Source organism: Stomoxys calcitrans, chromosome 2 (assembly GCF_963082655.1).
Source record: "Stomoxys calcitrans chromosome 2, idStoCalc2.1, whole genome shotgun sequence".
Classification (NCBI taxonomy): domain Eukaryota; kingdom Metazoa; phylum Arthropoda; class Insecta; order Diptera; family Muscidae; genus Stomoxys; species Stomoxys calcitrans.
Genome location: NC_081553.1, coordinates 131,679,509 through 131,751,597, shown reverse-complemented (window position 1 = coordinate 131,751,597; position 72,089 = coordinate 131,679,509). Strand labels below are relative to the sequence as shown.

Genomic DNA, 72,089 nt, shown 5'->3' with positions numbered 1-72,089 from the left:
CAGAGACAAAGAAGGAAAACTGGTAACTGATATAGAGAGTGGGTTGTGGATTTGGGAAGAACATTTTACCCAGCTGCTAGTAGTTGGACAATGGCTGCGAAGAGGATACGCAGAACCAATCCCTGCTAATGGTATACAAAGACTGAAGCAGTGACTGAAGAACAGCAAGGCAGCAGGATCCAACAGCTGTGGTGGTGTTTGCTACTGAAACCTTGACTGGTGAGGCGGCTGCGCCAGGCTCCACTAGCCGACAGATGACTGGGCAGCAGGGGCTTTTGACGAAGACACCAGGTTCAGATCTTAAGAACAAGGCTGAATCTATTTTATCTTTGCATGCCTATATTTTGTCTATGCCATCGGTATTCTTCGGCAAATCCATGCGCTCTTTAAGAGGTTGGAAAAATAAAAGGCGCATTGCTCTCAGGGGCTTGGTGCGAACGATCCGAAAACTCTCACCGATAAGAAGAGAGACTCCCTTTATTAGGTTCGGAGATTCGCTGCACAGGTTACCTCAAAGGCTACACGTCTACATTCGGAAAGGGAACCACATTCAGCCAGAAGACTGCGGTCACCTGGAGGGCATCCCATGTCCAAGAGAACTAAGACGATCAAAAGTAATACGGTCTAACAACCTTTGCTTATATCTCTCGGAGCAGTTTTGTAATGGGAGTTGTAGACAAGGGTGAAGAACTGGGCTGTATACTTAAAAAAAATTGAAGTGGGATAGTAAATGGACTGTCATCTGTATACTTCGATGTCCTTGCGGCTGTTATCGGGGCCGATACAAATTAATAGCTTACGGAGATCACCGTTCAATTGAAATGTATCGTTTGGGCCTTAAGAAGATTGACGAGATCTGGCCAAGCGCAGCACTAGATTTAGTCAAGAAGGAAGAAATTTCATCTCGAGCAATGACACACGCTTAGATACCAACGATTCCCTCAGAGACTAAAGGACTGTAATCCCAATCTTTCAACCACTGAATGGAAGATTGGTAGATTGGATTAGGCTAATGGAGACCGGAGACATACACTATTCGTACTAAACTTCGGCTGTCTTGCAGAGCATAACAAGTATGAAGAAGAAGTTGAAACTGAAGATTGTTGCTGAACACTTGTCTGAATAACTATCGACCAGATCTCTAGTCTGGCGGATTGCAGGAGACTGGAAATCCCCCCTGCCACCATGGAAATAAGAGAGGTAGGCGTCAAGACCCAAAAAGTCCTGTATGGGTGGGCCATTTCAAGGTGTGCGCTAGCGGGGAAGGACGAAACTCAAAAGGTACTGGGATAGCACCAGCTAGTGAAGTATCTAAGGAGGAATCGTCCAATCGTTCTGAATCTTGACTATCATCCGATTTCTGCAGATAAATGTCCTAAGGTCCTTCTGATGGCGGGGGGATTTGACATGGTTCTTGTCCAGGAACCATGGGTGTGCGGAGGAATGATTCGCTGAATGACTCACTTGTGGTAGCATGTAGTAGTGCCAAGTTAAGGGGCAAACAGCGACCGTCACGTTGATCCCAGAACTGGGTGGTCTAAGGAATGGCTGCAGAAAACTCTTCAACTGAGCGAAAGCCACAAAGCAATAAACGATTGTTATGGCTATAAGGCTGTGGTAAGAAAAAACAAGGGCGAGCTAAGAAAGGCTCAGAACAAATCCTGGTTGGGATTCTGGACTTCCGTGGAGGGTACATCTGAGGCCTCTTGGCTGAGGAAGATCCTACCCTCGAAACCTATTACGGAGGGATATGTTCCGAAGTCAGAGAATATATGGACAATGCCTGTCCAGAATGAATTAAGAAGTTCCAACGAAGATGTCTTTTGAAGGCTACTACGATAGTACACGCAAATCGGGACGGTCAAAAGCCCGATGGGAAGATCAAGTAGTGAGAGACACCTCGATTATAGAAGGAGTGCAGAAGATCGAGGTGCTTGGAACGTTGTTCTAAGTTCGGCGGATGGGACAAATGTTCCGTCATAGCCAATTAAAGTAAGTAAAGAGCTCATAGTCCTATGTGCACCTTTATGGTGCCGGAAGCTATTCTGATGTCCTTATTAGTTATAACTTCGACTTCTCATGTACCTGATCTCCCCATAAGATTTCGTCCTCCTGCCGAGAGTTTCATTGTTATATGGGCGTTCGTCGCCGTTCTATGTTCAGGCAGTTGAAAACAGATCTTAGTCCTTGGATTCCCAATATAGACTCACTCTGTCCTCGAGCTTTGATCCATCTTTTTAGCATGATCTTCCAGATGCCAATACCAGAGTTAGGTAAATTCAAGAGTATGCCGCAGGAATCAATGCCTCGCCCTCGATCTCAAGGGTCATTTCAGGTATCCTATCGGAAATCTCATACGTTCCTTCCACATTTCCTATCGTCGCCTAGATTATACTTCCAGCTCCTTACTTGAATGTTCATTGACATTTTGCATTTTCGCATAGATTAAACCGCTATGGTGTGACCTGCTCCTATTCTGTATCCATTCTCCCATCGCCTTAAGTCTCTTTGTCGCAGTGATTGACTTAATCTGCATGTCTATGGGTCTAACATCGGAGACCACCGTAGCGTAGAGGCTAGTATGTCCGCCTAACACGCTGAACATCTGGATTCGAATCCGGGCGAGAACATCAGAATAAATTTTCTGCGGTGTTTATCCCATCCTTATGCTGGCAGCATTTGTGAGGTACTGTACCATTTGGTATGGCTGCCATGTAAAAACTTCTCCACAAAGAGGAGTCGCAGTGCGGCATGCCGTTCGGACTCAGCAATAAAAAGGAGGCCCCTTGCCATTGTGCTTATACTTAAATCGGGCAGCAGGTATATGAGAAGTTTGCCCATGTTCGCTAATGATTGTTTTGATGTGATATTTGACACAGATATCACTGGCAGTCATACCAATGCACAAATAAACAGGTAAACTGGTATTAAGTTCGGTTCGGCTGAAGTGTGGATACCCACCCACCGATTTAGACCAAATTCGGCACTTTGATTAGTCTAACAAAAAAAAAAAAACAAGTCACTGTTACATTTGGTTCAATATTGGTCTTTTTGGCTGCTATATCCAAATATGAACCGATCTGAACCATATAGGATACTGATGTCGAAAAGCCTAACATAAGTCACTATGTCAAATTTCAGCAAAATCAGATCATAAATACGCCTTTTATGGAGCCAAGACCTTAAATCGAGAGATCGGTTTACATGGCAGCTTATCCAAATCTTGACCGATCTGGGCCAAATTATCGTTGGTGGGTATAAAAATTCCGCGAATGGATTTCCGCGCGAAATTCAAATTAATAGCTCTTACTATTTGTTGCCCACAGCAGTATCCATTTAAAATGCAATGAAACCGTCATACTTTTACAGGATTTTTCCACGGCAGTCCTATTTTTGGTAATTTTAAACCTTTTGACGTTAATAGTTCAAAATTTGCTGTTATTTCGATTCAGTTCTTCAGTTTCACCTACAATGGCTCGTCTTTCCCTTTTATTACGAATGTCTGAACTAAAAAATTCACTTGCCTTACATCCGTTACTTTTGAATTTATGAGACCCGTGATGACAATTTTTTTGAAGTCCATGTCTAGATTAACGATGGGAGTATCCACTTTCACGTGTATTCTTTTAATTTTGTAGGGATCGATGGAAATCCACTTGACGCCGGGCACATCTATTTTATTGAATCAATTAAAAGATATTGTCATCAGTGTAAAAGTTTTTGAGAAGCGGAAACAGTTATTTTACCTACCTTTGATGCCCTTTATAAGAATATTCTGCCACAGATCTTTTAAGCAGCCTCCATTGTTGGAGTCGTGTAATTTACAGGGTGTCAACGAGTTTGCTGCAATCAAGAATATTATTAATGTCTTGCAATTGTTTAAATCATTCCAATGTACTTGGTTCGTCAGTGTGCACAATTGATACCATAAGTAATGCCAACAGAATACGCAATAATGACCTCGTCCCTTGTTTTTTAATATTTAGTGCTATGTTAGCCATTTCGAGACTGATTTCAATGAATATTGGATACGAACTAACTCATGCACGATTGTGTGTTTGAATTAAATAATAAGCTACCGTTTATTGACATTAGATGCACAATGTACGGGTTAAGTTTAAAAACTGGTTTCCTTAGGAGATTATATCTATAATAAAGCTATTAATATTTTTTAGAATCATTTATCTTTTCGAAAAATAAAAAAAAACTTTATTTACTCCATACCATTTTTTTATTATGGTTTTAATTTCGAATCAAACACACAAATTTAATCCAAAAGCAGGTATTTGGTTGTGGGTGATAAGGCCAAAGAACAATTTCTAGATTTCGGAAATTACTGTCATGTCACTGTACAATTGACTAGAAGAACAACCGTATGTAAATATAAGAGTTTAGACTCTTTGTTTCTTATGGTATTGAAATGAGAGAGAAACTAAAATTGAATCAATTTCGGCCACTGATTTCAATAATTCTTCCATAATTCGTTGTACTCATGTAACAATATTAGTTTTATGTATTGAAATCTTTCCACGACGATTATATTTATTTCTTTATAGAAACAGGTATTTGTTTTGCATTGCCACTAATTAATTATTCAACTAAGTTACTTTCCGCTTTAATACTTTTTTAAATTAATTTGAACCAAATTGTGTTGATCGGAGGAGAGATGCATAATGGAGACCTTATTTCAAACGAGTTACAAAGAGGAATTGTCATACCTCAATTATTGGTGAATTTATTTTAAGCAGTCTTGGGTTTAATTTAGATAGTCATATTTTGTAACAAAAATTGTTTAATTCAATTCAATTCTTACATTTGCTTTTTGATTGTAATGTATTTGTCGAAATTCTCCCCCACCAAAGCCTACCAAATATATATATTGTATGTAGCCCAATCATCATCGTCATAAATCAAGTGAAAGGTATCTAAGAGTAGAAAACGTATCTTATATCCAATTGTCGGATCAAGTGTTTGAGGGACCACCCCAAACTACAAAACACCCCTAAATCGGACATATTTACCGACCATGGCAATATGGGACTCAAATGAAAGGTATTTGCGAGTAGAATACGAATCTGATATCCAAATTTGGGACAAAGTTTCTGGGAGTCTACCCCTTCCACAAAACACCCCCAAAAAGGACTTATTTACTGACCATGGCAATGTGGGGCTTAAATAAAAGGTATTTGAGTGTAGAATATGAATCTGATATCCAGATGTGGGGCCAAGTTTTTGGGGGTCCACCCATCCCCGAGAACACCGCCCAAAAAGACAAATTTACGGCTATAGCAATATGGGGCTCAAATGGAAGGTCTTTGGAAGTAAAGCACGAATCTGATATCAATGTTTAGGAAAAGTGTCTATGGGGCTACCCCACCCCCATAACACCACCCAAATACGAAGTATTTGCTGACCATTGCAATATGAGGCTCAAATAAGAGGTATTTTAGAGTAGAACACGAATCCGCCCCATACCCCAAAACACCCACCAAACCGGTCATGTTTGCTGACTATGGAAAAATGGAGATCAAATGAATGGTATTTGGAAGCAGACCATGAATCTGAAATCAATATTCGGGACCAACTGTCTAGAGGACGTCCCACCACCATAACAACCCCCAAGTTGGACTTATTTGCTCACCAAACAATTTGGGTCTTCAAGACAAGGGAGCTCGATATTCATAGTTTTTAGGGCCCATTCCCCAAACCGGACATATTTGCTGGCTTTTTCAATAAGGGGTTTAAGTGAATGGTAGTTGAGATTAGAAAACGAGTTTGTATTCCAATTTTGAGACCAATGGCAATATGGGGTTCAAATATATGAGAATAGAGCACGTTGCTGATATATTTTCAGGGCCCATAAATCGGGCATATTTACCCACCACGTCAGTGTGGGACTTAAATGAAAGGAATTGGAGCGTAGAGCAAGAATTGATACCTACTTACGGGACCAATTTTCTAGGGGTCTACCCCTTTTCCAAAATACCCCACAAACCGTAATTTTTTACTGGCATCGAAATATGGGGCTCAAATAAAGGTATTTGGGAGTAGAATACGTATTTGATATCCAAATGTAAGACCATGTATTTAAGGCATCACCCCTTCCCCAAAACAATCACTCAAATGAAAGGTATATGAGATTAGAAAACGAATTTGATTTTGGGGTCATGTGTTTGGGGGACGCCTCATTCTGTAAAATCCCCTTAAAACCAATGGCAATATGGAGTTTAAATAAAGGGTATTTTAGAGAAGAGCACTATGCTGATATTTTTTCAGGGCCAAGTGTCTGGGGGACCACCTCACCACCTCACCCCCGAAAACACCTCTAAATCATACATCATGAGAATATCGGGTTGAAATAAAGCATTTTAAGAATGTAGTACACCTTACGTCCAAACTAAAATTCGTAGATCAATAAAGATCATATGGGATTCAGATAAAGGCACTTATGTTGTTAAACTATTAGTCAAGCGATATACTATTGGATTGCCCAAAAAGTAATTGCGGATTTTTCATATAGTCGGCGTTGACAAATTTTTTCACAGCTTGTGACTCTGTAATTGCATTCTTTCTTCTGTCAGTTATCAGCTGTTAATTTTAGCTTGCTTTAGAAAAAAAGTGTAAAAAAGTATATTTGATTAAAGTTCATTCTAAGTTTTATTAAAAATGCATTTACTTTCTTTTAAAAATCCACAATTACTTTTTGGGCAACCCAATATTTTCGTAGCATGGTATTTCGCTAAAATCTCTTTAATATTCCAAGGAAATTTTGTTCCATATAAAGGAAAAGAACGCGCAGAGGAGCGGGCCCGGTCCAGCTAGTATGATGTAAAATCATTAAGGAAAGGTAAAAGTCAGTCGGAGCCGACTATAAAATACCCTACGCTACTGAGCCTACGTACTACTTTCAATACATGGAACCTTTGTTGAAATCTGGCCATACTTCAAATTTGCATCCCTATTGAAATATTGTACAGACCCTTGTAAGATTTACGATAGGACCTAAATTGTGACTACAGCAGCCTTATATCGGATGAAAGATATATATGGGAGCTATATCTAAATCTGGACCGAGTTTGATGAAATAAAGCACACGTCTATGACTTCAAATAAAACACCTAACGATAAGTTGTATAGATATCGAACCAAAATTGTAGCTTCTATCGCCTTAAAAGGCCATATCGGATGGAAGACATATATGGGAGCAATATCTAAATCTGGACCGATTTTCATAAAATTTAGCACACATGCAAAATTTTGTGAAGATCGGACAAATATTGTGGCTAATTAAGCCTAAAAATGCCATATCAGATGAAATATATGTATGGGAGATATATTTAAATTTGAAGCGATTTTTATGAAATTTTGCACTAGTATTGAAACGTCAAATAAAACAATTCACTTAAAATTTTGTAAATGCGACCTATACCTTGATCACAAGAATACATGGACAAAACAGACGGGCATAGCTAAATCGAATCTGGAAGTGATTCTAAGCCGATCGGTATACCCACTGATAGGTATACCGACCGATCTCTTTCTTAGCGTTTGCAACCAAATGCACAAGATTATAATACCCGGTAGCACAGTGGTGGTGTATGTATAAATATATTCCCAAAGTAAAAAAAATAGGCCTGTCCTTACTATATGTGTTCCAAATGATGAGTACTGAGGAAATACAACCATAATGCAACTTATATGAGTTGTATTGAAGGTAAAGTACATATATTCGTAAGATCCCAATTTTGGACCAAATATTAAAGTAGAAGGTCAGCCAGTATGTGTTCCTACCGCGATAATAGGGGAAACTAAAATAAAAGGTAATTAGAAGTAGAATATCAATGTGATGTCAAAAATTATCAGCCAAATTCGCGGATAGCGCTTAACCACTCAAATACATTTCCTACGGAAATGTGAACCGAGCCAAAGATAGCACGAAACAACTTTAATTAAGCTTGCGCACAGCTTTGTCACCATCAAATTTTTCATCACTATTTGATGTATCTAAAGTGCATTTTTATACCCTACACCACTACTGTGATCCAGGGCATCATAACTTAATGCATTTGTTTGTAACACCCAGAAGGAAGGGAGATAGACCCATTGATAAGTATACCGATCGACTCAGAATCACTTTCTGATTCGATTTTGCTACGTCCGTCTGTCTGTCCATGTTAATTTACAAAGTACAGGTCGCAGTTTTCATCCGATCGTCTTCAAATTTGGTACTGGCATATTTTTTGGCCTAGAAACGAAGCCTATTGAAATTGCAAAAAATCGTTTCAGATTTGGATATAGCTCCCATATATATGTTCATCCGTTTTGCAGTAATAACGCAATAAAATGACACATTTTTAACCAATTCTCTTGAAACTTGGCTGTAAGGATTTTCTTTTGACTCTCGATATTACTGGTGAATTTCATAGAAATCGGTTTAGATTTATATATAGCTCTCATATATATGTTTCGCCCGATTTTCACTCCTAGGGCCAATGCACATTGTATTTATAGAGTAGGTGTAAGGTATTATACAGACGGCACCGCCCGACTTTTGCCCTTCCTTACTGGTTTATCATTCAATTACTACGGAGCTAATTAAGTATCCTTTCCCAACAAGCAACATAATCTACAATCGTTCACTTACTCGGAGAACTTAATTTTGAATAGTTCAAGTTGTCGCTCGCTAGGACTTATTATGAGATTAGGAACTCAATGTTTAAGTTGAATATTGTATTTGATAGATTGAAATTCATTACCCAACTGTTAATTGCTAATTTGGTTCAACTTTCTTTGATCAATACGCACGCCAGCTAATTCTACAACTACTTCTGCTAGAATCTGCTGTTTTTGAGCAGTTGTTGTCCATTTTCAAGATTTGTTGTTCTTTATTTTTATTATTATTTTGCCCATCTCGTGGGCTTATTAATCATCTGAAACTTTATCTACCACTTCTTCCGTGGACCAATAGAACTTTGCCCCTAGAATACGCCCATTGATATTCTACCATCTAATCTACAACTTACTCTGCGGACTAGTAGAACACAGCTAATGAACGGCAATCGAAATAATTTTGGTTGACTTTGCTGTTATTTGTTGTTTATATTATATCAAAAAAAAAGTAGTCAGTAATAGTAATCACCACTTTATGGTGCGGTTGAGTTTTGTTTACCTATTTATGTATATGTGTAATAGGATGAATTTTGAATTACAACTTGCTGAGAACAAGTTGTAATTATGTAGGTTGTATTCTCATTATAGGCTAAAGTACAATTAGTAGCCGGTACTATTTCCATTTCGAGCCCCACGCTAGGGGAAGCGCCCTCTTGGCCGCCAGGGGCGGGTGAAGAGGCGTGTGCACCAAGGAACAGGATTTTTTGAAGGCCACCTTAGCGCTGAGGTTAGCATGCTTATAACGCTGAACGTCTGGGTTCGAATCCTGCCGAAAACATTAGAAAAAATTTTCAGTGGTGGTTATTCCCTACTAATGATGGTGACATCTGTGTGGTACTATGCCATGGAAAATCTTTTCCCCAAATAGGTGTCGCACTGCAGCATGGCGTTCGGACTCGGCTAAAAAAAGGAGCACCCCTTATAACTATAAACAGGGGGCCCCTAATCATTGAGCCTAAACTTGAATCGGACAACACTCATTAATATGTGAGAAGTTTCCCCTATCCCTTCATGGAATTTTCATGGGTAAATTTGGAAGTTCACAAACAGGCTTGGAGTGTAAGAAGGAGATTAATACATTCTCTGAAGATGGCACGATCCGTACTGTTTGAGTGCGGGGCCATGGCGGGGTAAGGGAGAATGAAGAAGCAGTCAGTTTGGCAGTAAAGACCAGAGAACAGTCGTCAACAGACTTAGTTAATCCGATGTCTTTCAAAGCGACGCAGACCTAGGTAAGGGCGTTGGCGAACTGTCTAAGGGGCGTGGTATGGAGAACAATTAAGGATTATGTTACACGGAATTCCTGACTTCGATTTTTTAGAGGTTATGTATGCCCATAGTGCAGGAGCAGATTAATAACGACACTCTCTTTTCAACCTAACCAAAAACGTTTTTTTTCGAGGGTACATAGACTTTCCTGTGCCTCTGTGCAGGCCGACAAATTGGTCATTAAACCAGTAAACCATTTAATATGATAATTTTGTGTGAAAAAAAAATGATAACGTCCACAGATTGGTTTAAAAACAGAAATACCAAATGATGAGCAAAATGCGTTCTTAATTTTTTTCACCAGAAGCAATTTGCAGCATCAAACAAATATTTTATGAAAACCAGCCGTTGTAAGTTCAAATTTGCCCATGAACATTCCATACCATACATAACACGCGGGCGTACGTGTTGCATGGTTAAAAAAAGTTAAATTAGGCAAGTTTGTTTTGTGAGAGTTAAAACTGGTACTATCTTCCCTTTTCGCTTAAAAAATTAATATTTTTCGCGATTACTTTTTGAAACACTACAAAAATTTCATAGATAACATTATATTCTGATTAAAATTTTATCATAAGTAATGAATATCAATACCAAATGGGTGTTTTTAAGAGCTATAGAAAAGTTTTTCAAAAAAATTAATAAGCACATAAAATTCAAGAAAACTATATTTAAATCGATAGTACGGTCCACATAAATTAATGTTTGAATATTATTTCGTGCAAATGTTGACCGTGAATGCTTCAATGGTGTCTTCCCATACGTCAATTGAAGCAGGTTTGTCTGTATAGATATGAGCTTTAACATAGCCCTACAAAAAATAGTCTAAAGGCGTTAAATCACATGATCTAAGAGCCAATTGACCGATCCTGAACGTGAAATAAAATGTTCACCGAACTCGCCTCTCAATAAGTCCATTGTTACGCGTGCTGTGTGGCATGTGAGAGATCATCTTGTTGAAACCAAATGTCTTGCAAGTCAAGCTTTTGCATTTTGGGCAAAAAAATAGTAGAATATCATCTCACGGTAGAACTCACCATTCACAGTTACGTAACGATTCGCATAATCTTTGAAGAAGTATGGTCCAATGATGCCACCATTTCATAAACTGCACCAAAATGTGATTTTTGTACCCATCACCGAAGGATGGGGGTATATTCATTTTGTCACACATCGAAACATCCATTTCTGACCCTATAAAGTATATATATTCTTGATCAGCGTAAAAATCTAAGACGATCTAGCCATGTCTGTCCGTCTGTATGTTGAAATCACGCTACACTCTTAAAAAATAGAGATATTGAAATGAAACTTTACACAGATACTTTTTTCCCATTAGCAAGTTAAGTTCGAAGATGGGCTAAATCGGACTATATCTTGATATAGCCCCCATATAGACCGATCCGCCGATTAAGGGTCTTAGGCCCATAAAAGCCACATTTATTATCCGATTTTGTTGAATTTTGGAACAATGAGTTGTGTTAAGCCACTTTGCATCCTCCTTCAATTTGGCCTAAATCGGTCAAGATTTGGAAATAGCTGCCATATAGACCGATCTCTAGATTTAAAGCCTTGGGCCCATAAAAGGCGCATTTATTTTCCGATGTCGCCGAAATTTGGGACAGTGAGTTATGTTAAGCCCTTTAACATACTTCTGCAATATGGCACAGATCGGTCCAGATTTGGATGTATTTAGCTGCCATATGGCACTCAGGTTGCAAAATGCATGATTTTGATATGTTTACTGTTCAAATATTGTTAAGCAGTCTGTACAATCAATAAATTCTTTTATTAAAATCATTTCAAAAAAACATTATTGACCATTTCCGAGTGGTATGTGACTCAACCAAAAGAATGCATATCGCATTAGTGCTGCGGGTGGTATGTAACTCCGCGGGCCGAATCTTATATACCCTCCACCGTGGATCGCATTTGTCAAGTTCTATGCGCAGTATTTCTTTTTGGGAATCAAAGAATATTAAATAAGAATTGATGACGCTATTGGAGCTATATCAAGTTAAAGTCCGATTCGGACCATAAATGAATGTTGAACATTTTAGAAATCATTGTGTAATATTTCAGTTCATTCGGATAAGAATTGCGCCTTGTAGGGGATCAAAAAGCAAAATCGGGAGATCGGTTTGTATGGGAGCTGTATTAGGCCATAGATCGATTCAGACCATATTGAACACGTATGTTGTAGGTCATGAAAGAAGATGTTGTACAAAATTTCTACCAAATCGGATGAGAATTGCGCCCTCTAGAGGCTCAAGAAGTCAAGATCCCAGATCGATTTATATGGCAGCTATATCAGGTTATGAACCGATTTGCGCCATACATGGCACAGTTATTGGAAGCTATATTAAAACACCTAATGCAAAATTTCAGCCAAATCGGATAAGAATTGCGCCCTCTAGCGAATCAAGAAGTCAAGATCCAAGATCGGTTTATATGGCAGCTATATCAGGCTATGGATTGATTCAGACCATATTAGACACGTATGTTGAAGGTCATGAGAGAAGCTGTTTCCAAGTCGGATGAGAATTGCGCCCTCTAGAGGCTTAATAAGTCAAAACCCCAGATCGGTTTATATGACAGCTATATTAGGTTATATACCGATTTGCGCCATACTTAGCACAGTTATTGGAAGTCATAACAAAACACTTCATGCGAAATTTTAACCAAATCGGATAAGAATTGTGCACTGTATTGGCTCCAGAAGTCAAGACCCAAGATCGGTTTATATGGCAGCTATATCAAAACATGGACCGATTTGAATCACACTAAGCGCAGTGATACCAAACCCCACGTGCAAAAATTCAGCCAAATCGGTATAATTGCGCCCTCTAGACGCTCAAGAAATCAAACCCCAAGATCGGTTTATATGGCAGCTATAACAAAACATGGACCGATTTGGCTCATTTACAATCTTAACTGACCTACACTAATAAAAAGTCTTTGTGCAAAAACTCAGGGGGCGGACGGACGGACAGAGAGACGGACGGACGGACAGACAGACGGATAGACAGACAGACGGACATGGCTAGATCGACTTAAAATGACATGACGATCAAGAATATATATAATTTATGGGGTCTCAGACGCATATTTCGGGGTGTTACAAAACAGAATGACGAAATTAATATGCCCAAATCCAATGGCGGCTACTATAAAAAATTACATGTTTCTAAGCTTACCATATTTACTTTTAAAACATCTTAAGACGGTTGTTCTAATTTGAATTTGTCCCTTTAAATTAATAGTATATCGTAGAATAAGATGTACAATATTAAATTGTAAATTGAAAGTTATTGTGAATTACTATGAATTGTATAGCGTATAAGATATCTCCTTGATTACAATCGGCAATAACACAAATGAAAATCATTAATTGAATGAATTTATTAATTAATTAACAAAAAATTTGCACTAAATTCTTCATGCATATAATTTGCAGTTCTTACTAGCTAAAATCTGTAAACAAGTACTTAATAGGAATACGTTTAAATATCTTATTCCAGCGCCTCGTTAAATATGCCATCATTGTCTGTTCAATGACTGGAGTGAATATTTCAAGTAAATGAGCCCTATTACCATTGAAGAGGTCATTCGTACTATCGGATAATTCGTTGTTGCCCGGCCCATAGAGATTATCAAATCGTACACGAATATCGCCAACGCTTGCCATTTTAGCAAAAATGATTAATGTCTCAAAGAATTTTTCGCCATCACGCTCCTTTTTCTCTGTCAGCAAGGATACGCCAATCACAAGATCCGCTGAAATAATGGAAAATGGTTAAAAAATTAAAAAAAAACTGTATTCGTTTGGTTTCTCTTAGCTTACTTACAAACATCTATAATTGCTGTGCCTTTGCCATTAAGGTCCTCCACCGATATTTTTCCTTTCATTGTATAATCTGATTTGGTATGATAATTGGGGATTTTGACAACATATTGGAAGTTAGAGTTGAATTGCACTCTGAAACATAGATATATTGATTATAACATAAGGAGGAGTATTGAATTATGAATTAAAGGTGTTCTTTGATGGTGTTTCAGAAAACTTAATATAGATTGGAAATGTGTTTATTTGACAGATTTCCTTTTCAGAACTGTCAAATTAAACTAACTATTAAAGATTTGCAATTTTTTTCGAATAAATCGAGCTTTTATTTCATCGAATATACATTTAGATACATGTCTATATAAACAAGTAAGAGCGTGCTAAGTTCGGCCGGGCCGAATCTTATATACCCTCCACCATGGCAAGCATTTGTCGAATTCTTTACGTGGTATCTCTTTTTAGGCAAACAAAGATTAATCAATAATAACTGTTACGCTATTGGAGCTATGTATATCAAGTTATAGTTCTATCCGGACCATAAATGAATTGAATGCTGAACATTGTAAGTCATTGTGTTATATTTCAGTCCATTCGAGGAAGAATTGCGCATTGTAGAAACTCAAGAAGCACAATCGGGAGATCGGTTTATATGGGAGCTGTATCAAGCTACAGATCGATTCAGACCATATAGGACAGGAATGTTGAAGGTCATGGGAAAAGCCGTTGTACAAAATGTCAGCCAAGTCGAACAAGAATTGCGCTCTCTAGAGGCTCAAGAAGTCAAGATCTCATATCGGTTTATACGGCAGCTATATCATGTTATGTACTGATTTACGCTATACTAAGCACAGTTGTTGGAAGTTATAGCAAAATGCCACATACAAATTGCGCCCTCTAGCGGCTCAAGAAGCACCAAGATCGGTTTATATGACAGCTATTATATCAGATTATGGACCGATTTCAACCATTATTAGCAGAGTTGTTGGAAGTGATACCAAAACATCACGTTCAAAATTTCAGTCAAATCGGACGAGAATTGCGCCCTCTAAAAGCTGAAGAAGTCAAGACCCAAAATCGGTTTATATGGCAGCTATATCAGGTTGTGAACCGATTTGAACCATACTAAGCATAGTTGTTGGAAGTGATATCAAAATATCACGTTCAAAATGTCAGTCAAATTGGACGAGAATTGCGCCCTCTAGAGGCTCAAGAAGTCAAGGCCCAAGATCGGTTTATTTGGCAGCTATACCAAAATATGGACCGATATGGCCCATTTACAATACCAACCGACCTACATTAATAAGAATTATTTGTGCAAAATTTCAAGCGCCTAGCTTTACTCCTTCGAAAATTAGCGTGCTTTCGACAGGTATTTAAAAGTAGTGTAAAAATTCGATATTAACATTAAGCCCAAGTGTCTGGAGTTGCCACTCCCCCATTTCACCCGCAGTTGGAAATTTTTACCGTTTGGGGCAACTGAAAGTTATTGAAAGAGTACGATTTGGTACAAAAGCTCCACCCCAAGAGTCTGTGGGGTCAACCAACCCATAAAGCATCTCAGCAGGAAATTTGAATCGGTTGGGGCAAACTTAAAGGTATTAAAAACTAGAATACGTTTTTGATACCAAAGCTCCACCCCAGAAGTCTTGCCCAACCATAAGCAGGAAATTTGTACTGGTTGGACAATATGATTATGAAATGAAAGATATTTAACTACGATTTTGATATAAAATTTTGGGCGGTCGGTAAACACTCAATACACCAACAGAAGGACTTTAGGGGAATGCATATATACATATATACATATTTGCCCATGAACATTCCATTAAGGAACAGGGGCAAACTTCTCACAAATCAATGAGTGCTGTCCGACTAAATCTTTCAAAGATAAGGGACCTCCTTTTTATAGTCGAGTCCGAACGGCATGCCGTTTATATGCCGGCAGAGCGACACCTCTTTGGGGAGAAGTTTATATTGGGTTGCCCAAAAAGTAATTGCGTATTTTTTAAAAGAAAGTAAATGCATTTTTAATAAAACTTAGAATGAACTTTAATCAAATATATAATTGCCATTTTGTTCGATAACCTTTTGCCATCTTCCTGGCAAATTTAGTATTCCACGCTCATAGAACTTCTGGCCTTTATCTGCAAAAAACTGAACCAAGTGCGATTTTATAGCCTCATCCTTGCCGAATGTTTTACCATTTAAGGAGTTCTGCAAAGATCGAAATAAATGGTAGTCTGATGGTGCAAGGTCAGGGCTATATGGTGGATGCATAAAAATTGCCAAGCTCACTCAGTTTTTGGCGAGTGACCAAAGATGTGTGCGGTCTAGCGTTGTCCTGGTGGAATATGACACCTTTACGATTGACCAATTCTGGTCGCTTCTCCTTGATAGCTGTATTCAATTTGTCCAATTGTTGACAGTAAACATCCGAATTAATCGTTTGGTTCCTTGGAAGCAGCTCAAAATATACCACACCCTTCCAATCCCACCAAACAGGCAGCATAACCTTCTTTTGGTGGATATCAGCCTTTGAAGTGGTTTGAGCTGGTTCACCATGCTTGGACCATGATCGTTTTCGACTAACGTTGTTGTAAACAATCCATTTTTCATTCCCAGTTATGATTCGTTTTAAAAACGGATTGAATTCATTGCGTTTAAAGTGCATATCACAAGCGTTGATTCGGTTTGTTAAATGAATTTTTTTCAATACATGTGGTACCCATATTAAAATTGACGCCAAACAAACGAATGTAAACAAAATTTCGCGCACTTTTTTTCTAAAGCAAGCTAAAAGTAACAGCTGATAACTGACAGAAGAAAAAATGCAATTACAGAGTCACAAGCCGTTGAAAAAATTTGTCAACGCCGACTATATTACTACTATATTACAGACAATCACTTTTTGGGCAACCTAATACATGGCAAAATACCTCACAAACGTCGCCAGCATTAGGAGGGATAACCACCGCTGAAAAATGTTCTGATGTTCCCGCCAGAATTCGAATCCAGGCGTTCAGCGTCATAGGTGGACATGGTAACCTCTGCGCTACGGTGGCCTCACTTAATATAGATTTGGCCGTTTGGGCAAAATGGATATCAAATGAAAGGTATTAAAAACAACAGTTCGATTTCGATGCAAAAGATTCAACCCAACCCACAAAACACCCCCAGCAGGACATTTTTACCGGTTGAGTTATATGGATATCATATGAAAGATATTGAACTGAATAGTACAATTTTGGTATGAAATTTGGCCCCAAGTATCAAGGGGTTCGCCCCAGAACCAAAACACCCCCAGCGGGCCGATTTTACCGTTTGGACAATATGCGTATCAAATGAAAGGTATTTAACTGAAGAGTATGATTTTGATATACAACTTTGGCCCCAAGTGTCAACGGGGTCTCGCCCCACCCCCCAACCTATAAATGTCAAATCGTAGTCGGCTGTAATTTGATATGCAAATTATGCTTCATTATTTAAAACAATAATCAAACCTAATACGGCCTTCATATGTAGGTATATAAAATAAATACAGCTTTTATATACATTAATTGCCTATGTAGTGGATCCAACGATTTTATATTCCATTTGACTGAAATTAGATGTGCAATGTACTATTATGTTGTTTAATGACAAGCGTTAACGATTTCGATAATTTGTGGCAATCAAAGATGGATTTCTTGCATCTTACATCGTACAGCCAAAACATTAAACATTTTTATACTCACCACCGAAGGATGGGGGTATATTGATTTTGTCATTCCGTTTGCAACACATCAAAGTATACATTTCCGTAAAAATCGTAAGAATCTAAGACGATCTAGATATGTCCGTCCGTCTGTCTGTTGAAATCACGATACAGTCTTTAAAAATAAAGATATTGAGCGGAAATTTTGCACCGGTTCTTTTTTTGTCAATAAGCAGGTTAAGTTCGAAGATGGGCTATATCGGAGATGGGCTATATCGGACTATATCCTGATAAAGACCCCATATAGAACGATCCATTGATTTAGGGTCTTAGGCCCTACGATTTTGCTGAAATTTAAGACAGTGGGTTGTGTTAGGCCCTTCGACATCCTTTGTCAATTTGGCTGAGATCGGTTTAGATTTGGATATAGCTGCCATATAGACCGATCCTCCGGTTTAGGGTCTAGGCCCATTAAAGCCACATTTATTATCCGATTTTGCTGAAATTTGGGACAGTGAGTTGTGTTAGGCCCTTCGAAATCCTTCGTCAATTTGGCCCAGATCGGTCCAGATTTGGATATAGCTGCCATGTAGACCGATCTCTCGATTTAAAGTCTTGGCCCCATAAGAGACGCATTTATAATCCGATTTCGCTGAAATTTGACAGTGACTTATGTTAGGCTTTTCGACATTTGTGCCGTATATAGTTCAGATCGGTTTATTTTTAGATATAGCTACTAAAAAGACCAATATTTTGTTATATTACACTAATTAGTATTTGGCCCAAATCGGAACATATTTCGATATAACTGCTGTGGGACATAAGGTATGCAATTTTCACCGGATTTTGATGGAAGGTGGTTTACATATATACCCGAGGTAGTGGGTATCCAAAGTTCGGCCCGGCCGAACTTAACGCCTTTTTACTTGTTTCGTTTTAAAATGGTTTAACTTCTCAATGGACGAATACTAATCTATTCATATTGTTTGTAACAGCTCGCCAAAAAGGGGAAGTTTATTGGTATTACATACTGTTCAAGCAAAGCATGAGATGATCAGAGCGGCATAATTTGGCTCCTGAAAGCTTTTCTGCCAACAGGTCGATAGCGTTAATGATGCCGAAAAGATGAAAAAGTTTCTCTAAAAACCCTTGTCTTGACTGAAACGTTACACAGTGAGAGAAAATCGAAAAAAAACTAGTAAAAAAATATTCCGTGTGAGAACGGGTAGAGATATCTCTTAAAAAATGGTAAAAGCTGAGGTGTTAACGAGGTCGTGTGCAAAATTTTATTGCCCTAGGTTGTCTGGGCCTCTTTTAGCAGGCCCCTCAAGTTGGTTACCGCGGTATTTCGAAAAATTTTCAGGCTGCCAAATCCTTATTTATGGTCTGATTTTGAAATTTACTGGATACTGCCTATTGATAAAATTTTTAGTAAATTTTCTGTGGAGGCTACAAATATTGATTGAGGGAACAAATGGAGTAAAAAAAACATGTCTCTAATTGGTGGATCTGGGCCTTGGAAATTTAAAACTCGAGGGATTTTTCCAATTTTTTAACTGTATGACTTCTTTTAACTGAATAATCAGATGTAGACACTTGTCGCGGCAAAGTAGTTATAAATTTTATCACTAATCCAAATCATGGCATGCAAATGAAAATCGAACCACAAATGCCTTCGTAAATTGCAAAATACGAAGCAGATCTCGGCCAAAATTGCACAAAAATAAAATTAAACTCGTATATCTCCGAAACCAGTGGAGATATTATTGACCTCAAGCGGACTTTTTGCTAGCACTATCCAATTTTTTTTCTATTTTGTCCCACTGTGCTTTAGTAGAAGACATGCGAGTGAGAGCAGAGACAACGGAAAACATGTTAAGGCTTTTGATAAAAACGCATTTCCCACAGGATACGACGAGACTCACGAAGACACCGGAATGCTGGAATAATGAGGTTTATCGAAAGCTTATCATTACGGAATTTATGGTAAAGGAAGATTGGGCAGCTTACAGCCATTTAAGTCACGCCCGGAACTGATGGAATATTGCCGACGTTACTACAGAAGAAGTCGGAACATCTGGCGCCCCATTTGGCCACTATTTTCAACAATTTTCTCAGCGTGTCTATTACTTGCATATACGAAAGTCTAGCAGGAGGCAAGGGTGTATTTATACCCAAGCCCGGCAAGGCAAGTTATGCGACACCAAAGGCCTACAGATCTAAAAGCCTGGATGAAAGCACTCCTTGTTCTGATGATATAAAGGCGCAGTAACAAACTATTGCCAACTCCATGGAATTTGCCGCGAAATCCGTACTTGAGCACCGGAAGCCTCCCCAAGTAACACATGTTACGACCAAGAGTGTCGAGATGCTACTGAATCCAAGAATGCGGCATATAGAGCAACTCTGCAATCAGTAGCAACACGCCAGATGAAGGAGAGGTATCGGGAGAAAAGGAGAGAGGAAAAACGTCTATTCCGCAGAAAGAAAAAGGAAATGGAAAGACGTGAGTGTGAGCGAATTGAGATATACAGGAGTCCGGAAATTTTGCCAAGGAATCAAACCGATGGCTTTTGTGCAGGCACATCCTCCGGCAGAGACAAAAGAGGAAATCTGGTAACTGACACAGCATGCTAACGATATGGAAAGAACATTTACCCAACCGCTAGTGTCCGAAGTTGGCGGCGAAAAGGATACCGCAGAACCAATTCCTGTTGATGGTATATAATGTTTACCTCCTAGTCAGAATGAGGTACAATTAGCAGTGACCCGACTGAAGAACAAGAAGGCAGAAAAAGCCGACGGGTTAGACGCTGAATTATTTAAGATCGGAGGCGACACACCGATAAGGCGTATGCATCAGCTAGTGTGCGCAATCAGAAGAACGCATACCCCGTGATGTGAACTTCAGCGTATTATATCCCGTACGCAAGAAAGGAGACAAGATGGAATGTGCCAACTATAGAGGAATAAGTCTCCTCCCCATCGCATACAAGATACTCTCGAGCGTACTGTGTGAAAGATTAAAATTAAAGTCAATGAGGTAATTGGGCCCTATCAATGCGGCTTTAGACCTAGACCAAATATTCACACTGCGCTAAATCCTGGAATAGACCCGAGAATGACAAATCAACACCTACCATCTCTTTGTTGGCTACAAAGCCACTTTCGATGACCCTTTACGTTTAAAGGTATTTCAAGCCATATCTGTGTTTGGTATAACTGCAACATTAATAAGACTCTGCAGGATGACACTTACTGATACACGTTCCTCAGAAAGAATTGGAAAGAATCTCTCCAAACCATTTAATACCAAACGAGGTTTTAGACAAGGAGACAGCCTATCGTGTGAACTCTTTAATATCCTGCTGGAGAAGATTATAGGAGATGCAGATGTGAATAGATATGTCTCACTAATCACTAGAGAACACATGCTATTCGCCTATGACGACGACATAGACATCACAGGTCGGTCACAGGAAGTAGTAACTGCAGCCTTTGAAAGAGTCGACAAAGAGTCAGTGAGTCCGTATGTCCGTCTGTCTGTCGAAAGCACGCTAACTTTCGAAGGAGTAAAGCTAGCCGCTTAAAAATTTGCACAAATACTTCTTATTAGTGTAGGTCGGTTGGGATTGTAAATGGGCTATATCGTTCCACGAGTCACTACAGGGCACAATTCTTATCCGATTTGGCTGAAATTTTTGCATGAGAGGTTTTATTAAGACTTCCCACAACTGCGCTGAGTATGGTTGAAATTGGTCCATAACCTGATATAGCTGTCGTATAAACCTAACTGGGGTCTTGACTTCTTGAGCATCTAGAGTGCGCAATTTCTATCCGATTTGGCTGAAATTTTGCATGAGGTGTTTTGTTATGAATTTCAACAACTGTGCTAAGAAAAGTTCAAATCGGTCCATAACCTGATATAGCTGCCACATAAACCGGTCTGGGGTCTTGATTTCTTGAGTCTCTACAAGGAACAATTCCTATCCGATTTGGTTGAAATATTGCATGACGGGTTTTGTTATGACTTCCAACAACTGTATTAAGAATAGTTCAAATCGGTCCATAACCTGATATAGCTGCCATATAAACCGATCTGGGGTCTTGACTTCTTGAGCCACTAGAGGGCGCAATTGTTATGCGATTTAGCTGAACTTTTGCATGAGGTGTTTTGTTATAGCTTTCAACAAATGTGCTAAGAATAGTTCAAATCGGTTCATAACCTGATATAGCTGCCATATAAACCGATATGAGATCTTGACTCCTTGAGCCTCTAAAGGGCGCAAGTATTATCAGATTTGGCTGCAGTTTTGTACAACAGCTTCCTTTAATAGACGTGTCGAATATGGTATGAATCGGTTTGTAGCCTAATACAGCTCCCCTATAAACCGATCTCCCTAGTTTACTTCTTCAGCCCCTTAAGTGCGCAATTCTTGCAAGATTTGGCCGAAATTTTACACAATGACTTCCACTATGGTCTCCAATATTCAGTTCAATTATGGTCCGAAATGAACCATTACTTGACATTGTTCCAATAACTTAGCAATTCTTTTCTTTTATCCTTTGTTTGCCTAAATAGAAATACCGTGGCAAGAGCTCGACAAATGCGATCCATTGTGGAGGGTATATAAGATTCGGCCCGGCCGAGCTTAGCACGCTTTTACTTGTTTTGTTCATAAATATAATAAATTCATCAATAACAATTTTGTGGATCCTTTCCTCTTCTCTGATATCGAAGAAGAACTTGCAGTAATTTTGGAATATTGTCATTAGCGAATAGGTGGCAGTATCCATGATGGTGAGTGCTAAATATTCGGCCCGGGTAAAGTATGTTTTTCTATGAGTGCACATGTGTGTTAGATAATGTAAATGAAGGCCACCGTAGTGCAGAGGTTTGCATAAACGCCTCGGTCCGACTGGCGAGAACATCAGAAAAAGTTTGTACCATTTTTAAGGATGTGAAACTTAACATATTCTGAGAATGTCGGGCGGAATAGTGAGGTCAAAAGTAGTTTTAGTAATTATTATATAATGTTTAATAAGGCAATTTGAAATATTCATATAACATGTGATGTTGTCAGACGTCTATCACTGAACATAAATTAACTTTAGAGCCATAAACCCTATACCATCAGCTGTGTTCTTAACTATATTATTTTGATTTCTTAACTCTGTCAATTAGGAATGTCTTACTTTGCTTTTAGTAGAAATGAATAAATCAAAATATAGTGCAATTGAGACCGATTCAAGCTTTGGTCAAGAAATCGTTAAAGTGTCAAAGACCAACTGCGTGAGATGATAAGCAAAATTTACATTTTCTATCGAACCTTTCATTATTAAACAGGGCGTAGACTTCTTTCATATTAATAAAGTAATGACGGATTCTTGTTTGAGGTAATAAGTCAGTTCATGACAAAGATCGAAACCTCTTTATAAATTTAACCCTCCGGCGGGTTAGAAGGTCCCTGGTCACCTTGTTTAATTTAAAAATTTCAAAATTTAAAAAATGCGTTTTCATAAATATTTCCATACAAAAAATAGGTCTCTGTGGATCTTGTACTTCGGCAACAGCAACGGATGACTCAGCCGTCGGAGGGTTAAAAGGCTAAATTACTCACAAATATCGCCACCATTAGTAAAGTGATTAACGAGGCGATCAGAGTCATTGCAGAAATGAGTAGCCTATTGACCACAGTGGTAGATGACCATTAATAATCCTACAATTTTAGTACCAATCGGTGTTATGGCAAAATAAAATGATAAGAGCAGTCAGTGTACGTGACATATGGTGTGAGGTAAACTCGATTATGTGATGTCCAACACCGCCCCTAAAATTAGGTTAAATTGGTTTTCATTCTAGTCTCCCTGTGTTAGTTAAAATAAAATATGTTGCAAACAGGATTAATTAACATTGAAAATGTCTATTACTTCCATGGATATGGAACGGACATGTTATGGAAAATGAGATTTTTTTTAATTTGTCCTCTTCGTTTTACTCACCCAACATTCCCAATTTTTGCATTTGAAAGTCCAGTTGCAACAATATTCTCCATATCTAAATTCAGGTTGGCGGCAGTTCCCGTTAAGTCAACATGTATTTTCTTCACCATTAGAGGATCAATGGTGGAAAAGGGCGGTGATCCAGGTATATCTAAGGAGGGTTATGTCGTATTGGAAGCAAAAACCTTTCAAAATTGGAGTCATAACTTACCACCTTTCCAATTTACAAAAACGGATTGAAATAAGTCCGAAACACATTGTCCGTTTCCAGTATCTTTTAATTTGCATGGGGTGAAAAATGTTGCTACAATGACATTGGAAAGAGAATCCTTAACATGTTGATACTTAAAAAAATAATTTTTACATACGAGGTGTTTTGAGAAAATTGTCAGCATGTACCGTTGATGTTATGATAAGCGATATGAGTATCACATTGAAAGCATCGCTTTTTCTATTTTCTCTTAAAGTGTGTTTCATTATGCTGGCGAAGTTGTGGATTGTCACAAACTGACTAAAATTCGTTTTTGCAAACCGCAGTGTTAAATAATTTTTGCATGTTTTGCCAATTTTTTTCTTTGTTGTTTCAAAACGTTTATCGATGAATATGCTAATACTGATAATAGTTAGATATAAACATTTCAATACAGTGGATTGGAAAGCTTGCTAAAATATAATTTAGTACGTGAAGATGAATTCAAAAATTGTAATCTTTCTTTGCGATCCGTTTGTTATCTCTAATGGTTGTATTTGGTAATAAAAAACGGAAAACGCATTTCAAAGCTAACTCTTACACATCTGCTAAAGGGCTATTGGCAATTGCTGGGGGTTTAAACCACTTGTGATGAATTGGCTGTATCCAACAGTTGGGAAACCTATAATGCTATGTGGTGCTGCGGTTTGGTGGACGCCCAATCAAAATTCCAACGACTGTTAAAAGGATGGATTGTTTCTGTATCACAGCCGCATTGAGGACGACGCCATGGGTTAGGTCAGGTTTCGGTAGCATAGGCGGATTAATATCCGCAACCTCATTTCAATTTAACCTAACCTAAGTTAGGTAGATGCGGCAGTGCTCAACAATGATTACATCCGCTAAATCAGACAAGTCCTCAAAGAAAGGAGAACCTAAAGTGTAACTCCAACCTACGGCCAGTGCGGTGCACACATATGACAGATGTTCTGTAGTGACCACTTCATAGACTTTCTCATAGAAATCGTAAAGCATGTTTACTGATCATACCAGTCTGAGTCCTTTGTTATAGCCAACGACAACAAAGCGGTAGACCTCTAGTCTAGATTTGTCACATAATTTTGAAGCGTTCAAAAACCTCACTTTTTAATCATCTGGCATTCGTTGGCTTTCGGCCTCGTCCTTAAGATTTAGCTTATATGTCGCTAGAGGCATATCCGCAGATTCCATTTTCCCTGGAATGTGTTAAATAGTTCCTAGTCTCGTCAGATCTTCTGCTCTAAAATTCTTTGGTAAATCTCTGTGGCCCGGCACCAAGAATAGGTGAATTTTGAAACGTTCTGCCTTCTCGTTGAGAGTTCTGCCATAATCGGAGTTTGTTTCTGAATTCAGAAATAAGTTCCCCAGGGATTTAATGGCTGCCTGGCTGTCTGAGAAGAGATGTATGCCAATCGTTGGCAAGACATTATAGTTTTAGCAATTCCATTGCACTATAGTACCAATGGCCTAAAATTTTTCACAGATTTTTAAAACCTTAAAAATGCCAAATTTTTTGTTTATTTTCCATAAAATACTTACTTTTCGGCCAATTGTATGATGTCGCCGACCTGAAAAAGCTTTGTTGTGTAAACAAATTCAATCAAATTGGTGCGGTAGATCGAAAGTTATGTGCATTTAAGTATGTATTAAAGAAATCACTATAGGTCAACAATAACTCGGAATAGCACACCCTATATTATTAACAGGGTGGCCAATTCAAGAACTCTGCTACAAACCGTTAGAAGATTGTAAGACGATAAACTTCCTAATTTCAAAGTTTTGAAGGCTTCACAACTAAAAATTAAATGTTGAAATAGATTTGGACAAAAAAATAAAAAATAAACAATTAAAAGCAAGCGTGCTAAGTTCGGCCGGGCCGAATCTTATATACCTTCCACCATTGATCGCATTTGACGAGTTCTTTCCCGGAATCTCTTTTTAGACAAACAAAGGATACAAGAAAAAAATTGCTATGCTAATTGATTTGAATGTTGGAGACCATAGCAGAAGTCTATGTGTAAAATTTCAGCGAAATCGAATAAGAAGAAAAATTGGGAGATCGGTTTATAGGGGAGCTGTATCAGACTGTGGACCGATTCAGACCATATTTGACACGTATATTGAAGGTCATGGGAGAAGCCGTTGTACAAAGAAAGTAAAGATCCAAGATCGGTTTATGTGGCAGCTATATCGGGTTATAGACCGATTAACACCGTACTTGGCACAGTTGTAGGACGTTATAACGAAACACCGCATGCAAATTTCAGCCAAATCGGATAGGAATTGCGCCCTATAGAGGTTTAAGAAGTCAAGACCCCAAATCGGTTTGTATGACAGCTATGTCAGGTTATGAACCGATTTCAACCATAATTGGCACAGTTGTTAGAAACTATAACAAACATTTTATGCAAAATTTCAGCCAAATCGGATAAGAATTGCACCCTTTATTGGCTCAAGAAGTCAAGATCCCAGATCGGTGTATATGGCATCTATATCAAAACATGGTCCGATTTGGCCCATTTACAATCCCAACTGACCTACACTTATAAGAAGTATTTATGCAAAATTTCAAGCGGAGAGCTTTACTCCTTCGAAAGACGGACAGACGGGCATGGCTAGTTCGACTTAAAATATAATGACGATCAAGAATATATATACTTTATGGGGTCTTAGAAAAATATTTCGAGGAGCTACAAACAGAATGACGAAATTAATATACCCCCATCCTATGGTGGAGGGTATAAAACCAGGGGGTTGAGACCATAGTGCTTTACAGGGATACACATTGCCTGAGCCGCTATTTGATACATTTTACAGTTACCATTTCCGATAAGACCGATTAGAACTACAATATCCCTGGTAACAGTATTATAGGTGGGTGTCCTCAGAAGAACCATGACTGGTCATGTCAACCCCCAAGTACTTGGTACACACAACAGCAGTCGGGTCGCGATATGACCAGTCCTAGTTCTTCTGATTACATAAAAAAGCAGCATAGGCAATGTGTAATCCATAAATAAACCACACCCAAATCAAAGATAATGCAGTATGTCGTCTTTAATTCAGCTGTGGTGCACAAATAAGTTATCATTTGGATCCGGCTGAGTATTGAACAGCAGGTGAACTTCTGAAGCGCCGCCATTCTCAGTGCAGGACACGCAGTTAAAACCCCCAAACGTTGGCTAATGGAGGAGTCGTAAAATTTAATACTACACTTAATGCCTTTGGTAATTGTACCTAGACAAATTACTGAGATCACTGTCGTGAGGAAATTGAAGCCTTATCTTTGGCATGATCATACACTGAAAAAACGGAATCGTATAATGTAGTAAGAAATTTACCCAAAAAAATTATTATTAAAAATTTTCTCTTCTGTTATGAAAATTTTCGATATCCGACAAGGTCAAATACATAGGTGTGATCATTGATAGGAAACTTAATTGGAAGTGTCACATTCAAGAGCGAACCGAGAAATCTCACAGATGTTGGGCACCATATAGACGGGTCATAGGCTCGAAATGGGGCCTGAATCCGAGGAGGTTCAGAGAACATATTATCTTGGCATAGGCGGAACGATGAGAACCAGGAAACTGGAAACTTTTTTAGATATCCGACTATTTGAAAGTTCATACTACGTAGATGGATCTGGAAGATCATGCTACGCAAATGGATCAAAGCTAGAGGACAGAGTGGGCCTGGGGGTCTACATTGAGAACCCAAGCACTGAGATCTGTTTTCGACTGCCTGACTATAATACGGTCCTGCAGGCGGAGATCCGGGCGATCACGGAATGCGTGAGGTGGGGTTGTGTTTACGCGAGGACGTCTTTACGGACGGTAGACTGGCCATCAGGGCAATAACAAACAGGACAACAAGCCGATTACTCGCTTAGGTGTATGCCCATGGTGGCATGGGGTGGATTAATGTACGCATCCTCTTTTCAACCTAACCTTACCTAGAAAATTTGCTTAACTATGGGAACATATCCTAATTTCAAAGAAATTGCAATTAGTTCATATACTTAAGGTGGGTATTAAAAGTTTATTAAAAATTTTCCTTGTAACCAGTTTACAATCATAAAATTCACGATCAAAAATTCTCCCGGAGGAGAAAATTAAATCTTTAATTGTAATCCGTGGCATACCAAAAAAAAAAATTGTATGGAAAAAAATTTGGTAGCAAGACTTTACTGTAGCTTACATATTATCAGTATAAAATTCACCATATTATTATGGCATTTAATATACAATTTTTTAATTAGTGGGGAAGAAAATGTGGCATACATGATCATTAATGAATTAATTTATTAATAATTATTCTTCAAAATTCAATTTTTTGCTTAAGCAAAATTTGTACAGGTAAAACAATTAAATATGTGCAAACAATATAATAAATTGTTTAGCTTGTAATAATTTTAAACCACAATTTATTTCACAATATAACAGCTTTGGGTAAAGTATTCTTGGGAACTAGTTGTTGTTGTTGTAGCAGATTTTAATGTTCTATCTTTTGTCTGCTTGATTCTGTTGAGTGTCAAGATCCGGTGCGTGCACATGGGCCAGGGTCTGAGTCGAGTGGGTCTGGCTGGGCAGTTAAACAAGTCACGTGTATCGTGTGGTCCCTGGTTACAATCGGGACATACATCTTGCACGTCGGCATCAATCCTTGCTCTGTAGGAGTTGAAGCGGATGAATCTGACGGAACATAATTGAGCCAGAACAACTCTGGTTTGGCGGGGGAGGACAACTTCTTCATGTGCTATGGGAGGCGGTCGTTCTCCAAGGACTACATTCACCCGTTAGCTATTTACCGCATCTGCTAGCGTGTCTGCATGAATGTTGTCTACACCTGCTTGATAAGCCGCTTGATCTAGAGGTTCTCTCTTTTAGCGCTGAACCTCACTCTCTAGATCATGTAGATCTACGTTAAGGCTGCTGGGCGGTGGGTATCTATCCACAAAATGATGATTTGGATGGTCTCTGCGATAACAGCCCAAAAAGCATTGCTTAGATAGCATGTTATTATGTCTTCGCACTGGTAGGAACTTTGTCTCCTGGAGGTGGTCCACATGACAGCCCGTAGCAGTTCGGAGGGCGGCATTGTGACAGATCTGAATATTATTCCACTTTGTGTCACAAAGCTGACGAGACCACACTGGCGCTGCATAACTTACCACAGACCGGCCAATTGCTTTGTACGTGGTCAACAAGGTTTCTTTGTCTGCCCCCCAAATGCTGCCGGCAAGTGGCTTGAGGACCTTGTTTCTTCTTTTGACTTTATCGCAAATTGCTGTGGCATGAGGGGAGAATGTGTAAGAGCTATCAAATGTGACGCCAAGTATTTTGGGACACTTGATGGTCGAAATCATTTCTCCATCGACCATCACAGTCAGCTCGGCATTCATCTCATGCGTATTTGTAGTGAACAATGTGGCTGCAGATTTGGTGGCAGATATCTTCAGATTTCTTGCACCGAAATATGAGACAATTTCGTTGAGGTAGACGTTCAACCTATCGCAGATGTCATCAATGGGTGGGGGGCCTGATGCCATGATCGTACAATCGTCCGTAAATGATACGATTTCTATGCCGTCTGGAGGGGACGGAATGGAGGATAGGTAGAGGTTAAACAGTGCTCGAGATATCCCCTCGCCTTGGGGAACTCCCTGTTTCACTCTACGGTGATTCGACTATTTATTCCTAAATTCCACAAATGACTGGCGACCACACAGAAATTTCGCGACCCAGCTTTTCAGGCATGGCTGGAGAGACGTGATGGCAACGTCCTTAAATAGTTTGGCAAGGCACTGGACCTATCGAAGGCGTCCTATCCTGTGCTGATTGAAGCCATGGCAAATGTTTGCGGTGATGGCATGCAAAGCAGTTGTTGTGCTATGCAGTCTTCGAAATCCATATCCTTTCCGGGCTTCAGTAACGGGATCACTGTGCATATTTTCCAAACATCGGGAATTATAAGAGTGTTCAAAGACAGGTTGAGGAACGTAGTAAGGTACTTAATTACAGGTTAATCCAGATTCTTCAGCATCAATGTAGAGATTCCATCGGGGCCTTAGATTATTTGGCTCCACGGATGACATTCGTAACTTCGCCCATGGTAAATTGTGATGGCTGTCCATCGGCTCGGAGACGACGGATACGGCGAATGGCTCTCCTCCTTGCCTCGGGATGCGCCATAAATTGACGGTTGAACAACTTGGCGCATCTCTTCGGATCAGTCACGGTTACGTCGCCAAAAGTGACTGAGGTCCTGTCATCCCATCTACCGGGGTTCGAGAGTGACTTAACAGTAAACCACAGCTTTCCCAAACCGGTGCCTAAGTTACATTGCCCCAAGTCTGCTACAACGACAAGTGGTCGGTTGATGGTGAGAATTGTGCGGAGGTTGTCTGACCCCAAAAACATGACGTCTTGCCAGGATACGTCTCTCATGAGATCAGGGGATACAATGGAAATGTCTGGCGAGCTGCTGCACCTCCTCTCCTAGTGGGGGCATCCTCATTCACCGTGCAAAACGTGGAGCCATCAATCTGCTCTGCCAAACCCATGCCACGCTGGTCGTTACCTAGGGGAGAATGCCATGAAATGTGATGCGCATTAAAGTCCCATAGGACCAGACGTTTATGGCCAGATAGTAACCCGCTTATGTCGACGTTGTAAGCTTGGCCATTAATTGGGGCGCAGCAGCGCACCGACGGTATGTACACGTTGTATAGCTCTTTCTCGGCAATACAGGACCTGACTGCTATCGCAATGCACTCCCTATAAGGGTCACCAGCGCCAGGTTTAGGCGAGATGGGTCAATATTACACGGAATGGTGAATCACGAAAGCCAATCCCCCACCTCCATTCCTTGAGCGATCCTTACGTAGCACATTGTATCCGTGACAACTATGCAAGGTGCAGGTCAGCTTTGTGTTCTGGATCGCTGCGACCTTGTTCTTCCGACTCATGAAATCCACAATCTCGTCGATCTTGCCATGGAGACCGCAATTGCGTTGCAAAAACTATACACTTCCCGGCATCGACCTGGCAATATTTGGGCTGGGATGCTGCTGTTGCGTATATTGCCGCACGGGAGAGGTCGAAGGGGTCACATAATCCGACGACGAGGACGCAGAAGGCGACGACGATGAAGCTTGTGACCCACCTCTGTCTATGTTCGCACAGCACCTTGCAACATATGGAGAATGACTATACTCCCGTAGAGATGTGAGGCCAGAGCCAGATCGGAAATGTACCCACTCCATGCACCGGTTATACCTCACCGATACCGACCAATGATTGAGGCGGTTCTGGCAAACCTAATAGAACCAGGGTCTGGGGTTCTTTTCAACCCCAGCACGGACCAGAAGCGTGAGGAGAAGTCACTCCGAGATGTCCATAAAAGATTTTTTATCCGATTTCGCTGAAATTTAAAACAGTATGTAGTTTTAGGCCAACGACATCTGACCCAAATATGGTTTAGATTGGACTTTATTTAGATAAAGCTGCCATATAGACCCATCTACCGGTTAAGGGTCTGAAGCCCATAAAAGCTTTATTCGTTGAAATTTTAAACAGTGAGTTGCCTTAAGCCTACATTCATCCGATCTTAATTTGGTGCAGATCGGTCTATATTTAGACATTATTGCCATACAGACCGATCCGCCGGTTATGTGTCTGAAGCCCATCATAGCTTTATTTATTACCCGATTTCGTTGAAATTTGAAATAGTTGTTTGTCTCCCGACATCCGACCAAAATATGTATTAGATCAGACTATACAGTTATAGCTCCCATATAGACCTACTTCTAATTTAGGGTTTTAATTCCATAAAAAGCGGATTTCTTGCCTGATTTCGCTGAAACTGTTACTTGTATAGCAGTTATCGGAACCTGAATAAAATATGATCGAGACCAGCCCCTATTTAGATATAACTATGGATATAGCATTGGAGTTATAAGTAATAAGATACGATGATTATTATATTCTTGGTGGTGGGTAGCCAAAGTTCGACACGGCCGAACTTAACACGTTTTTACTTGTTATTCCCTCCACCAGGGTATACTTACTTCGTCATTCTGTTTGTAACTCTTCGAAATATCCCTCTGAGACACCATAAAGTATATATATTCTTAATCGTCATGTCATTTTAAGTCGATCTAGCAATGTCCGTTCGGCTGTCTGTCGAAAGCATGCTAACTTTCAAAGAAGTAAAGCTAGACGCTTGAAATTAGACACAACTGTGTTAAGTGTGGTTCAAATCGGTCCATAACCTGATATAGCTGTCTTATTAACCGATCTGGGGTCTTGACTTTTTCTGCCTCTCTAGGGCGCAATTCTAATCCGATTTGGCTGAAATTTTGCATGAGGTGTTTTGTTATGACTTCCAAGAACTGTGGTAAGTACGGTTCAAGTCGGTCCATAACCTGATATAGCTGCAATATAAACCGATCTTGAATCTTGACTTCTTGAGTCACTAGAGAGCATAATTCATATCCGCTTTGACTGAAATTTTGTACAACGACTTCTCTCATGAACTTCAGCACACGTGTCAATTCGCAATTATTGTTATTTGCAAGAGTTATTTGTTGTGATTTCCAACAACTGTACCAAATATGGTTTTAATTGGTCCATAACCTGATATAGCTGCCATATAAACCGATCTGGGATATTGACTTCTTAAATCTCGAGAGATCTCAATTATTATCCGATTTGGCTGAAATTTTGTACAACGACTTCTCTCATGAACTTCAACATAAGTGTCAATTATGGTCTGAATCGGTCTATAGCCTGATACAGCTCCCAAATAAACTGATCTCCCATTAGGGGCGCAATTTTAATTGGAATAGCTCCAATTTCATAGCATTTCTTTCTTTGTATCATATGTTTGCCTAAAAATAGATACCGGGAAAAGAACTCGACAAATGTGATCCATGGTGGATGGTATATAAGATTCGGCCCGGCCGAACTTAACACGTTTTTACTTGTTTTGTATATATTATGAAGCTCATACAATTATTTGTTACTTATTTATACTTTTTTTTATGTTACAAATATTTTTACTCAAAGTCACACATCTAAAAATTGTTTGGCCTTGAAAGTTAAAACGATATAATTTATTTACCATTAAATGGGCATTACTGCTGCTCTAATGGGTATTATAGCTCAGCAAACCACAGTGCAGATTTCAAAAATGGTGACTTGCAGTTATTTTCAACATGTTATTAACACATTACCCTTCGTTTGTAATAGTATTTCCTCCATGGACTAGAATGACTTGTTTGCCACAAAGTCTCTGATTAGAGACTTTTTATTTAACTCGATTTTAAATTTGCGGTAAAATATGAGTAATGAATGGTGTATATATTAAAATGCTCTCCATAAAATGTGGGCCATTCTCGTTAAAAAATTAAATGTATCAACAATAAAATTTAACTTGAACCTGTTTAAAAAATAAATTTATTTTTTTCTTTGCGCCACAGTAGTTTCATTGTGTTTTTGTTTGTTATTTAATATTTTTTTATGTGATACTAGCTTTACTTTATATGGAACAAAAGTTTCCTTGGAATATTTATTTTCGACACTTAAAGATCTTTTAGTGAAATACCATGCTACGAAAATAGTATATCGCTTGACTAACAGTTTAACAATATAAGTACCTTTATCTGAATTCCATATGATCTTTATTGGTCTACGAATTTATGTTTGGATGTAAGGTGTACTCCATACTTAAAATACTTCATTTCAGCCCGATATTCTCATGATGTCTGATTTAGTGGTGTTTTCGGGGGAGAAGTGGTCCCCCAGATACTTGGCCCTGAAAAAATATCAGCATCGTGCTTCTCTCTCAAATACCATTTATTTAAACCCCATGTTGCCATTGGCTTAAGAGGAGTTTACAGGCTGAGGCGTCCCCCAAACGATTGGCCTCAAAATAGGTTAGCAAATTCGTTTTCTAATCTCAAATACTTTTCATTTGAGCCACATATTGGCATGGTCGAAAAAATGTTTTCCCTTTGGGGGTGTTTTGGGAAAGGGGTGATGCCCTAAATACATGGTCCTACATTTGGATACCAAATTCGTATTCTACTCCCAAATACCTATATGAGCCCCATATTGTGATGGTCACTAAAAAATTGCTGATTGTGGGGTATTTTGGGAAAGGGGTAAACCCCCAGAAAATTGGTCCCGAAAATGGGTATCAATTCTTGCTCTACCACCCAATACCTATCATTTAGGCTCCACATTGACATGGTCGGTAAATATGCCCGATTAAGGGGTGTTTTGGGGATTGGGGTGGTCCCCCAAACACTAAACCCGGAAAATTTATGAGCAACGTACTCTATTCTCATATATCTATATATCATTTATTTGAACCCCATATTGCATTAGCCCTCAAAATTGGATATCAAATTCGTTCTATAATCTCATTTAAACTCCTTATTGCAAAAGTCAGCAAATATGTCCGGTTTGGGGTATTGGCCCTAAAAACTATAAATATTGAGTTCCACTCTCTTTAAGACCAAAATTGCCTTGGTGAGCAAATACGTATTATTAGGGGTTGTTATGGTGGTGGGACGTCCGCTAGGGAGTTGGCCCCTAATGTTGATCTCATATGTGTGGTCTACTCCACATACCTTTAATTTGAGACCCATATTTCCATAGTCGGCAAACATGGCCGGTTTTGGGGGTATTTTGGGCGATGTCCGCCACTCAGTGAGTTGGCCTTGAAAATATATATCGGATTCGTGTTCCACTTTAAAGCCCTCTATTTAGATGGTGTTGGGGGGGTGGAGTGGCCCCATAGACACTTTTCCCGAATATTGATGTCAAATTCGTGCTTTACTCCCAAAGACCTTTCATTTGAGCCCCATATTGCTATGGTCGTAAATTTGTGCCCTTTGGGGGATGTTTTTGGTGAAAGACACTTGGTCCCATATTTGGATATCAGATTCGAATTCTACATTCAAATACTTTTCATTTAAGCCCCATCTTCCCATGGTCAGTAAATAAGTCCTGTTTGGGGGTGTTTTGGGAAAGGGGTGGACCCCCAGAAACGTTGTCCAACATTTGGATATCAGATTCGTATTCTACAATACTTGCAAATACCTTTCATTTAAGTCCCATATTCCCATGGTCAGTAAGTAAGTCCTGTTTGGGGGGTGTTTTGGGAAAGGGATGGACCCCCAGAAACGTGATCCAACATTTGGATATCAGATTCGTATTCTACTTGCAAATACCTTTGATTTAAGTCTCATATTGCCATGGTCGGTAAATATATCCGATTTAGGGGTGTTTTGGGGCTTGGGGTGGTCCCCCTGGCACTTGCTCCGCCAATGGGTATCAGATACGTTTTCTTATCCTAAATACCTTTCATTTGAGTCCCACGTTGTCGTTATTGGTCTAAATATATGTTTGGTAGGATTTAGGGTGAGGCAGCCCCCCTAGGTACCTAATCCGAAATTTGGATACCAAATTTTTATTTTTAGGGTACTATATGAGAGCACACAAAATTTGGGTTAAATTTGCACCACCCATCTCCGATATCTGGCGTTTCTGAAAATTAGGGTAAGGGGGAGGGTCCGCCACCCCTTCAGATATCAAAAAATGTAGTACCCTATTTTCACCACGAGGTCATCATGCACCATCTGTGAAAATTTCAAGAAAATTGGAACACACAAACAAACAAACAATCAAACAAACCTTCAAACAAACAAATTGATTTTTATATTTAAGACTATGTAAGTGATACATTGGATCCAATTTTTGACGAAATATTTCAACATTTTATAAAAACATTGTTGATAGTCGAGCTACACATTATAACATTGCATTTGAATACTTGAAACCCTCTCTTTGTCGGGCTATATAACTATGTAAAAACTAATGAGGACTATTGTCCATGTCATATTTGTATGAAGTCATCGATCGCCCTTTAGGATAACCCCTTGTTGGAAAACGAATCGCTGGGCAAATTCGCTCGTAATCTAAAAAATTTTAGGGATTACAGAAAGATCGTTAATATATGAAATTCTGTGCATGGTGAAAAACACCAATAACAAGGCATAGTGGGCCAAACCGCGAAAAAATTAGAAATAAGTCCATAACTTTTTACCTGTTGATATGAGCGCTCTAAATTGTTCCAAATATTTGTAGAAGAGAACATTGGCTTTCAGAAAAATCGCATTGCTGGTCTATATCTTTAATACAGGGTGTCAAAGTTGACCACTTTTTACTTCTCCAACCTTCAGGGGGCTATAATTTTTAATTTACTGAATATGCCTAATGTAGCATCCTATGGTATATCGCTAAGGAGGCATGAATAGTATAATTTTAAAATATTAAAATATTAACTTGGTTTTTTTGTGAGTTATCTTATTAACTATTTAGCAGTTTAAAAATGGAGTCGTTATCAATATGCGAATTATTTTTTTTATACCCTCCACCATAGGATATATAATTTCGTATATGCTAATTTCGTCATTCTGTTTGTAACTACTCGGAATATTCGTCTAAGACCCCATAAAGTATATATATTCTTGATCGTCGCGACATTTTTTGTCGATCTAGCAATGTCCGTCCGTCTGTCTGTCAAAAGCACGCTTACTTCCGAAGGAGTCAAGCTAGCCGTTTGAAATTTTGCACAAATACTTCTTATTAGTGTAGGTCGGTTGGTATTGTAAATGGGCCATATCGGTCCATGTTTTGATATAGCTGCCATATAAACCGATCTTGGGTCTTGACTTCTTGAGCCTCTAGAGTGCGCAATTCTTATCCGATTGGAATGAAATTTTGCACCACGTGTTTTGTTATGATATCCAACAACTGTGCCAAGTATGGTTCAAATCGGTCCATAACCTGATATAGCCATATAAACCGATCAGGGATCTTGAATTTTTTAGCCTCTAGAGGTTGCAATTATTATCCGATTTGCCTGAAATTACGACGGATCCTCTCATGACCATCAACATACGTGTTTATTATGGTCTGAATCGGTCTATAGCCCGATACAGCTTCCATATAAGTCGATGTCTCTATTTTACTTCTTGTTTTGCCTAAGAAGAGATTCCGGGAAAAGAACTCGACCAATTTGACTTTCTGAGCCTCTTGAAGGCGTAATTATAACTCAATTTGCCTAACATTTTGGAGTTGATCTTTTTTATAACTTGTACGGCATGGCAAGTACGGTCCATATTGTTCAATAACTTGATATAACTCATATAAAGGAAAATTTTTTATACTATTATGTTTTTGGCAAAACTGCTCACGCATCTTTCGCATTTTTATACCCTCCATCACAGGATGGCGGCATACTTATTTCGTCATTCTGTTTGTAACTACTTGAAATATTCGTCTGAGATCCCATAAAGTATATATATTCTTGATCGTCGTGACATTTTATGTCGATCTAGTCATGTCCGTCCTTCCGTTTGTCTGTCCGTCCGTTTGTCTGTCGAAAGCACGCTAACTTTCGAAGGAGTAAAGCTAGCCGCTTGAAATTTTGCACTAATACTTCTTATTAGTGTAGGTCGGTTGGGATTGTAAATGGGCCATATCGGTCTATGCCATATAAACCGATCTTGGGTATTGACTTCTTGAACCTCTAGAGAGCGCAATTCTTATCCGATTGGAATGAAATTTTGCACGACGTGTTTCGCTATGACTTACAACAACTGTACCAAGCATGGTTCATATCGGTTCATAACCTGATATAGCTGTCATATAAACCAATCTGGGGTCTTGACTTCTTGAGCCCCTAGAGGGCGTAATTCTTATCCGATTGGTATGAAATTTTGCACGACGTGTTTTGCTAAGGCTGCTAACAACTGTGCCAAGTATGGATCAAATCGGTCCATAACCTGATATAGCTGTCATATAAACCCATCTGGGGACTTGACTACTTGAGCTTCTAGAGGGCGCAATTCTTATTCGAATTGGCCGAAATTTTGCATGAAGTAGTTTATAATGACTCTCAACAACTGTGTCGAATAAGGTTCAATTCGGTTCATAACCTGCTATAGCCGCCATAGAAGCCGATCTGTGATCTTGACTTCTTGAGCCTCTAGAGGTCGCAATTATTATCCGATGTGCCTGAAAATTTGTACGAAGAATTCTCCCATGACCATCAACATGCGTGTTTGTAATGGTCTGAATCGGACTATAGCCTGATACAGCTCCCATATAAATCGATCTCTCTATTTTACTTCTTGAGCCCCCAAATTCTTATTCGAATTGGCTGACTTTTTACACAGGTCTCCAACATATAATTGAATTGTGGTCCGTACCGGACCATATCTTGATATCGCTCTAATAGTAGAGCAAATATTTTGTTTTATCCGTTTTTTGCCTAAGAAGAGATGCCACATCGAAATATCCATTTCCGGCCCTATAAAGATCTGTCGGTCTGTCTGTTGAAATCACGCTACAGTTTTTAAAAATAGAGATATTGAGCTGAAACTTTGCACAGAATCTTTTTTTTGTCCATAAGCAGGTTAATTTCAAAGATGGGCTATATCGGACTATATCTTGATATAGTCCCCATGTAGACCGATCCGCTTTTGAGTCTAAGGCCAATAAAAGCCACATTTATTATCCGATTTTTCTGAAATTTGGGACAGTGAGTTGTGTTAGGCCAGTCGAAATGCTTCTTCAAATTGGCCCAGATCAGTTAAGATTTGGATATAGCTGCCATATAGACCGATCTCTCGGTTTAAGGTCTTGAGCCCATAAAAGGCGCATTAATTGGCCGATTTCCCCAGAATTTTGGGCAGTGAGTTGTCTTAAATCTTTCGACATCCTTCTGCAATTTAGCTCAAATCGGTCCAGATAGGGATATATCTGCCATATAGACCGTTCTCTCGATTTAAGGTTTTGGGCCCATAAAAAGACGCATGTCTTTTTATGGGCCGATGTCGCCGAAATTTGGGACAGTGTGTTAAGGTAAGCCCCTCTGCATACTTCTGCAATATGTCACATTTAAGGTTTTGGACCCATAAAAAGCACATTCATAATCCGATTTCGCTGAAATTTTACACAGTGACTATGGTTAGGCTTTTCGACATCCGTGTCGTCTATGGTTCAGATCAGTCTATATTCGGATATGGCTACCATAAACACCAATATTTTGTTCTGCAAAATTGAACAATGACTTGTACTTGTTCTCTCTCAATATCCATGTCGAATTTGGTCCAAATCGGATCATATTTCGATAAAGCTGTTATGGGGCATAAATTATGCATTTTTCACCGGATTATCACGAAAGGTGGTTTATATGTATACCCGATGTGGTGGATATTCAAAGTTCGGCCCGGCCGAACTTAACGCCCTTTTACTTGTTTTACTTGTCATTTTTACTACAAGATAAACTAGTTTTTTGTATGTCGGCAGATATATCCTTTGTTTATAATTCAAAATTAAATTGCTCTTCCCAATACAATATTCAATTAAAGTCACATTTAAAAATAAAATTTTTAAACATGTTCATACCTCGATTTTTACTTGGAAAATATAAAAATAAACTAAAGCACCCTAACGTTCTGCGCAGGAAGTCGGATGCAATAAAATACGACAGCGATGAAGCTGTAAAAGAAGCGTTATGCGAAATTCTCACATATAGCGTGTTCCTGATAGCAAGCACAATAGGTAAAATTCGACGCACTTATTTGTTAGTAGATTCAAGTAAATGTCTGATATCAAAATGCAAGTAGTAATTAAACTTATTTGTTTTCTCCATACAGTGGCCAATGCCTCCCATCATTTGTACATGTTCTATTTCAACCAAACTTTGAAAAAGCTCTTCATCGGACGAGAAATGGAAACGAAATTTGGCATGGAAGTCCGATTTGAAGAAATAGTAACAACTTTAGATTTATGGAACTTTTTGGAAACAAAATTCTTGGATGATTTGCATGGTGAGACGTTTACGGCATATAGAAATAATGAACCAACGCGCACAAGAAAAGAGAAAACGAAATCCTTTAACATTACTGAAGAAGGGTATGGACTGAATGACGATCAAAGACGTCTTGTGTTACGAGATAATATTTTGTTGGGACCTCCACGTTTGCGACAAATTCGTGTCAAAGAAAATTCTTGTCATGTAAATGAGGCCTTCTTACGATACTTCAATTCGTGCTATAGAGAGTACTCTTACAATTCTGAGGATCGAAGACCGTTTTTCAAAAAGTAAGTAAGCATTTCAAATGTTATGTAAATGGGCGGGATTTGCTAACCCGAGTAAAAAAAGTTGATATGATTAGATCCAAATTGTATTATTGGATATGGGACCAGATATAGCAACGTTTTTTATGATTACGAAAATATTCCTGAAATTCGACTAATGCGTTCTCCTCTATTCTCATGTAACTATATATCATTTATTTGAACCCCATATTGCAATTGCCCTCAAAATTGGATATCAAATTAATTTTCTCATCTCATTTAAACTCCTTATTGCAAAAGTCAGCAAATATGTCCAGTTTGGGGTATAGGCGCTAAAAACTATGAATATTTAGTTCCACTCTCTTTAAGACCCAAATTGTCTTGGTGAGCAAATACGTATTATTAGGGGTTGTTTTGGTGGTGGGACATCCGCTAGACAGTTGGCCCCTAATGTTGATATCAGATATGTGGTCTACTCCCACATACCTTTCATTTGAGCCCCATATTTCGATAGTCGGCAAACATGACCGGCTTGGGGGGTATTTTGGGGATGGGCGGCCACTCAGTGAGTTGGCCTTGAAAATATATATCGGATTCGTGTTCCACTTTAAATACCCTCTTATTTGAGCCTCACATTGCAATGGTCAGAAAATACTTACTGTTTGGGTGGTGTTGTGGGGGTCGGGTGGCCCCGTAGACACTTTCCCGAATATTGATATCAAATTTGTGATTTACTCCCAAAGACCTTTCATTTGAGCCCCATATTGCTATGGTCGTAAATTTGTGCCCTTTGAGGGATGTTTTTAGTCCGACAATTGAATAACAGATTCGTATTCTAAAGGGTGATTTTTTTGAGGTTAGGATTTTCATGCATTAGTATTTGACAGATCACGTGGGATTTCAGACATGGTGTCAAAGAGAAAGATGCTCAGTATGCTTTGACATTTCATCATGAATAGACTTACTAACGAGCAACGCTTGCAAATCATTGAATTTTATTACCAAAATCAGTGTTCGGTTCGAAATGTGTTAAAATTTTGACAAATTTTGTTCAGCGATGAGGCTCATTTCTGGTTGAATGGCTACGTAAATAAGCAAAATTGCCGCATTTGGAGTGAAGAGCAACCAGAAGCCATTCAAGAACTGCCCATGCATCCAGAAAAATGCACTGTTTGGTGTGGTTTGTACGCTGGTGGAATCATTGGACCGTATTTTTTCAAAGATGCTGTTGGACGCAACGTTACGGTGAATGAACACATTTCGAACCGAACACTGATTTTGGTAATAAAATTCAATGATTTGCAAGCATTGCTCGTTAGTAAGTCTATTCATGATGAAATGTCAAAGCATACTGAGCATCTTTCTCTTTGACACCATGTCTGAAATCCCACGTGATCTGTCAAATACTAATGCATGAAAATCCTAACCTCAAAAAAATCACCCTTTACATTCGAATACCCTTTATTTAAGCCCCATATTCCCATGGTCAGTAAATAAGTCCTGTTTGGGGGGTGTTTTGGGGGATTCGTATTCTTCTCTCAAATATCTTTCATTTGAGTCCCATATTGCCGTGGTCGGTAAATATGTCCCATATTGTCGTGATTGTTCTAAATATATGTTTGGTAGATTTTAGGGTGGGGCAGCCCCTTAGGTACCCCATCCGAAATTTGGATACCAAATTTTTATTTTTTGGGTACTATATGAGAGCACACAAAGTGTCGCTTAAATCGCACCACCCCTCTCCGAGATCTGGCGTTTCTGAAAATTAGGGTAAGAGGGAGGGTTCGCCCCCCTTCCGACATCAAAAAATGTGGTACCCTATTTTTACCACGGGGTCATTATGCACCATCTGTGAAAATTTCAAGAAAATCTGTTTCTTGAGTCTATAAGGAACATAGCCCGATATAGTTCATCACCGAAATCTTATGAACAAAAAAAGAATAGGTTCGAAGTTTCAGCTCAATATGTCTATTTTTAAAAACTGTGAGGTGATTTCAGCAGACAGACGGACGGACAAAAAAAATATAATTTATAGGGTCGAAAAGGAATATTTAGATGTGTTGCAAACGGAATGACAAAATGAAAATACCCTCATCCTTCGATGGTGGATATAAAAATCCTTGAAAAACATCCGAAGAGAAATGTTAATTTCAACAGAGAACGATACCGAGCCATACTACCCGTTTGTCTTTGAGTTGTACTGGGTTGATAATGGTTTCAACAAGACGAAACATGCCACACCGCTCGTAAATCAATGGACATTTTAATTGATGCATTTTGTGAGAAGTTTATCTCTCGAAATGACCCTGTGAGTTTGCCGCCAACATGCGATTTGACGACTCCAGACTATTTCATATTTCAACGAAGGCATACCCAAGCACATTTTTATACCCTCTACCATAGGATTGGTGTATATTATATCCTTTATTCCGTTTGTAGCACATTGAAATATTGATCTTAGGCCCAAAAAAGTATATATATTCTAGATCGTCTTCACTTTTGAAGTCGATTTAGCCGTTTCGGTCCGACTGCCGAAAGCACGCTTATTTTGCGAAGGTATAAAGCTAGGCGCTTAAAATTTTTGAGAGATACTTCCTACATGTATAGCAGTGGTATGTATGGCCTCCCACATAAAACGATCTCCGATTTGGCCTGAATGTTGCACAAGGATTTCTTCTATGACCTTAAACATATGTGCCAAATATGGGCCGAATCGGTCCATAACCTGTTGTAGCTCCCATATATACAGATCTCCTGATTTTATGTCCTGAGCAACTATAGGGCGCAATTCTTATCCGATTTGCGTGAAATTTTGGTCTCCAACAATCAAGCTAAGTATGGCCCCAAATTGGACCATTACTTGGTAAAGCTCTCGTTTGTTAGCCTATAAATATATATCGAACAAAAGCGATCCATCGGGGAGGGTGTATAAGATTCGGCCCTGCCAAACTCAGTACGCTTTTACTTGTTATTTGTTGCTTCTTTTGTCCTGAGCCTGATCATTTTTTTCTGATGGCAGTCTTTTATATACATACTCACTATAGAATTTGTATCTATGTATTTTTAGTACCTCATTTTATACATTGTCCGATTTAAAGGTGAACCCGATTCGTGGGGAAATAAGAAAATATTATGGCGCAGGCTATGTTCGAAGTCTCACGTACGATCGTGCAATCAATGAAGAAATTTTGCAACAACTGAAATCATTAAAATGGATTGATCGTGGAACCCGAGTTGTTATCGTGGAGTTTGTGTTGTACAATGCCAATTCCCAGATGTTTAGCAATGCTAAGTAAGTAGCTACGCAATCTATGAGGAACAGAACACAAATTTGCCTTTCAAATGGAAATCACATCATATATTTTCGAGTATGTTCTTGATTGTCGTGAAATTGTAAGACAATCCAGTGGTATTCTTGTGACATCAAACAATCAAGCTTAAACTGGCGGGTTGAGTACTAAGATGAGCCAAATTGAGCTAGCATTAAAACCAAACTTTGTAAGACCACCAATATCCCTACTACTTATTGATGCAGACTGGTCCACAAATTTTGCAAAAAATCTTTCTCACAAACACTCTAAGTACTACCTCGTCTAAAAATACATTTGCTTTGTAGTACCAGTGCCTTAATTTTCGTCTGTGAAGAAATGGCTTTGTTCTTGAACTGCTTGCTTAGTCCAAAGTATCATCTGTTAGTCAATATTATTCATCGTTTTATATCACAACCTGATATAAATCCGATATAAACCGATTTTCCGATTATTCTTCTTGAGCCTACAGAGGTCTCTTAATTATTGTTGAAAATTGCTTATCTGTTAAAAATATTTGTTTACTAATGTTATCCCCCCCTAAAAATACTTGCAAAGTATATTCATCATTTTCGAACTGTCCCAGGACCTATTCCACGGTGATGGAATGGTGCCAATTCGTCACCTCGAGTGACAAACCCTTATAAAAGTTGTATCCATGTAAGAGGACGAGAACTGGGACCGGTTCCTTTCACCAGAGGACCTATCCCGTGACAGGTTTAGGACCTGCCCCATTCCCGTAGGGCTGATATAGCTCTCATACAAACGGATCTACCGATTTCAATACTTCAGCCCCGTTAGGGCGCAAATCTTCTAGATTTGGCTGAAATTTGGGGCAATGATTTCTACAATGTCCTAACTAAGTATGGCCCAATTTGGTCTATAGTCTGATATAGGTCAAATAGCATAGCCATTCGTATCCATTATACTTTGTTTGCCTGTAAAGATATATTGTGCAAAGAACTTGGCAAATGCGCTCTATGGTTGAGTGTATATAAGATTAGGGCGAACTTAGCGGTCTTTTACTTGTTATACCCTCCACCATAGGATGGGTGTTTTTAACTACTCGAAACATTTGTCTGAGACCCCATAAGGTATATGTATTCTTGATCGTCGTGACATTTTATGTCGATCTAGCCATGTCCGTCCGTCTGTCTGTCGAAAGCACGCTAACTTCCGAGGGAGTAAAGCTAGCCGCTTGAAATTTTATACTTCCTATTAGGTCGGCTGGGATTGTAAATGGGCCATATCGGTAAATGTTTTGATATAGCAGCCATATAAACCGATCTTGGGTCTTGATTTCTTGACCCTCTAGAGGGCGCAATTCCTATCCGATTGGAATGAAATTTTGCACGAGGTGTTTCGTTGCGACTTCCAACAACTGTGATAAAAAAGGTTTAAATCGGACAATAATCTGATATAGCTGTCATATAAACCGATCTTGAATCTTGACTTCTTGATCCACTAGAGGGCGCAATTCTGATCCGATTTGAATGAAATTTTCCACTAAGTATTTTGTTATGATATCCAACAACTGTGCCAAGTATGGTTTAAATCGGTTCATAACCTGATATAGCTGTCATAAACACCGATCTGGTGACTTGACTTCTTGAGCTTCTAGAGGGCGCAATTCCTACCCGATTTGGCTGAAATCTCATACAGTCAAGTAAATGCATTTTTAATAAAACTTAGAATGAACTTTAATCAAATATATAATTGCCATTTTGTTCGATAACCTCTTGCCATCTTCCTGGCAAATTTAGTATTCCTTTATCTGCAAAAAACTGAACCAAGTGCGATTTTATAGCCTCATCATTGCCGAAAGTTTTACCATTTAAGGAGTTCTGCAAAGATCGAAATAAATGGTAGTCGGATGGTGCAAGGTCAGGGCTATATGGTGGATGCATCAAAAGTTCCCAGCCAAGCTCACTCAGTTTTTGGCGAGTGACAAAAGATGTGTGAGGTCTAGCGTTGTCCTGGTGGAATATGACACCTTTACGATTGACCAATTCTGGTCGCTTCTCCTTGATGGCTGTATTCAATTTGTCCAATTGTTGACAGTAAACATCCGAAATAATCGTTTGGTTCCTTGAAAGCAGCTCAAAATATATCACACCCTTCCAATCCCACCAAACAGACGGCATAACCTTCTTTTGGTGGATATCAGCCTTTGAAGTGGTTTGAGCTGGTTCACCATGCTTGGACCATGATCGTTTTCGACTAACGTTGTTGTAAACAATCCATTTTTCATCTCCAGTTATGATTCGTTTTAAAAACGGATTGAATTCATTGCGTTTAAAGTGCATATCACAAGAGTTGATTTGGTTTGTTAAATGAATTTCTTTCAATACATGTGGTACCCATATTAAAATTGACGCCAAACAAACAAATGTAAACAAAATTTCGCGCACTTTTTTTCTAAAGCAAGCTAAAAGTAACAGCTGATAACTGACAAAAAAAAGAATGCAATTACAGAGTCACAAGCCATTAAAAAAATTTGTCAACGCCGACTATATTACTACTATATTACCGACAATTACTTTTTGGGCAACCCAATAAAAAATCCGCAATTACTTTTTAGGCAACCCAATTAATCGATCTCTCTATTTTACTTCTTGAGCCCCCAAAGAGCGCAATTGTTATTCGAATTGGCTGACATTTTACACAGGTCTCCAACATATAATTTAATTGTGGTCCGAACCGGACCATATCTTGTTTTTCTATAACTGCTTCACCCATCATTATTGTGGAAGTACTTTTTTTATAGTAACTGTGTAACATTTCCCTCCACCGTTGAATGTTAGTCGTGAATTTGCGATATTCTAATGTTAAACTTCAGCGTTAAAAGAATTGCTTTTTACGCAGAAATTCAAAACTCCTTTTAAACCACAAATGCTTTGTTTATAGCAAAAGACGATTTGTTACACGAAAGTTGATTCTTTTGCTTTGTCTACATCATGCGTCTTTTCCATTTGACAAAGTGATAAGCTAAAACAAGTAAGAGCGTGCTAAATTCGGCCGGGCCGAATCTTATATACTCTCCACCATGGATCGCATTTGTCGAGTTCTATGCGCGGTATCTCTTTTTAGGCAAACAAAGAATATTGAATAAGAACTGTTATGCAATTGGAGCTATATCAAGTTATAGTCCGATTCGGACCATAAATGAATTCTGAATATTGTAGAAGTCATTGTGTAATGTTTCAGTTCATTCGGATAAGAGTTGCGCCTTGTAGAGGCTCAAGAAGCAAAATCGGGAGGTAGGTTTATATGGGAGCTGTATCAAGCTATTGATCGATTCAGATCATATTAGACACGTATATTGTAGGTCATGAGAGAAGCCGTTGTACAAAATTTCTGCCACATCGGATGAAAATTGCGCCCTCTAGAGGCTCAAGAAGTCAAGACCCAAGATCTGTTTATATGGCAGCTATATCAAAACATGGACCGATTTGGCCCATTTACAATACCAACCTACCTACACTAATAAGAATTATTTGTGCAAAATTTCAAGCGGCTAGATTTACATCCTCGGAAGTTAACGTGCTTTCGACAGACAGACGGGCGGACGGACATGGCTAGATCGACTTAAAATGACATGACGATCAAGAATATATATACTTTATGGGGTCTCAGAATCATATTTCGAGGTGTTACAAACAGAATGACGAAATTTGTACACCACCACCATCCTATGCTGGAGGGTATAAAAAACAGATCAATAAAAACGATGGGAACGAAGATGTGACGTGGCGTATGCCGATGTTTGTCTTGCATTTACAACGACAACAAACAAAATGCAGTATCCCCAAATTGGGCATATAAATTAAAATGTTTTCAAAACATTACCAACAGCTTTCTTCGAAGTAATGTGCAAAGTGTTTCCTAATTTTGACAATTTTTGTGTTATGATTGACTGGGTGATTTGTCGAAGAATACCGCTAATGAAGGGATGAAATCCCATAAGATGCAGTTCGGTTAACTTTTCAACCATATTTTTGAAAACATTTAGATTTAAAACCAAATGGTGATTTTATTAATAAATAAAATCACCCACGGTTGCCAGCTAATAAATGAGTTGAACAACCATTGGTTTAGTACTTATCCCTGTGGTCAATGCCAACCAAAAACACATGATCTTGAAAGCATATAAAAAACAAAAAAAAACTACAAATAAATAAATATATAATAATAAATCTTTTCAACAGAATACTAGCTGAAATGCCACCTGTTGGAGGTCTGGTAACATCATATCAATTCCAGGCTTTAAAATTACATTCAATTTGGTCAGACTTCGATTACGGAGTTTTTGCAGCGTCAGGGATCTTTTATCTTATGGTCCTGCATTATACATTTGAAGAACTTGGGGAATTTATCTCAGTTGGACTGGCAAATTACTTTAAGTCGATGTGGAATTTGATTGATATTACCGTGTTATTGGTAAGTTTTAAAACCAAACTCCTTCCTCGGACAATTTTTGAAGATTTTATGCATAACATCCTTTTCAGTTTTCTTACATATCGTTTGCTTACAATATTATTCACCCTATTTATCTGAAGAAAATTGTGCAAAAATCCAACAATGATCCCAATACATTTTGGAGTATTGATAAGATCTGCTTTTGGAACCTGCTGTACGTTGATATGATGGCAGTATGTGTATTTTTGGTCTGGATTAAAATATTCAAATATATAAGCATCAATAAAACGATGTTACAATTTAGCATAACATTGAAAAAGGTATTTCAAGAAATCCCTTTTCAATCCGGATTCAGATGTTGTACAATGATTTTTTTTAGTGTGCCAAGGATCTTTTTGGTTTTGCCGTAATGTTCTTCATTGTCTTTTTGGCTTATGCCCAATTAGGTCTCTTGATCTTTGGAACCAGCCATCCAGATTTTCGTAGTTTTGGCATTTCTGTTGTAACTTTGATGCGAATGTTTTTGGGTGACTTTGAATATGAACTGATTGAGAAGTCCAATCATATATTGGGGCCAATATACTTTCTGTCATATGTGTTGTTTGTATTCTTTATTCTGCTGGTAAGATTCTGCTACAGAAATGTATTGTGCTCATCGTATAATTATGAAATTTCGTCTTTTTGCAGAATATGTTTTTGGCTATTATTAATGACACCTACGGAGCTGTAAAGTCGGAAGTCAACAGTGGGCATTCACATTTTGGGCCATATTTAGCAAAGTTATTTAGATATATATTTTGTAGCGGTTGCAAATCCCATGAGACAACTGTTTTAAAATCTCGGAAAAGGCAGATGCAAAGTTCAGGAGACTTCCAAATTAATTGGAATGACTTTGCCGAAGTTAACTCAATTTCCGGGGATTCGTTTACAAATGGAAATATATCTCCGACCGGTGGGCGTTTACGAATGCATGTTCATGAACTGATAAGAGAGTGAGTTGATCGACTGAAATATTGGATGCAATTTTTTAATCTGAATACGCAGCTTTTGTGTTAAAGAATTTTATGGTATGATAAAGCACAAGAAACACCAAAACTAACAAAAACAAATTCTTGGAAACCCCCCACAATGGATTCTGCTAAAAATTTATATAAAATAAATTTAGATGAATGTCATAATTTTATTCTACATACCAAACTTCTGTCAAACCAGCAAAAATTAAAGCTTCTAGGAACCAAACAAGGATGACCGAGAGACCGGTTTACAAAAGACCTATATTTGGTTATGAACTGATTTGGACCAGTTGCACAGTTGTTGGAAGTCGTGATAGAACACCGCATGCAAAATTTAAGCCAAATCGAATAAAAATTGCGGCTAGTAAAGATTCAAGAAGACGGACGGAGGCCACCGTTGCGCAGAGGTTAGCATGTCCGCCTATGACGCTGAACGCCAGGGTACGAATCCTGGCGAGACCATCAAAAAAAATTTTTCAACGGTAGTTTTCCCCTCCTAATGCTGGCAACATTTGTGAGGTACTATGCCATGTCAAATTTCTCTCCAAAGAGATGTCGCACTGTGGCACGCCGTTCGGACTCGGCTATAGAAAGGAGGCCCCTTATCATTGAGCTTAAACTTGAATCGGACTGCACTCATTGATATGTGAAAAATTTTCCCCTGTTCCTTAATGAAATGTTCATGGGCAAAATTTGCATTTGTAAGGATTCAAGAAGTCAAATTGGGAGATCAGTTTATATGGGAGCTATATCAGGTTAATGATCGACTTGGACCGTACTTGACGCATTTGTTGAAAGTCATAACAAAACACTTCATGCTAAATCTCAGACAAATCGGACAAAAATTGCGGCTTGTAAGGGCTCAAGAAGTCAAATCGGAAGATCGGGAGCTGTATCTAAATCTGAACCGATATAACCAATTTGCAATCCCCAACGATATACATCAATATTAAGTAAATATCTATGTTAGACTTCTTCCTGTAGGATTTGCATTTCTAGGAAACTAATAATAACAAATAGATTTTTGTCTTTAACCTATATCGTCAAAGTGCAATGAAAAATCACCCCGCCTAGAATGGCCCAAAGCGCGGGGCTTGAAAAAGTCCACTTAACCCTCTCATGCCCAAATTAAAATGGGCGTGGCTAAAATTTTTATGAGTACACATATAATATAGAGTTGATCTCAGTATAAACTGACAAAAATGTCAATGTCCTAGGTGGCCTGGTTCAAGAGCTACAGTTTGTTGCGTATATATAACATTGGGCAATGGTGGTATACATTTAAATACAAGTTGTTTTTTTTTTCAAATACCGTTTATTCGAAATATTGATCTAGGACCCCCTAAAGTATATATACTCTTGATCGATGGCTGAAATTTTGCATGTAGTGTTTTGTTATGATTTTCAACAACTCTGTCAAGTACGGTCCAAATCGGTCAATAACCTGATATAGCTCCCTTATAAACCGATCTCCCAATTTGACATCTTGAGCCCCTGGACCTCTCAATTTTCTTCCGATTTGGCTGAAATGTTCATAATAATCTGTTATGATTTCCAACAACATAGTCAAGTACGGTCCAAATCGGCCTTTAATCTGATATAGCTCCCATATAAACCGATCTCCTGATTCTTCTTCTTGAGCCTTTACAAGCGGCGATTTTTAACCGATTTAACTGAAATTTTGCATATAGTGTTGTGTTACGACTCTCAACAACTGCGCTAAGTGCTGTCCAATTCGGTCCATATAACTAGATATAGCTCCCATATATTAGCAGAATCCACGGTGGTGGGTTCCCAAGATTCGGCCCGGCCGAACGTTGCACGCTTTTACTTCTTCTATTTCAAATCATGTATAGTACGATATTTGTCCGATTTGTCTGAGATTTTGCATGTAGTGTTTTGTTATGATTTTCAACAACTCTGTCAAGTACGGTCCAAATCGGTCAATAACCTGATATAGCTCCCTTATAAACCGATCTCCCAATTTGACATCTTGAGCCCCTGGAACTCTCAATTTTCTTCCGATTTGGCTGAAATGTTCATAATAATCTGTTATGATTTCCAACAACATAGTCAAGTACGGTCCAAATCGGCCTTTAATCTGATATAGCTCCCATATAAACCGATCTCCTGATTCTTCTTCTTGAGCCTTTACAAGCGGCAATTTTTAACCGATTTAACTGAAATTGTGCATATAGTGTTGTGTTACGACTCTCAACAACTGCGCTAAGTGCTGTCCAATTCGGTCCATATAACTAGATATAGCTCCCATATATTAGCAGAATCCACGGTGGTGGGTTCCCAAGATTCGGCCCGGCCGAACGTTGCACGCTTTTACTTGTTCTATTTCAAATCATGTATAGTACGATATAAATAACCTATTACGGAGAAGGGATTTGAACCCGTCTGCTATGCAGACGATGTAATAATTCTTCTTAAGGGTAAGGATCCAAACCAGCTTTGCAGAAGGGCCACATATGACATTGGATTGGGCTAGACCCAGGGGTCTCAATGTTAACCCAGAGAAGACTGAAATATGCCTATTCACGAAGACGAAGGTGGGCCAATTTAACGCATCACGTTTCCTCAATAAAACGATTTCGATATCTGACAAAGTTAAATATCTAGGAGTGATATTGGATTGGAAACTTAATTGGAAGTGTCACATTCATGCATGTACTAAGAAGGCTCATATATGTTGGGAACTATGTAGACTGGCCGTAGGCTCGAAAACGGGCTTGAAACCGAGGATACTGGCTCTGCAGCAGCCTGATTAAACCAATACTTATTTACGCCTCTGCAGTTTGGTGGACTGATATGGAGAAAAAGTGCAACGTTAGGACCATACAACAAGTTCAGAGAACATGTTGTCTTGGCATAGGCGAAGTGATGAGGACCACGCCCATTAGGGCACTGGATACTATTCTAGATATCCGACCCATTGATATATAGATTAATTGTGGGGATTGTGGGGCAGCCACTGCAGCTATGAGACTTAAGGCAATGGAAGAATGGATTGAGGGTAGGGGCATCTCATACCATCGCGGTATAATCGAGGCGACCATAGGAAACCTGGAAGAGGTTTCCGACCGGATACCTTTGACGCAACTTGAGGTCAAGTGCAAGGCACTGCTGCCAGGGGCACAGTCTTGGACTGACGAAACTCTAGTATTACCGTCTGGAAGATCATGTTATACGGATGGATCAAAGCTAAGGGACAGAGTGGGCCAGGGGGTCTACATTAAGAACCCAGGGACTGACAACTGTTTTTGACTGTCAGACCATAATACGGTTCTGCAGGCGGAGATGGGGCGATTATGGAATGCGTGAGGTTGTGTGGTACTAACGTGAGGACGTCGAGTGTGAACATCTTTACGGACAGCAAAATGGCTATAAGGGCTATAACAACTGGAAGGGTAAGGCCACGAATAGTCTTGGAGTCTAAGAAGGAGATTAACGCTATCTCTGAGAATGGCACAGTCCTCATGATTTGGGTGCCGGTCCATGACGGAGTAAAGGGAATGAAAGGTCTGACAATTTGGCGGTGAAAGCCAGAGGACTACCGTCAATAAACTTGGTCAACCCGAATCCTTTCGGATCGACGCAGACACTGTGGAAAAGCGAAACAGTCGGTAGGACTGAGAAAATCATATAGGGTGATCCGGAACGTAAGAGGACGTGGCTATCACTGAAAGGAAGTAAGGAGGAGGTCAGTATTGCTTTGGTGTCATAACGGGACACTTAGGACTTCGAGCTCACTTATGCAAAGTCGGAGCGATAAGTGATAGCATGGGTAGGGAATGTGGGGAAGATGATGGGACGTTGGAGTATTTCCTATATCACTGCCCGGCTTTCGCGACTAAAAAACACCGGTACTTATGTGGGGACACAATACCAGACATGAACCAGCATAGGGGAGTTTTGTGGAAAACAATTAAGGATTTTGTAAGCAGCACGGAATTGCTAACTTAAATTTTGTTTCGAGGTTACTTTTTTAGTTTTTACTGCGCTTAACAAGCCGATTACTTGCTTAGGTGTATGTCCATAGTAGCATAGGGCGGATTCATATCCGCCAACTCTTTCCAATCTAACCTGAAGTAACCTAACCTAAAGTAACCTAACCTATGTTGTTATATGAGACCCAACAAAGGGTCAATATATATTATTGATCGTCTTGATATTTCAAGTCGATTTAGCAATGTCCGTCCGTCTGTCAAAAGCACGCTATCTTTCGAAAGAATAAAACTGGGCGCGGTTAGCCATGACTGTCCGTAAAACTAGGCGGGAAATTTTGCACGAATTGGGATTGCAAACGTTTTGATATAGCTGCCATATAAACCAATCCTGGGTCGTGACTTATTGAGCGACATTCTAGAGGTCAACATTCTTACCCGATTTGTCTTAAATTTTCCATAAGGTGTTTGGTAAAACTTCCAACAACTGTATTAGATATGGTTTAAATAGGTTCATAACCTGGTACAGCATATAACCGATCTCGGATCTTGATCCTCAAGGCAATTATAATCCGTTTTGGCTGAAATTTTTGGTGAAGTTATTTGTTTTGACTTCCAACAACTATAAGAGGTATGGTGCAAATCGGTTTATAACCTGATATAGCTTCTATATAAACCTCTCCCAATTATGCTTCTGGAGCCTCTAGTGGGCTCCGATTTTATTTCTTGAGCTCCTATACGGCGCAATGCTTATTCCGTTTTCACTGAAATTTTACACATTGATTTCTACTATGGCCTCTAACTTCCAAATCAAGTAAGGTCCGAATCGGTCTACAACTTGATATAGCTTCAACAGCATAGCAATTATTAGCCATTATCCTTTGTTTGCCTTTAAAGTGCTATCGGACAAAGAACCTAACAAATGCGATCCATGGTGGAGGGTATATTAGATTTGGCCCGGCCGAACTAAGCAAACTTTTATTTGTTTTGTTTGTTTAATATTCCGTATAAAATTTTTGACAGTTGGTAAAGTTTAGCCCGGGGTGAAACCAAGGGGCCGATCCTCCCTCTTACCCCAATTGTCAAAAACAGTAGACCTAGGAGACGGGTGATTTCGACTTAAGCGAAATTTTGAATGCCTTCTTATGGTAACCCAACAACACAAAATGGTATAAAACTTTGGGGTCAAATAACCCCACCCCAAAACCTGTTCAAACGGATAATAATAAGTATCTGTACAAAATTTCAAGCGGCTAGCTTTACCTGTTCGACTCCTATCGTGATTTCGACAGACGGACGGACGATGGCTAGATCGACTCAGAGCGTTGAGACGATCAAGAATATATATACTTTATGGGTTCTTAGACAGTTATTTTGAGGCGTTACAAACGGAATGACTAAATTGACAATTAGTTGTGGCATTCAACATCGGCCCTAAAAATTGAATTATCATTTATAATCCTTTTAATTATACCCACCACCATAGGATGGGGTATACTAATCTAGTCATTTCCTTTGTAACACCTCGAAATATTGATCTAAGACCCATAATGTATATTTATTATAGATCGTCTAGACATTCTGAGTCGCTGTAATCATGTCTGTCCAACTGTCGAAATCACGATAGCGGTCGAACGCGTAGAGCTAGCCGCTTGAAATTTTGCCAATGGGCTATAACGGTTCAGATTTAGAGATAGCTCCCATATAAACCGATCTCCCGTTCTGATTTATTGAGCCCCTGCAAGCCGCATTTTTTTCCGATTTAACTAAAACTTTTTATAGAAAAAAGTTTGCTGAAAACAGCAAATAATGTCTGCTGAATTTTAGTAGTCAATTTTGCTGCTATTGTAGCAGTAGTTCTGCTATCACAACAGTAGTACTGCAATTTCACAGTAGCAGGCTTATTGCTGAAAACTGTATTGTTGTCTGAAAATGACTGCTGCTAAACTATGAAGGGGATGTTAGAAGAAACAAGTAAAAAGGCGTTAAATTCGGCAGGGCCGTACTTTGGATACCCACCACCTCGGGTATATATGTAAACCACCTTTCATCAAAATCCGGTAAAAGTTGCATACCTTATGTCCCATAGTAGTCATATCGAAATATGTTCCGATTTGGACCAAATAATAATCAGTACAGTAGTTATATCTAAAAATAAACCGATCGGAACCATATACGACGCGGATGTCGAAAAGCCTAACCTAAGTCACAGTGTAAAATTTCAGTGAAATCGGGTTATAAATGACCCTTTTATGGGACCAAGACTTTAAATCGAGATATCGGTTTAGATGGCAACTATATCCAAATCTGGACCGATTTGGGCCAAGTTACAGAAAAATGTCGAAGAGCCCAACACAACTCACTGTCTCAAATTTCACCGACATTGGACAATAAATACCCCTTTTATGGCCCCAAAACATTAAATCGAGAGATCGGTCTATATGGCAGCTTTATCCAAATCTAGACCGATCTGAGCCAAATTGAAGAAGATCGTCGAAGGGTCCAGTACAACTCACTGTCCCTAACTTCGGCGACATCGGACAATAAATGCGCCTTTTATGGAATCAAAACCTTAAATAGAGAGATCGGTCTATATGACAGCTATATCCAAATAAGGACCGATCTAGGTCAAATTGCAGAAATATGTCGAGAGGCTTAACTCACTGTCCCAAATTTCGGCGACATCGGACAATGGCTTTAATGAGCCTTAGACCCTAAATCGTGAGATCGGTCTATATGGCAGCTATATCCAAATCTGAACCGATCAGGGCCAAATTGAAGAAGAATGTCGAAGGGCCTAAAACAACCCATTGCAACGAATTTTGGCAAAATGGGATAATAAATGTGGCTTTTATGAGCCTTAGACCCTAAATCGGAGGATCGGTCTATATGGCAGCTATATCCAAATTTGGACTTATCTGAGCCAAATTGACGAAGGATGTCGCAGGGCCTTACATATCTCACTGTCCCAAATTTCATCAAAATCTGATAATAAATGTGGCTTTTATGGGCCTAAGACCCTAAATCGGAGGATCGGTCTATATGACAGCTTTAATAACCAAATCTGGACCGATCTGGTCCAATTAACGAAGGATGTCGAAAGGCCTAACGCAACTCACTGTTCCAAATTTCAGCAAAATCGGATAAAAAATGTGGCATTGATGGACCTAAGACCCTAAAGCGGCGAATCGGTCTATGTAGGGGCTATATGAAGATATAGTCCGATATAGCCCATCTTCAAAATTAACCTGCTTATAGACAAAAAAATAATCTGTGCAAAGTTTCAGCTCAATATCTCAATTTATAAAGACTGTAGCGTGATTTCAACAGACAGACGGACGGACATGTCTAGATCGTCTTAAATTTTTACGCTGATCAAGGATATATATACTTTATAGGGTCGGAAATGGATATTTCGATGTGTTGCAAACGGAATGACAAAATGAATATACCCCCATCCTTCGGTGGTGGGTATAACAAGTAAAAGCGTGCTAAGTTCGGCCGGGCCGAATCTTATATACTCTCCACCAAGGATCGCATTTGTCTAGCTCTAGCCACGGCAAAAAAAAAGGATAAAAGAAAATAATTGCCATGTTATTGGAACAATATCAAGTTATGATTCATTTCGGACCGTAATTGAACTGAATATTGGAGACCATATTAGAGGTCATTGTGTAAAGTTTCAGCCAAATCTAGTAAGAATAGCGCACTTCAGGGGCTGAGAAAGTAAAATAGGGAGATCGGTTTATAGAGGAGCTGTATTAGGCTATAAACCGATTTATGCCATATTCGACAAGTATGTTAAAAGTCATGAGAGAAACCGTTTTACAAAATTTCAGCCAAATCGGATAATAATTGCGCCCTTTAGAGGCTCAAGAAGTCAAGATCCCATATCGGTTTATATGGCAGCTATATCAGGTTATGATCCGATTCGAACTATTCTTAGCACAGTTTTTGAACGTTAAAACAAAACATGTCATGCAAAATTTCAGCAAAATCGGATAGTAATTGCGTCCTCTAGTGGCTCAAGAAGTCAAGACCCAAGATCGGTTTATATGGCAGCTATATCAGGTTACGGACCGATTTGAAATATTCTTAGCACAGTTGTTGGGAGTCATAATAAAATATATCATGCAAAATTTCAGCCAAATCGGATAATAATTGTGCCCTCTAGCGGCTCAAGAAGTCAGATCCCAGATTGGTTTATATGGCAGCTATATCAAAACGTGGACTGATATACCCCATTAACAATCCCAACCGACCTACACCTATAAGAAGAATTTGTGCAAAATTTCAAGTGGCTAGCTTATGTCCTTCGAAAGTAAGCGTGCTTTCGACAGACAGACGGACGGACATGGCTAGATCGACTTAGACTTGGAAAACTTGGAAAATTTATTGAAACAGCAGCAATGTCTGCTTTCCTATTTTCAGCAGACAAAATCTGCTGTTTTGGCAAACATTTTTGCTGTTTTGAATAACAAATTTGGTTGATAGTACAGCTGAAATCGTATAACCTGATATAGTTTCCATATAGACCGATCTCTCGATTTCACGTCTGAATCCCCTAGAAGCCACAGTTTGCCGGACTTGGTACATTTTTGCACGTGGCGTTTTGTTACGATTTCCCACAACTGTGCCAATTACGGTCCAAATCGGTTTTAACCGATCTCTCGATTATCTTTGTTCGGTTCCTAGAAGCTTTCAATTTTGTCTGGTTTGACAGAAATTAGGTACGTAGAAAATAAAATTCTGCCATTCAACTAATTTTAATTTGCGTCAATTTTACGCAGAACCCATGGTGGTGGGTTTCAAAGATTCGTCTCGGCCTAACTAAGCACGTTTTTACTTGTTACTAATATACTTTGACTAGATGGGATCATCTAATAAAGACAAAATTGTTATTGTGTTTTAGGTATTTTCAGGAGCTCTCTGATAGCGAATACAAGCTGCATAATGTTTCTGAAAACCCAAATTACAATTACGATTTACGAAGGTAAGAGCTCAAAGTTTTTAATTTCGACAATTTCTTCAAATTAAAATAAATTAAAATTATTGCCGCTTTAACTTATGTTTGAATAAACGTAGAGATCAAGTAAGTCTTAAGCAGTTAACTCTGCAGGGTAGAGAAGCACTGAGAACGATACCCTCGGATACCTTTATTTTATTTTATTAAGAATTTTTTACTAAACACAAAGAAGCTTGGCCTTGAGAGATATCTGATGTTTTTTGTTTCGATATATGTTTTTAATTTTTTTCTTTTTGCCCTTACGTAGTTGAACTGAAAAAAGAAAAACTAAGACCTAACAATTTGTATAATTATTTCAATTGCAGTTTAACAAATCGCATTACTCGGCTGGAAGAGGTTCTGGAGCAATTAATAGCAAACATGGACCAGATTTTGAAATTTCAAACAAAACAACAAATGAAGAACAAAAAGTAAATGACGATAACGAGAACCTATTAAACATTTTGTATTATTCCTGTTTAGACATCGACGCTTGCCAATGGCCAAGAAGTCAAAAAGTTTTGTTAAATCTAATTAAACGAAACAAAGAAAAGAGAAATGTTTCAAAACATCAATCATTTCAAGCTGGCGGCGAAATCTCAATATTTAAGTGCAGTGAGAACCTTTGTATCGAGATTGTAATGGACTGAACATGGTTAGGGATTTTCATTAAAATTAGGCAGTTAATTAAATTGTTGCAAGAAGGTTATCTAAAAAGGAGATTTTATCTAAACTTTTAGTATTTGGGTATTAAAGGGTGATTTTTTTGAGGTTAGGATTTTCATGCATTAGTATTTGACAGATCACGTGGGATTTCAGACATGGTGTCAAAGAGAAAGATGCTCAGTATGCTTTGACATTTCATCATGAATAGACTTACTAACGAGCAACGCTTGCAAATCATTGAATTTTATTACCAAAATCAGTGTTCGGTTCGAAATGTGTTCATTCACCGTTCAGCGATGAGGCTCATTTCTGGTTGAATGGCTACGTAAATAAGCAAAATTGCCGCATTTGGAGTGAAGAGCAACCAGAAGCCGTTCAAGAACTGCCCATGCATCCCGAAAAATGCACTGTTTGGTGTGGTTTGTACGCTGGTGGAATCATTGGACCGTATTTTTTCAAAGATGCTGTTGGACGCAACGTTACGGTGAATGAACACATTTCGAACCGAACACTGATTTTGGTATTAAAATTCAATGATTTGCAAGCGTTGCTCGTTAGTAAGTCTATTCATGATGAAATGTCAAAGCATACTGACCATCTTTCTCTTTGACACCATGTCTGAAATCCCACGTGATCTGTCAAATACTAATGCATGAAAATCCTAACCTCAAAAAAATCACCCTTTAGATTTTATAAGCATTGGGGTACTAGGAGGTGGGGCGACCTCCCATTACTTAAACTTAATTTTTTATACCATATTTGTAATCTACTGTCGAATATTTTCATTTGAGGCCCATATTGACATGAACGTCGAATATATCTGTTTAGAGGAGTTTTTGGGTTGGGGAGGCCCGCTGGTTACTAGGACCCAAATTTTAATACGATATTCGTTTTCTAGTCTTCAATACCTTTCATTTGATACCCATATTTGATACCCTATCGCTCCACTTTTGGTTTTGGATGGCGTTGTTGGGGTAGGAGGGAGGGACCACCCCCATCCGATATCTAAAAATTATATAGCCTATGTTTCCTTCCAGTCAAACTTACACAATCTGTAAAAATTTTAAGAAAATCGGTTCAGACAAACAAAAAAACCGAGTCCAATATAGTCATGATGGGTCATATGCCCATTTAGAGCGTTGTTGTGGTGTAGGGTGACCCCCTTCACTTCGATCTGATTTTGTATGCCAGATTCGTAATCTACTCCCGAATCTTTTCATTTGAGGCCCATATTGACATGAACGCCCAATATGTTTGTTTGGGGGAATTTTAGGGTTGGGAGGCCCGATGGGTACTTAGACCCAAATTTTAATACCATATTCGTATTCGATTTTGATACCCATATTGTCCCGAAACCAACAAATTATAAACCCTATTTCTCCTTCCTGACCATATTCGCAATCTACTCCTGAATACCTTTCATTTGTGTCCCATATTGGGTGGTACTTTTGGGGTAAGGGGGAGGTTGATCGCGAACATTTGTTCAAACGCTAGAGCAACAGATTTTATATATGCTAGATTGAAGAAGTGGTTACGGCGTTTAACTAGTCCTAAGGGACTAAGAGAATACACCTTAGACAATTACCGAGAGGTTGAGCTCTCTTACCATTTCAAAAAGAATTTTCGAAAGCCCATGGCAGGAACTGTTTGATGTTTACTTATTCACCTTATTTCTTAATCCTCTTTCAGTCTATGCCCCTGAGCTGGTTCAAATCTGTTATTACGTACGAATTCGAATGATGGGACCTTTATCATGCGAAAGCTTGGCATTGACACAAGAAGTGCCCTAAAGTCTCCGCATCCTTTTCACATGCCCTAAACTCAGCCGCGCTTGGTGAATCTATCTTGTGTAGGTGTGCCTGCGCTATGTGACTAGTGTAGATGCCGAAGTTTGTTTGCCTCGTCTAGTCACTGTCTGGATACATTCATAGGAATTCTGCTGTCCTTCTGACAGCCTCTTCATTTCAATGTGCGCTAAATTCATTCGAAAAACTTTGCAAATACGTTCGGTCCAGCCTTGTTTCTTATGTCAACACCATTTTCTATAAGGTCGTTGATATGTCTAAAATGCAAATAAAACAACAAGGAAACTGCGCCAATTCAATATAAATTAGTCAACAGCAAAAAAAAAATATAAGCTTGATGTAGGTTTGGAATGCGTAATGGGACATAGCAATGACTTGAGCGACAGATTGTTGGTGGGACAAATTTCAAATGCAACAACATGTCCACAATAGCGGCCTGTACATGGATTTTCAACAGTTAACGTTATTATAGACCAGTTTGCTTATATTTTAAGTGAGAAAAATATACAAGTTGTTCTGTTTTTCTGCTGCTTATTGTCTTTGTTCTTGACGTTATTCAGTGAAAACTTTGATGCACACAATGCTAATGACAACTACAGTAGGCCCTGGCCCTCTCAACATGTTTTTCAATAAGACTGTACATGTGGCGTCTTTTCTGATATCTACATGGCTTCAACGACTGTCCTGTTAAATTTCAGATAAGACTTGGTTGTTGTTTGCTCAATGAACACCAAATGGAATGTCCAATGAATCCATAAGTACTTACTTCCAAGACGAAACCAAGTTAACTGCTCCAAGTGCCAGTTTTTGAGATTGATTCAAACAATTGAACTTTAGGTTCTTCCTATTAGCATATGCAACAAAAAGTTGATTCGAAAACGCTCGAGCACCTTTTTCCATTCTAAGATAATCATGGTATCAATTTCATGTAGTATAGAGTATAATTTTTGCATGTCGAGAGGTGACTTAATTATGATCAAGTCCATAGGTAGATTTGATAAGAACCATCTTCCATTTTGACTTCTTGAGCCCCCAGGGGCACAGGTTGAACACTCGCTAATTCAGGCCTGTGCTCAAACAAATAAAGGCCTTAAGAAGAACTTATTTTTCCTGCCAGTGCAGGATAGTCACCTCGACGTCCTCACAGTTTCATGCCTCATTCAGCATATCACCATGTTTTCCTAAACAGAAAAAAAAAAATAAATAAAAATCGGTTTCAATTACGAAATTAATTAATCCAATTAATTTTTAAATTGAAACTGCTCCATTCACAAAAATGATATCAATCACCGTTTTAAAAGATTGCATATTCAAATAAAGAAATTATTGAAATTTTATTAATTTTCAATTAATTTTTTAATAATAAATAAGAAATGATTGTAATTTTTCAACTAATTTTTTAATTGATCCAATTAAAACATGTGATGTTTGCCTCTTGGTACATGAAATTTAGGTGCGTCGTTTGAGCAAAAGTCCGCGACCTCAACGAAATTTCTTATTCAAAATAGCAAAAATGTTTGCTAAAACAACTGTTTTTGCCTACTGGAAAGGGGTAAGCAGACATGACTGTTATTTCAGCATACATAGGGCTGCTGTTGTAGTAAACATTTGCTTTTGCTATTTCAACGTACAAAGTCTGTTGCTTCGCCTACAAAAAAATCTGATTAAATATTGAACACGTATTACTGCTGAAAACGCCAAAAATTGTTGCTACGATAGCAAAAAAAATTGCACTGCTTTGAGGGCGAGTATATATTTGCGTGGCATTTCCTTTTGTATTTTACTCTTCATTATTTTTTTGAGTTGTTTCCACGTTATTTTATTTAATTTTATTTTACTTTATACAATATTTTTTTTTTTTCATTTTATTCTATTTGTTTCACTTTATGTATTTCATTTTATTTCACTCTCCTATTAACAACCCCATCATAAACTGGGCAGCTTACATTTTCAGCAAACAACTTTTAAGCAGGTAGCCTGCTGTTATGAAACTGCAAACACTTTGCTATGACAGCAGAGCAACTGCTGTAATAGCTGCAAAATAAACTTCTTACAGTCAGCAGACAATGTATGATATTATCACCATACATTTTTAATGAGTGTGGGCAGCCATTTGAACAAAACCTAATTGCGGAGGTTTCCAAAACAATTTGGTTATCGGGTAGGCGTGTCTTATAGATTTGCTGTTGTTGTCGTAGCAGTGTGCTGTACACTGTGGCGGCGGCCTTTGTCCGACGAAGGACTCCATCGGGTTAAACCAGTTCATGGAACTAGCTGCTATGATATTGCTATAGATTTTGTGAAAAGTTGGACATATGGTCGTTTGAAATCACCTTTTATTTATGTCATAGGGGACAATGTAGTCTTTAGTTGATTTTACTTTAGCACCATATTATAGATACTTCACTAACATCAATTAAAGGCTATGTTGCAGATATTACAAAAGATGACGTATAGGGTCTAAGGCCAATTTGTAATTAAAAAATTTTTCGTTTCAATTAAAATAATTAAAAACGCAATAATTTCGGCCAGGCCGAATGGAAACCTACTACCTCGTATGCATATGAACAACATTTCGTTAAAATCCGGTGAAAAATTGACGATTCTGAACCTCTAGGAGCTATAAAGAAGTATGGTCCGACCTGGACAAAACTCTCCACAACTCACTGATCAAAATTTCAGAAAAATCTGGTAATAAAAGAGTCTTATATGGGCTCAAGACCATAAATCGGGAGATGGAGATATATATATATATATCAGCTATATCCAAAAATGATCCGATTTGCACCATATTCGGGGTTGATGTGTAGGGGTTCAACATAGCTCACTCTACTTAATAACAGCAAAATCGGGGAATATGTACGCCATTTATTGGTAAAATACCTTCAATTGGGAGATCGGTCTATATAGAGGCTATGCCCAAATATAGTCCGATCTAAACCATACTCGACACGGACGTCGAAGGGCCGAACACAGTTCACTGTGTTATATTTCAGTGAAATCGGTCAATAAAAGCGGCTATTATTTGCCTGAGACTTTAAATTGGGAGATCGGTCTATATGAGAGCTATATTAAGATAAGAACCGATGTGAACCAATTCGGCACGAATATCGAGGATCTTAGCACAAATTGTTGTACCAAATTTGAGCACAGTCGCGCAATAAATGCAGCTTTTATGAGTATATAAGATCCTAAATCGGGAGATCGGTCCATATGGGAGATACATTAAGATAATGGATGATATGAACCATATTCAGCATGGATGGTAGAATATACCAACTCAAGATATTGTGCCAAATTTCAGTAAATCAAGCAATAAATGCTTTTAGTACTTCAAATCGAGGGATCGGCCTACATCGCATCAATATTTAAATAACGACCGATCTGGGCCATATAAAACACGAATTTCGAAGAGCCTTACATAGCCATCTGTAAAAAATTTCAAGCGAAATCAAGTTATAAACGTGACCCAAGAACTTAATCTTTCATGGGCCTAACACCTTAAATCATCACATCCAAATCAGCACCGATCTGGGCCGTATTGAACTGGGATGACAAGTGTCTTGACACAACTCGCTGTCTCAAATTTCTGAGAGATCGGTCTATATGACAATAATAACGAAATATAAACCGATCTTAACTATACTCAAGACGAATGTAGTGGCCTAATTTAGCTCATTATACCTAATTTCAGCAAAATACCTTTAATCGCGAAATAGGTGTATATTACAGCTATATTCAAATCAGGACCCAACTGGGTCTCATTGAACAGAGATGTCGAGGAGTCTTACAATACTCGCTATCCCAAATGCCAAGGAAATCTATTCATAAATAAGCCTATTATGGGCCCAAGACATTAAATTGAGAGATCCGTCTATATGGCAGCTATATCAAAATCTGGACCGATCTAGGCAGTATTGAATGAAGTTGTCGAAAATCCAAACACAACTCACTGTCACAAATTTTGAAATCAGATAAAACATGTGGCTTTAATCGGCCAAAGACCTTAAATCAGCAGATCAGTTTATATGGGGGCCATATCAGATATAGGCCGATATAGTCCATCTTGCCTATGGAGAAATATGGAGAAATAGAATCTGCGCAAAGTTTCAGCTCAACATTACTATTTCTAAAAACTGTAGTGCGATTTCAACAAACAGATGGACGGACGTAGTTAGATTTTTACGACGATCAAAAATATAAATACTTTACAGGGTCAGAAATGGATATTTCGATGTGTTGCAAACGGCATGACAAAATGCATATACCCGAATCCTTCGGTGGTGGGTATAAAGGTCACTGAAGCAATACGTTTTTTAATTGAAGAATATAAAATTTTCAATCACATCTCCTATAGGACATTTTTTCAGATTCGAATAAAAAATTGTTTAAATCAATGATTGTTTGATAATGAAAGTAAACAAATTTTCAGTTACGATTATGATTGTTGGAAAAACATTTCAGATTCAATTAAAACAAATAAAAAGGCGTTTCGTCAATTTATGCCCCCATATTGGTTTTTTGGTAGCTATATCCAAATATAGACCGATCTCAATCATATACGACACGGATGTCGGAAAGCCTAACACAACTCACTGTCCCAAATTTCGGCGAGATCGGACAATAAATGCTCGTTTTATGCGCCCAAGACCTAAAATCTAAGGATCGGTCTATAAGACAGCTATTATCAAATCTTGACCGATCTGGGCCCAATTGAAGAAGAATGTCGAAGGCCCTAACAGAACTCACTGTCCCAAATTTCGGAGAAATCGGACAATAAATGCGCCTTTATGGACCCAAGACTTTAAATCAAGAGATCGGTCTAAATGGCAGCTATATCCAAATCTGCACTGATCGTGGCGAAATTGCAAAAATATGTCAAGGGGCTTAGCACAACTCACTGTCCCGAGAGATCGGTCTATATGGCAGCTATATCCAAAGCTGGACCGATCTGAGCCAAATTGAAGAAGGATGTCGAAGGGCTTAACACAACTTACTGTCCCAAATTTCAGCAACATCGGTAATTAAATGTGCCTTTTATTGGCCTAAGCCCTTAAATCGGCGGATCGGTCTATATAGGGGTTATATCAAGATATAGTCAGATATAGCCCATCTTCGAACTTAACCTGCTTATGGACAACAAGTAAAAAGGCGTTAAGTTCGGCCGGGCCGAACTTTGGATACCCACCACCTCGGGTATATATGTAAACCACCTTTCATCAAAATTCGGTGAAAATTTCATACCTTATGCTCATATACCTCATACCGATCTGAATTATATACGACAAGGATGTCGAAAAGCCGAACATAAGTCACTGTGTCAAATTTCAGTGAAATCGGATTATAAATGCGCCTTTTATGGGGCCAAGACTTTAAATCGAGATATCGGTCTACATGGCAGCTATATCCAAATCTGGACCGATTTGGGCAAAATTGAAGAAGGACGTCGAAGAGCCTAACCAATCTCACAGTCTCAAATTTCAGCGACATCGGACAATAAATGCGTCTTTTATGGCCCCAAAACCTAAAACCAATATATCGGTCTATATGGCAGCTGTATCCAAATCTGGACCGATCTGTGCGATATTGCAGAAGTATGTCAAGGGGCTTAACTTAACTCACTGTACCAAATTTCGGGGACATCGGGCAATAAATGAGCATTTTATGGGCCCAAAACCATAAATCAAAAAATCGGTCTATATGGCAGCTATATCCAAATTTAAACCGATCTGGACCAAATTGAAGAAATATGTCAAAGGGCCTAACACATATCACTGTCCCAAATTTCAGCTAAATCGGATAATGAATGTGGCTATTATGGGCCTTACACCATAAATCGGAAGATCGATCTATATGGCAGCTATATCCAAATCTGGACCGATCTGAGCCAAATTAACGAAGGATGTCGATGGGCCTTACACAATTCACTGCCCCGAATTTCATCAAAATCGTATAATAAATGTGGCTTTTATGGGCCTTAGACCCTAAATCGGAGGATCGGTCTATATGGCAGCTATATCCAAATCTGGACCGATCTGAGCCAAATTGACAAAGGATGTCGAAGGGCCTAACACAACTCACTGTCCCAAATTTCAACAAAATCGGATAATAAATGTGGCTTTTATGGGCCTAAGACCCTAAATCGGCGGATCGGTCTACATGGGGGCTATATCCAAATCTGAACCGATCTGGACCAAATTAACGAAGCATGTCAAAGGGCCTAAGACAACTCACTGTCCCAAATTTCAGCGAAATCGGACCATAAATGTCGCTTTTATGGGCTTTAGTCCCTAAATCGGAGGATCGGTCTATATGGCAGCTATATCCAAATCTAGACTGATCTGAGCCAAATTGACAAAGGATGTCAAAGGGCCTAACACAACTCACTGTCTCAAATTTCAACAAAATTGGATAATAAATGTGGCTTTTATGGGCCTAGCACCATAAATCGGAGGATCGGTCTATATGGCAGCTATATCCAAATCTGGACCAATCTAAGCCAAATTAACGATGAATATCGATGGGCCTTTCACAACTCACTGTCCCGAATTTCAGCGAAATCGGATAAAAATGGGGCTTTTATGGGCCTTAGACCCTAAATCGGAGGATCGGTCTATATGGCAGCTATATCCAAATCTGGACCGATCTGAGTCAAATTGACGAAGGATGTCGAAGGGCCTAACACAACTCACTGTCTCAAATTTCAGTAAAATCGGATAATAAATGTGGCTTTTATGGGCCTAAGACCCTAAATCGGCGGATCGGTCTATATGGGGGCTATATCAAGATATAGTCCGATATAGCCCATCTTCGAACTTAACCTGCTTATGGACAAAAAAAGAATCTGTGCAAAATTTCAGCTCAATATCTCTTTTTTTAAGGACTGTAGCGTGATTTCAACAGACAGACGGACGGACATGGCTAGATCGTCTTAGATTTTTACGCTGATCAAGAATATATATACTTTATAGGGTCGGAAATGGATATTTCGATGTGTTGCAAACGGAATGACAAAATTAATATACCCCCATCCGTCGGTGGTGGGTAGAAAAAAAGAATCTGTGCAAAGTTTCAGCTCACTGTCTCTATTTTTAAAGACTGTAGCGTGATTTCAACAGACAGACGGACGGATATGGCTAAATCGTCTTAGATTTTTACGATGATCAACAGCTGTGGTGGTGGTATCAGGCCGTAGAATGCTGTCGGCCTTCCCCGTCAAACCGAGAGGTTGGAAATATAAGAGGTTGGAATAATAGAAGACGCATCGCTCTCAGGTTTATTCAGAGGACTAGTGCGAATGATCCTAAGACTCTCATTAATAGGGAGAGAGACTCCCTAAATTGGACTCGGAAATTCGCTGCACAGGGTTCCCCAAAGATTCGGGAACTACACAGCAGTCAGCCAAAAAGCTGCGATTGCCCGGATGTAGTACCAATCTTTACAACAACTAGGGCGAATAATATCAAGATGGGTCTAAGAACCTTTGCTTATGTCGCTGGGGATAGTTTGGTGATGGCTGTTGTCGACAAGGGAGAATAACAGGGCATACCTAGCAATAATTGGAGTGAGCCTGTCATAGGTATACTACGATGTTCTTGCGGAATTTCATGGGACTTCACCAGTTTGTGACGATGCTGCTGGTATCGGAGCCGAAACAGACTTATTGCCTTCGGGGATCAACGGTGATGCCGCTTTCAAGCCTTATGTTGCTGGTTGAAGCCGCTTCTGCAGGGAAAAAGAGCCTCATTGTAGGAAGTGATTGGACACTTGACGATCTTGCAATATCAGTTTGCGCACAGCATCAATGGTTGTTGGAATAGCAACTGACTTTGGACGACCTTTACGAATTTCGTCTTGGAGTGAAATGCGACCTCGGTGGTTTATCATACATCGATAAACAGTGGTCCTTGATGGAACTTCATCGCCAAAAATTTAATTAAATTCATCGATGCACTGTTGTTGAGTTAATCCACGTCGAAAGTTGTAAAAATTAATCGCACGAAAATTTTCACGATTTAATTCCATTTTTTGGGCGAGATGAATCTTTAAAGATGAATATTTAAAGTTACAACACAAATAGTGTTCGTATGTCAAAACGTTCTGAGTACGTATAACCTCAAGAATGTCAAGCTTTACAATAGAGCTGTCAGTTGGCAGATTGCAACACAAGGGTTGTCCAATCCCAAAATATAAAAGGCAACCTCGTATTCTTTATCGTCTTAAAAATCTAAGAAGATCAGCCACAATGTCCGTGTCGAGTATATCTCCCTTAACCAGGTACCTAGTTTATCGTACACAACTTGTAGTTTGACCAGTGATATTTTATCAGATCCAAAGAGTTCTCGTGAGATAGATCATTTACTTTAGTTTGCACTGTAGTTATTTTTATGCATAAAATATTCTTTAAAACATAAAAGCGAAATGTATGATGTAGAACAGCGAAGTAAAGTTGCCGTTTATTGACCGAAAGTTGTAAAACAAATAGTATTAGTAAGTTCAAGAAAGAGGAATGATTGATCTTGCTTTGACTCGTAGACGAAACCACTTTAGAAAAACATCAACTAGACAACATACAAAAGTACACTCAGCTCAAACTACCAAACAGAGATTTGTTTCATAGGTAATTTGTTCTTGCACTATGATAATCGAAAGTATTTTTAGAAGAATATATGTGGTGTGAATGAAACATATAAAATTGTCAGGTAATTTGTAGTAGAACCCGATGATTAGTTAATTTACAGGAGAAACAAGGATTACTTGGCAAGATATATTTATTTATTTTCACGTATCAATGAGTGCAGTCCAATTTTTTAAGAGTTTTTAAGCTCAATGATAAGGGTCCTCCTTTTTATAGCCGAGTCCGAACGGCGTGCCGCAGTGCGACACCTCTTTCGAGAGAAGTTTTACATGGCATAGTACCTCACAAATGTTGCCAGCATTAGGAGGGGAAACCACCGTTGAAAAATGTTTTCTGATGGTCTCGCCAGGATTCGAACCCAAGCGTTCAGCGTCATAGGCGGACATGCTAACCTCTGCGCTACGATGGCCTCCGTTTTAACACATCGAAATATCGATCTGAGACGTAACAAAGTATATATTCTTGATCGATTTAGAAATGACCATTCATCTGTCTGCCTGTTGAAAGCACGCCAGGAGTAAAGCGAGGCGCTTGAAATTTTGCACAAATACTTCCTATTAGTGTAGGTCGGTTGGGATTTTAAATGGGCCATGTGGGCCAATGTTTTGATATGACTCCCAAATTAACCGATCTCCCGATTATACATTTGGGTCTCCGAGAGCGCAGATCTTATCCGATTTGGCTGAAATTTTGTACAATGGAGTTTTCTGTAACATTCAACTGATGTGCCAAATATGGTTAGAATAGATAAAAAACCAAGTAAAGGTCCATATAAACCGATCTCCCGTTATACGTCTAGTGCCACTAGGGGGCGTAATTCTTATCCGATTTGAATGAATGTTTGCACAATGACAACGTACAAAGTTCTCCTTGGCTTAGGGAGATATACTATGCTTGTATCAGCATATCATACATACTTATAGAGTGGAGGGACACAAAGGCTATTTCCTTCCAAAAGCAGGAACACCGTGCTCCATTTACAGAAAGTGTAAAATACCTGAGTGTATTGCTGGACAGGTAATTGAACTTCAAATCCGACATTTTGGAAAGGGCAAGGAAAAGGCAACAAATTATAGATAGTCACAAAGGGGGGATGTGAGCATTCCAAAATAATGTGGCCTAATCTAGACTAAAAATTATGTGACCTAAACTTCTGTGTGTGTCCCGGAATCTTATTTCTTTGAGAACTTGTCTGATTAACATTCTCAATTTTTTGGGCTTTTTAAAGCGATCTGGATCGTTCAACGGTAGGAGCTAGAAGGCATCTTCCTTCTCCTGTTCCTGTGGTATCACAATGGACGAAAACGTCTTAGTGAGTCTGATGGCAGACTTACAGTTTAGTCTATCCTAGCGTATGTGCAAAGTATGGCTTGAATCGGCCTAAAATCTCTCATGCATAGCTCCAGTATAAACAGATCTACCGATTGCACTTCTTGAGCCTCTAAAAGGCACATTTATTATCTCATTTGACTGAAATTTTGCGCAAAGACTTCTTCCTATGGCCTCGATATATGGTCTGAATCGGTTCATAACCAGATATAGCTCCCATATAAACCGAGCACCCGATTTTATTTCTTGAGCACCTATTGGTCGCAATTCTAAAATTTTGACTAATGACTTTTACTAGGGTCTTCAACACCCAAACCAAGAATATCCATTACCTGATATAGCACGAATAGCAGAGCTTAACCTTTGTTTGCCTAAAAAGCTCCAGTATAACACTTTGTGTTGAACTCACTTCTTGCGACTTAAAAACAAACAATCATGTTTTGACTTGAAAACACCCATATTTTTCGCGATTACTTTTTTTTTAATACTAGAAAAACTGATAACATAATAATTTTATTAGAATTTTATCATAAGTAATAAGGAATGTCAACTTTCTAAAAAAGCGAAGAGCGAAACATAGTATCAACCTATATTAAGAGAAGATGATATAACCCAAGTATACTGATGTCCTGATTTAATTTCGTTGGCTCAAAAGTTATTTTCCTGACATTAGATGCGTGAAAACTTCAGTTATATTGGACTCTCAATAATCAAAAGCTTTGGCGTTTTGACTCATTTGAGATGTGCTATTGTTTCCACCCCCAGCTAAAATATATTTAACTTATTTGATTTACTCAAACAATGGGAGTATTGATTTTAATTTCTTTGTTTTTTTTTTTTTTGAAAATTTATCGACTTATGATTTTACTATACTTCACAGGTATACGCTTCAATTACGCTATTAAAGGCTTTGTAGCCTCATAGATTTATGTTACAATTTTTATAAACAATGATTTAAACGTGTTTTAAATGTTTTTATTTTTTGTTTCTCTTTTTTAACTTGTTAGACCACTTGTTATGACCTAAGCTGAGTTCTGTTTCATAGTGGTTGTTTTCGCTCATGTACGAGGAGCACTTGTTGTTGTGATGAGGGCGTACTTTGAAATCCGGACTACATTCTAGTCTAACCAAAAATTGTTGGCAAAGCACAATAAACACTTGGCTAGTTATAGCAAGCATAAATGACACTGTGATCAAAATTATAGCAGCGTATTTAGTATTTAAGGTTGAGAAATAATATAGTGGTTGAATAAGTAATCGTGGTACCGGACACGTTGTACGGTTCAAAATAATTTAGATGATATACTATATAATCAAAAAGTTTATACAATTGCTATATAAATTTTCAAAATATATTAAAAAGTTACAAAAGTAAAATGGCCATTGAGACAAACTTCTGTATACCTAGCACAATGGATTTTCGGCAAACATTATGTTAAAAGTATTTCTCGCAGCAGATTAAAACCTGTTAGAACTTTAACAAAACTGTCATACCATAGTCTGCGAATATGCCGTCGCATATTCTTACCGAACGATCATGAAGATAAATGCTTTGTAGGTGCTAAAATTCCCAAATTACGATATCACATTTACCCTTATATTATTTATTTTATTATTATTTATTAATAGATTGAATTCAAATTACAATTCAAGAATAGTATTTCATAAAGTTCTTAAATACAATCTATGTTAGGCTTAGCAAAAATGCTGTTAGCCGTAATACAATGCTTATCACTAAATTGTTGTTTGTTTCTATATGTTTCTTGCTTTTTCTTTTTTCATTTTGGTTATTAAAAACTGAATTCATTAATAATTAATTTTCTATACTTAGTACAATTTTCTATGTATTTATATAGTGATGAGTTATTCGTGCCATTTAATATATTTAATACTTCGGACTCATTAAGGGAATATTTTCCGAAATAACTTTTTCTAAATTCTCTGTATAGTGGGCAGGCGCCAATAAAGTGAAGTGTATTTTCATCTTGATCTGTATTACACATAGAACAAGTGCCATGGGTGTTACTTCTGAATGATCTCGAGTTAAGGTCGAGTAAACCACCTCTAGCTTTAATGATTAAGCT

At 38.7% G+C, this 72,089-nt stretch overlaps 3 protein-coding genes across 6 annotated transcripts in view; 1 reads left to right on the top strand and 2 right to left on the bottom strand.

Moving 5' to 3' along the window:
• LOC106089014 (circadian clock-controlled protein daywake) overlaps nucleotides 1-4,058 on the bottom strand; it is a 6,687-nt gene extending 2,629 nt beyond the window's left edge. The window contains exons 1-3 of the mRNA XM_013254755.2: nucleotides 3,899-4,058; nucleotides 3,751-3,843; nucleotides 3,525-3,672 (exon numbers count right to left, since the gene is read on the bottom strand). Of these exons, the coding sequence (XP_013110209.1) occupies nucleotides 3,525-3,672; nucleotides 3,751-3,843; nucleotides 3,899-4,001 (344 nt within the window). The 5' untranslated portion in view covers nucleotides 4,002-4,058. The remainder of the gene's footprint in view (nucleotides 1-3,524; nucleotides 3,673-3,750; nucleotides 3,844-3,898) is intronic.
• A 9,341-nt stretch (nucleotides 4,059-13,399) lies between these two features.
• On the bottom strand, nucleotides 13,400-24,702 carry LOC106089015 (uncharacterized). Its single transcript, XM_059361631.1, has 6 exons — nucleotides 24,625-24,702; nucleotides 23,846-24,140; nucleotides 23,689-23,781; nucleotides 23,478-23,628; nucleotides 13,785-13,915; nucleotides 13,400-13,713 (listed from the first exon to the last, which is right to left on the bottom strand). Exons 1-6 carry the CDS (start codon nucleotides 24,700-24,702, stop codon nucleotides 13,400-13,402), a joined length of 1,062 nt encoding a protein of 353 aa, XP_059217614.1.
• Nucleotides 24,703-39,134: 14,432 nt separating this feature from the next.
• LOC106089016 (polycystin-2-like protein 1) lies at nucleotides 39,135-60,327 on the top strand. Of its 4 annotated transcripts, none has more exons than XM_059361347.1 (10): nucleotides 39,135-39,350; nucleotides 39,446-39,893; nucleotides 42,937-43,161; nucleotides 47,386-47,617; nucleotides 47,686-47,916; nucleotides 47,976-48,218; nucleotides 48,284-48,588; nucleotides 57,475-57,555; nucleotides 57,894-57,998; nucleotides 59,923-60,327. In XM_059361347.1, the coding sequence occupies exons 1-10, from the start codon at nucleotides 39,185-39,187 to the stop codon at nucleotides 59,933-59,935; spliced, it is 2,049 nt and encodes a 682-aa protein (XP_059217330.1). In that variant the 5' UTR covers nucleotides 39,135-39,184; the 3' UTR covers nucleotides 59,936-60,327. The 4 variants fall into 4 exon arrangements, 3 of the variants coding, with proteins under 3 accessions (XP_059217330.1, XP_013110212.2, XP_059217332.1); XM_013254758.2 differs by lacking the exon at nucleotides 59,923-60,327 and adding an exon at nucleotides 48,641-48,663 and having other exon boundaries at nucleotides 57,894-58,027; XM_059361349.1 differs by lacking the exon at nucleotides 42,937-43,161.
• The last annotated feature ends 11,762 nt before the right edge of the window (nucleotides 60,328-72,089 follow it).

Excerpts from the sequence above, each read along its gene's own strand:
- LOC106089015 (XM_059361631.1), bottom strand. The coding sequence starts at position 24,702 with ATGCTTTACGATTTCTATGAGAAAGTCTATGAAGTGGTCACTACAGAA. Across the intron at positions 23,629-23,688 it reads TTTTGTAAATTGGAAAGGTG|ATATACCTGGATCACCGCCC; the intron begins GTAAGTTATGAC and ends AACCCTCCTTAG. Across the intron at positions 13,916-23,477 it reads GCAAAAATTGGGAATGTTGG|AGTGCAATTCAACTCTAACT; the intron begins GTGAGTAAAACG and ends TCTATGTTTCAG.
- LOC106089016 (XM_059361347.1), top strand. The coding sequence starts at position 39,185 with ATGTTCATACCTCGATTTTTACTTGGAAAATATAAAAATAAACTAAAG. Across the intron at positions 39,894-42,936 it reads CGAAGACCGTTTTTCAAAAA|TACCTCATTTTATACATTGT; the intron begins GTAAGTAAGCAT and ends ATGTATTTTTAG. Across the intron at positions 43,162-47,385 it reads CAGATGTTTAGCAATGCTAA|AATACTAGCTGAAATGCCAC; the intron begins GTAAGTAGCTAC and ends TCTTTTCAACAG.